This window comes from Ammospiza nelsoni, chromosome 3 (genome assembly GCF_027579445.1).
Source record: "Ammospiza nelsoni isolate bAmmNel1 chromosome 3, bAmmNel1.pri, whole genome shotgun sequence".
Classification (NCBI taxonomy): Eukaryota; Metazoa; Chordata; class Aves; order Passeriformes; family Passerellidae; genus Ammospiza; species Ammospiza nelsoni.
In genome coordinates, this window is record NC_080635.1 from 23,157,152 (window position 1) to 23,228,288 (window position 71,137).

At 42.6% G+C, this 71,137-nt stretch overlaps 2 protein-coding genes across 2 annotated transcripts; one reads left to right on the forward strand and one right to left on the reverse strand.

The window, feature by feature from the left end:
* Window positions 1-9,038: 9,038 nt before the first annotated feature.
* Window positions 9,039-33,803, reverse strand: DTL (denticleless E3 ubiquitin protein ligase homolog). The gene is made up of 15 exons (XM_059468288.1): window positions 33,740-33,803; window positions 33,313-33,438; window positions 32,390-32,488; window positions 32,000-32,061; window positions 31,787-31,907; window positions 31,257-31,322; window positions 30,239-30,354; window positions 29,508-29,581; window positions 28,476-28,579; window positions 27,078-27,182; window positions 24,639-24,751; window positions 21,096-21,185; window positions 19,185-19,323; window positions 14,118-14,989; window positions 9,039-12,611 (listed from the first exon to the last, which is right to left on the reverse strand). Exons 1-15 carry the CDS (start codon window positions 33,783-33,785, stop codon window positions 12,543-12,545), a joined length of 2,202 nt encoding a protein of 733 aa, XP_059324271.1. The 5' UTR covers window positions 33,786-33,803; the 3' UTR covers window positions 9,039-12,542.
* Window positions 33,804-34,026: 223 nt separating this feature from the next.
* INTS7 (integrator complex subunit 7) lies at window positions 34,027-58,371 on the forward strand. Its single transcript, XM_059469448.1, has 20 exons — window positions 34,027-34,117; window positions 34,255-34,384; window positions 35,846-35,992; window positions 38,428-38,565; window positions 39,034-39,080; window positions 39,574-39,773; window positions 40,810-40,932; window positions 43,458-43,575; window positions 44,577-44,711; window positions 45,249-45,346; window positions 45,980-46,219; window positions 46,913-47,050; window positions 47,762-47,968; window positions 51,426-51,620; window positions 52,351-52,454; window positions 52,839-52,907; window positions 53,977-54,109; window positions 55,306-55,404; window positions 56,192-56,377; window positions 57,221-58,371. The coding sequence occupies exons 1-20, from the start codon at window positions 34,027-34,029 to the stop codon at window positions 57,512-57,514; spliced, it is 2,892 nt and encodes a 963-aa protein (XP_059325431.1). The 3' UTR covers window positions 57,515-58,371.
* The last annotated feature ends 12,766 nt before the right edge of the window (window positions 58,372-71,137 follow it).

Consider the following 71,137-nt stretch of genomic DNA (forward strand, 5'->3'; position numbering starts at 1 on the left):
TTGGCGTGGCCTGGGACAGCAGTGCCAGCAGTGACCTCTGGCAGCAGTAAAGGCAGCCAAGATCAGCCCTGTGCCACCTCATCTGGGCCCATGGCAGAGTCACATTAGAGATCCTGTGGCTGCCAGGCGTGCCCTGGGCTGTGTCCCTGGTGGTGCCCAGAGGAGCAGCCTGTGCAGCACCCCCAGCCCGGCTGCAGCAAACACACCCAGCTCAGTCACTGCCTCCCCCAAGGGGCTTTTGCCAGCTTGCAGGAGAGATAAAAAGTGAATTTGGTGTCCAGGGCAGCCTGTAGGTCACCTGTAATAGGTCACCCTTAACAAACAGCGTTGACACTGAGCTGGAACAGCGGCAAGTGAATGAAACTTAGCTCTCTCCTATTTGAGCAATGGAATTTATTCCCAGCTGTGACCTCGTGCAAACTCTGTTACCATATATATCACATGGAAAGAATGACCAGAGCCTCTGCCAGCACTGTGGGCAAGAGGTCTCCAGCCAGGTCCTGGGCACTGAGGAGCCAAATGAAATGAGGAACCCAAGGTGGTGCTGGGACAGGGAGGAAGGAGGGATGGCCTCTGCTCTCCCACCTGAACCAAGGATGCTGAACCCAAATGGCACAGGGGCTGTGCAGGGTTTCCCTCACCTCTCCCCAGGTGTCTCTGGGGGCAGGAGGGCAGTGCCCCAAGCTTTGCCTCCAGAAAGGGGAGCAGAGCTGGCCCCAGGGCCTCTCTCTGCACTTGAAGGCAGCACAGCACAGTGCACAGCGGTTCTGATCTTCCTTTCAGCAGCTGCATCTCTGAGGCACAGGTTTGCAACAAGAGGTGCTGTGCTCACCTGCCAGTGTCTCAGGAGGCCTGAAGGGAGGGGAATTCCTCCATGAAAAAAAAATTCTTCCCTTTGAATCCCCTGTGCTGTCAGGGGATTATACAGAACCTGCCCATCCTGCACTCTCTTCCCTTCTGGGAATGTAGTTTACCAGAAACAGTGACTGGCCTCCCTGAGCATACAGGAAGCATCCTGCTAAAAAAAGAAAGCATATCATGTGAACAGAGATAAACTTCCCACAAGGTGTAATTTTTGCCCATTTGTTACTTTTAAATGCAAATGCACCATGGCAAAAAGATAGAGAGAAGCACAAGAGAGCAGGGGAAAACTCTTTGAGCTCTTGGGACCTGTCTGCTTTGCATTCAGCTGTCCTGAGCCTGGAGAGACATTTGTGCTAAAGGTTATTTGAAAGTAGCTCAAAGGGGAGGCTTATTCTTACTGGGGATTTTTGTTAATCAGCTGTGATGGCCCTCAAACCATTCACCTCTGAAATAAGTCTGTGTTTTTCCAGTGGTCACAGTGGAGAAGGAAAACCTGCTTTGGCCCAAGGGTGGGTTCTAAATAGCAGAGGCTAAAAGCCAAGCCCATGGTGCAGGCACAGCAGTGCAGCCCCAGGGACCCTGCTGGAGCCAGGCAGGGGAACAGGGGACAGGACTTGCAACAAGGGCTGTGGGGAGGGATTCCCTGACCCAAGCTTGCCTTTTTGGGTGGCTTGTGGCAGCACTGCAACATAAAGAGTGAGAAGGGATTTTTACTGATTAAGTACTTATTCATTTGGACCATATGACATTTTCTGGAGGCTTCAGCAAACCTGAACCAGTATAATAAAATGTCCACCATAAAGAAATCATCCTGCAAAGCAAACTCCTTTTATTGCTTTAGGATGTTGATTTAAATATTATTTCACAGCCCTACTGTAGTGATCCTTTCCTGGGTTTCCCCACCCTCATCCACACTGAGATGCCAGAAAGAAGGAGAGTGAAGCTATTTTTTTTTTTTTTTTTTGCTTCCCCAGCTGTAAGCCAGAAAGCCTGTAATTACATTAGCTCTCTGGATTTGGGGGGGGCAATGTGCTCTCTCCTCATCCCTCCAGTTACCCTGGAGCTGTAAGTGCATCTCCATGGATGTCCTTGCATGCAATGATTTTAAAGCACTTTGCAGTGGGAGATGCCAACAGCATCAGATGAAATAGAGAGGAATAGCTTTACACAGGAGGAGAAACAGAGAAAAATGTCAAACAACCTGCAGAGAACTTGCTGCTGGCAAGGAGAGGGTTCAGCTCTAGCCTTGTCCTGTGGGCATCCCCAGGGGTACAGAGGGCCCCCCTGCTGCCCTGGCATGAGGCAGCACACAGAACCTGTGCTGGATCTAATGACTCATGTGCAGCCTTGCTAAGCAGAACCCATTATTTGTGATGATGCAGTTGATGGCTTCCTGCTACACACTACAGGTACAGAAATGTAAGAGACTACCAACAAATTGCAGCTGTGGTAGAGCAAATTTCTGTTGTGTGTTATGGCTTGGTGAGCGAGGCTTTCCTTTTCTGTGGGTGTTTCAGTCTTGTTTCAAGGTGGGGCTGGGTGCTACTGCAAATTTCACTTCCTTGCCATCCTCTTGCATCTGATTGTGTCAAACCTGCCCAGAGAAAATAGAATTGCAGCTGAGATACAGCTGAGCAAGATTAAACTGCTCTTTTTGTTTGCTCTGTTTATCTTTTCCCTCACCAGTGCACTTCCCTGCATTCCTCTGGTGCACTTTAGAACAAATAAGCCTTTTGAAATGATTCTTCTAGCACACAGAGAAACCACCTCAGGCAGTCATCAAAACCCAGGCACAATTCTGGCAAGAAAGAACAAAGGTGAAGCTTTTTGCCCTGAAAAAGTGTGAAGCTGACTGTTGCAGTGTGATGCAGAGGAGATTTTGTTTAGAAACACACAAATATATGGTCATGTAAAATATCACAGAAGACGTTCATAATTCTACTGGCAGCACATTCTTGATAAGGATGGTTTGAAGCTTAAATTGGACAAGAACAATGTGTGACTACTTATCTACTGCTTTTCTCTCTATCCATTGGCTTCATAAAACATTGACTTCATTACTCTTCTTGGTATCAGTTCCCCTCTCCATAGTGTGGCCCTTCCACTTGCCCCATGTTCTGGCCCTTCAAAAGATTCAGAAGAAGTTCTGTAGGTCTCTCATATTTAAAGATGAATATTGATTGCATAAAAATACATTGCTACTTAAGAGTTCAGCTGGGAAAATATGCTTCTAAGGTATCATTATTTTGCCACGAATAGGATGCTGCAGAGACTTCCATATGAGTGTTTGATTTAGCACAGCATGTGTGGAAAATGAGCAATGTGCAAGCACATCAGCACAGGACACTGAGAAAGCAGACAATGTTTGCATGCATTGATCTGTCTGATGATTTGATAAATCAGTAGGTTCTGCCTTTAAAATAGCAGAGAAGAGGTTCAGAGGCTAAAATTTGAAGATGCTAGTCTTTCCCTAAGTGAGATTTCGGGTCTCATTAACTCAGGGTTCATAGTTTCCTGTGGTGGAAAATTTCCAGTTTGATGACGGCAATGGCCAGAGTGGATGCCGGGCCAGGAAGGCAGGTGACAGCAGTGGGGAGCCAGCTACCAGTCACACTGGGAGCTGCCACCAGTGGGGTACAAAGCTGCCACCACCTGGGGTACAAAGACCCCATGAGGAAATGATCCCCCTGTGTGCAGGAACCTGCGTGGAAGTAAGTGTAGGGAAAATAAACAGCTTTGGTCATGCCAGGTTTAGTTGGGACTGCTTCCCCTTTCAACAGCTATTCAAATGCCAATCTATTTTTAACATTCCAAATATTTTTACAGCACAGTTTTGGCATGCATTTTCATGCTGTAGTTTGGGAGGGCTAAGCTGAGGTTTTGCTTTTACTTTTTAGAATGAAACCAGAGGTATAATGCAGCACCCTCTTCAGCCAAAAGCCTGCCAATGAATGTGGTTTACCTTGTAGTGGGATAGAGAGTATAAATCAGAATCTAACACCTGAAATACAGTGAGCAACACCTTCCCTGAGTGTGAACGAGCAGAGCTGGGGTGTCAGTGGAGCCTGACTGATTTATATCTGTGGGAGTCTGGCCCTTTGCCTGCACAACTCCTATTGGCCATGGCTGGCAGGTTCCAAAACAGCCTCCTGTTCTGCTTCTGGATGGAGACTTTCCTCTGGCTGCCATGTGGGGCTCAGAGGATATGTCTTGTAGAATCAGATGTCTCTGATTCTACAAGAATTCCATCAAGGGATTGCTTTCTTCTGGTGCCTAACCCTGATCCTAGAAGGTGATCTTGGCATTAAAAATCACCTGCAGGTGACCTTGGCATCAAAAATCACCTGTCTCTGCAGGTATGTACAGGGCCAGACCCTCAGTGTGGTTCCCTACATTTAACCCCTGCTCTGTTTAGTGAGTCAAGCTTTAATGTTGAAATGTTCACTGTGCCAGAGGTCCTTGGAAAACAAATTCCTTCGAGCATTGCTGCAGAGCCTGCCTGGAAGCTCAGGCAATGGAGGCTCCTCAAGGATTCAGGCACTCCTGAAGGTGAGTGGGAAGGTGGGAACCAAAAGTTCTGATTTTGTCACATCCTGCCCACATTGCAGTGGCTGATGCTCCCCTGCTCTGCTCAGTGCTAGAGCTCCCATTTTGTTGTTTTATTTTGATTAGTTCACCAGGGTATAACGTGAAGCAGGCATGATTTGGGTTGTGAGCTGCCAGCGAGCTGTCAGTCAGCTGCCATGGATGTGCTGTGCCTTGGTCTCTGTCAGCTGATCCTGGAGGAGAAATTGAAATAGTTTATTGGGGGGTATCACTGCACCCTGACCCAAACCACAAGGCTCTGTTCTGGTGTTGACAAGAACAATGAACCACAGTGAATTGATGGTAAACCCTTTCACCTGGTCAGTATGAAATTGAATTAATCTTGCTGTGGGAGTGGGGGCTCACAGCACCGGAGTGTGGCTGAGCAATGCAAAAACGCAGATGTCAGAGAGGGAAGGGGCTTTTCTGCCGAGGATAAATCATCAGCAGGGTTATGGCCTGTTTGGTAAATAGGCTGAGAAGCTGAAGCAAAGCTAAAATACCACTATACAACCAGAGGTGTTCAGGAAACCACTGTGTGCTTCAGCTTTGTAAAATTGAATAGCTGCCCTGTTTCGACCCAGACGTGGTTAATCTTCAGCAGCAGATGAGACACTTTGTTTATAGCAGGCAAAGGCAGCCTGCAAGGGGCTTCAGTTAGATGCAGAACCCCTATTGTCAACAAGAATAATCCTTGATTACTAAGAGCTGAAGTCCTTGCCAGGAAGAACGTCTCCAAGTTTATACCCTTATGATCAGAAGGATAATCTATCAATAATCCATTTTTTTTTAAGGAAAAAGAACTGGAAAAGCTGTTTGTGAGCAGCTGAGACTGCATTTTGTTAGTTGCCAGTGCTGAAAGGATGTATCACAGTCTTGGGCACTTAATCATTGAGTGGAGTACACAAAAATAGCCAGGAAAGTTGCAGGCTGTGCTGAATGGGTTGAAAGGTTGTGGGAACATGTTCTGGCACACCCTTGTGCTGTGGTGAGATACACGATGAGGGGGCAGGGGAGAGAGCACTTCAGCAGGCCTGAGCAAAGGGGAATATACTCTTGTTTCCATATAAACCCTCTTCTCTCTTTCACTCAGCATCATTTTGCTTCCTGCAGCAGAAATAATTTCCATTAGTCATTCAGGGTAACACGTTTCTAATGCATACAACGTGGAAATGTCTCAGCAGCAAATCTATGGTCCAGTTCAAATGCTGGGAAAAATCTTTAGTATATTACACAATAAAATATTTGTAAACACAGATGACTTGAGTTTAAGAGGAACTTTGGTCATCTGGAAAATAAACCAACACAAAATTACGACACACAATAAATGCGCCAAGTGGGGAACCTGCCTGTGACTCTTCAAAAGCCACCACCATTGCAAGAAAAACCCAAGGCCGTTGTTGGAGCAGCAGGTACCCCAAGGGAAATAGGATAAAGAAACATTTGGTTGGCTACCTGTGGTATATATTAAGAAACAGCCCATAAAGCCCAGTCATTGTGCCACAGTTAATATCAAGTTAGCTGCCTTGCTGCCAGACCAGCCAAGGCATGAATACTAATGCCGCCCTCAGCTGCCACAGAAATTGTCTCTTTGCATAAGAGGAGCGAAGACCTTTTGTCCTTAATTTGCTCGTGCCAGGACTAAGCCAGGAGCTCCAGCTGCATCTGCAATCAGGCAGGCTCTGCTTAGCAGCCCTGAACTCTCAGCATTGTATTTAAAACTCACTCTCCTCCACCTCCCGGGGAGAAAATGAAAAGGAAGGCTGCACGCACGCCCTGTGCTCAGGGTGGCCCAAGGTGGTGTCCCTGCTGGGTGCACAGCAAGCCCATCAAAGCACGGCCAGAACAGCTTTTTGAGCACTTCAGCTGTGTGAGCACAGCAGGGACCCAGCAAGGCCCTGTGGGGCCGCAGCAGAGACAGGAGCTGGTGGGGGCTGCGGGCAGGGCTGTACTGGCAGGGCTGGAGGTGCAGGGATGGAGGCACAGACCCAGACCCTCTGGGGCCAGGAGGGAACATCCCTGATTCCATGGGGCTGCAGGGAAACAGAGCAGCACGGCTTTGTACAGACCCTCTGGAGCCAGGAGGGAACACCCCTGATTCCATGGGGCTGCAGGGAAACAGAGCAGCACGGCTTTGTGCAAATCCACAGGCAAGTGGAATTCCTTCTCACCAGGCACAGGGGTGAGCAGGGCCCTGCCCCAGTAAGCAGGAGCAGCAGAGGAGTCCCTTCAGCCCTGGATGGGCAGAAGCACACCAACAGCCAAACCACAGGCTGTGTGACTCAAAACCAGAGCCCTTCTGTGTCATGCTTTCTAACTGCTATGGCTGGAAGTGCTGAGATAAGGAAGTTTAGAAATTAATTTTCATGCAGAATTTTTTTCCTGCTGCCTTTATGTTTGAGAATATCCTTGCTTTTATGTTATACCACTCCCCCAGCAGTCTCACATGACTTTCTTGAAGATTCACCTCCAGAGTGGAGTTACTGTAGGGCTATTTGAATAGGTGTTATTTCAGAACAGCTGTTTCTGAACAATCCAGTGCAAAACCAGGCTTATTCTGAAAGAAGAAAACCTTATTCTGATTAATCACAGTACTGTGTCAAAACTGCCTTATTTTCAGGAGTTGATTAGGTTAAATCAGAACAGGTGGAAGAAGAGTGTCCACAAAGAGAAGGAACAGCCTGCAAATTCACATCCTCTCTTAATCAGAATGAAGTGGCAAGCATGGACAACTGTCCCATTGCACAGAGGGAAAAAAATAGTATATAGATGTGAGTCTGATACAAAGGTGCAGCATGGGCCTCCCAAGCCCTACTCTTTCTTCTAAGCATGTAACAACTGGATGAATATTAGTTTCTCCAGTCACTTGCCTGTCTTATGCAATGAACTTTGTTCTTTCACACTTAATGGTCATTGTTTTCCCCCTACTAACTTGTGCAAACATCAACTTTGTCTTCATCAGTCTTCCAGTCCTGCTTCTTCAAACAGCTGGATGTGTACAAACAGCCAATTCCTCGTGATGTAACACTTCCAATTTTCACATAATTGCCTTGCTGTCAGCTACCTGCAGCAAATCAGTCCATTCAAGCAAACAAGAATTCACTGCAGTTATGTCAGTCACAGGTTGTTTTCAAGAATCCAAGGGATCTCTTGATCTCAGTATACAAACTATCACTTCTCTGTCAGTGAATCCATGAAAAGCAGCAGAACAAAAATAATGCTGACACTGAATAATTCAGTAATACACTCTGACAATATCTGCTAAACTCCTGTCAACACAGCCTACCTTGCTGTTGCTGGAGCTGGCTTTACAGCCACACAGACTATCAGCAGTCTGGTTTTTGGATACTTAACACCTTTGGCAAGAACAGAAATAGGAGAATAAACTGGTATTTTTATCATAATGATGTTAACACTAGAGGGATAAAACCCCAACCAAAACAGGTTTGTCACAGTTATAGGCATGTGGATGTAAGAATGATCAGCTCTCCTAGGCCAGCCTTGTCTTTGCTGCTTGGGTTTGTGTCCATCTCCTCCTCTGCCACACTCAGAATACAACGTGAGAGCACTTATGAGGCAACCAGGGAGTTACATAATTTATGACCCAAACAAAAAAATCCAAGGATGGCACAGAAGTGGGTGGTTGAAGATGCTTTGCCAAAGGATTCAGTCATTCTTCAGACAAGAGAAGTAAACCATAAATCTGAGTGAAGACAAGACAGAAGTGTTAATGTAAGTGGAGCTACTACTGTGGCTCTTTAATGTGCAGGAATGAAGCACTTCCTTGGCTGTTTTGGGCTTTGTATGTAGAATCTCTTTAGCTTATGAAAGCGAGAACCAGAGGTGGTTGTCTTATGTTTGGGCTGTCTACAAATTGGATAGAAGATCTAATGCAGTATAAATATCTGCAACCCAGACTAAAAAGTGAGTAACCTGAGCTAACAGGCAAAAGACAAAGCTGACAAAATTCAATAAATCAGTCTTTTCACAATATCCCAACTCTAGAACAATTTATGTACAACTGTAATGGACCTGTAATCATGCAAAGCATTGAAATCAAGACTGAACCACTTCAAAAATAAGAACTGTTGTAGATCCAGCAGTTAAAAATACTATATTGAAAAGTTAAGATGGGGTATTCAGACTTCATTATACATAATGCTTTCTGATTTTTGAGTCTTTGTCTACCTGCACAAGACTAGAGTAATGTGTCTTCCTGCTGTACTTTTAGTCCCTGGAATTTTTCCATAATGCACCAATTAAGATGGAAAGTTAGTTATTCTGATTAGAAAAATATGTAATTCAGACCAAGGCTTAAAATTTAAAGGTTATCTTCGATTGCAATTTTGCTTTTTCTCTTCTGGGTTCATGCTGTCCTCATATCAACAGTGCATTATTGTATAAAACAACTGACATGAAATGTTTGAGTCATTTTAGAAGAAAATACATATGGACTCTTTCATGTTTGCTTTCCCTCACCCACACTTTGCATTGTATTTGGCACTTTGTGGAGTGCAGCAGAAGAGCAGTTTGGTATGGGTAAAGCTGCTCTTTGAAGGACAACACATGGACACTGTACAGTAGCACAATGTATTTTATTTCCTGTAGTCTGGGCCATACATAAATCAGAGAGGGAAAAATGCAAACCATTGGGTTCTGAGTTCTGTGAAGAGAAACAGAGTGATAATTTCCACTTGGAAAACTGTTTAGGTCAGCTTCAGGAGAGAAAGAATGAAATTTGATTGTAGGGGGCCTGAAGATGAATACCATTTCCCATTTACTGGAAAATAAATATTGGTGATGGAAAACGTTTAATATTTGACCTTGAGGAGCCTCTTCAGAAGAATTACACATAAACCCTAGAATACTCAGCTACCAAATGCTTTTGGCAAATCCCTGGCTGAAAAACATCTATTTCTAAACAAAACTTCTTAAGAAATGACATACCACATGCAGAGAGCAACTGGAACATTTTCCAATGCCACGATGGTGTGTTTTGCTACCACCTCAGTAGTCAGGTTACAAGGTGGACACTCCAAGGTAAGATGGACCATACTGGAGATTTCAGCCATGTTCAGTGGCTGCAGAAACAACCATGCCAGAGGAAGACTCAAGCACTCCCTGACCAACAAGAGTCTGAACTCTACTAGAAGCCAACTCTACACATCAAGAGGTAGTTTGACAGCACAGCCCCCTTGGTGGCAATGTTGTCCCCACACGTTCACATCTGTCCCCTCCCTGGTTTTGGTCCATAACTATCTGCTGAGGCAGGGAACTGAGACAATTAAATTTTAGGTTTTCTTGGCAGTTAGCTTCCCCAGGAGACTCTTAAGTGAGTGCTGCTCCCAGCAGAAATGCTTGCCCAGGCTTGCTGACCATGCATCTGTGCAGATCCTGGGAGTGCCGGCTCAGTTTTGCCCAGCAGGGCTGGTTAGCCCCAGTCGCTGTCAAGTTGCCCTAAATCCAAACTGGTTGGGTGCTCAGAGCTGAGCAGGAGAGGCACAACTTCCAACAGAGCAGCAGCAACAGCTGTTGGATATAGCACCATCAGAAACTGCTGTGGTCAGTCCCAAATCCCACTTGGCAGTCAGAGGGTAAACACTGAGGACAGAGACAGGACATCAGGAATGACTATCATCTGCCTGGAAAAACCCGGAGGATACATAAAGTCGGATCTACGTAGATATATAGGATTTGGGAATAATATCTTAAAAGGTTTAATTGGATTATAAAACATGGAGGTTAGAGTTTCTGTAAATCCTTTAGAAGGAAAGAAAACTCAGAGGTATAGCTTGCTGACATATGATTTGTATCAGCAATTTTTCCATGCTTTTGCAATTTTGATTTTATCACAATAAGGTCATTTTATCACAATAAGGTCAGGGCAGTTGGACATATCAGTTCATTCTCCTGGACTCTGAACCAGGTTGACACCACCTTCAGATGAAGAAATAAATGCCTGGTGGTCCATAAAACAAGTCATTCCACTAAACAAGTATCTTCTATAAAAGAAGAAAATCTCACATGCCCATGGAATATTATTCATCCAAGTGATAAGCCATTACTGTATATCCTCCCTAGGTAGACATTTGTAAGATACAGGACATAGTGGTTTTGCTGCAGAACATTTCTGGAAGAGTAAAATACTAGGAAAGAGTGGAGAAACACAAAATCCTATTGTTGATGTGTCTGATGACAATAGGGTTCATATCTCTTTACTCTGCAATGTTTTTTACAAACTGCATGGAGGAATCCTGCATGAAAATCTGGTTGAAGCAAGGCAGGTTGTACCCCACAAAGCTGCTATAATAATTGAAATTAAGACAGAATTAAATCCCAAACCTACCAATTTTAGTTTATGTTTCTACTACTTCCATCTACTTCAATATCCAGAAGTAGGTTAAAATTAAACTAGCAGATTTTTTTATATTCCGGTTTTGCCTAAGATACTAGATCTATTAGGGTAGTCACTTTTTTAAAATCCTTTTTTTTTAAAGAAGAACTATTAAAAATGCCTGAAGCATTCATAGGATGATGGCCTGTAATTCAGGAAACAGGAGAAAGCTGTCCTGGCCCCTATTTGTACACAAGCGCTCATGCTAAAAGATGCAACATGATAGTAACTACTTTTATTTTTTAAAAAAAGCACATTACACATTTCCTTTTGCTTCATAGCTGTAGCATACCTTTTGTAAAAGCCATTTTCTCTCAAGTAATTTATTTCCTTGCAAAATACAATCTACCACATAAAATACCAGCTTGTTTCCTTCTAACCCCTTTCAGCTATCATATTTTCCAATGTTACTGTAAAGTAGAGGGTAAAATTTAAGATAGAAAACATAAGTTAGTGGAATCATATCCCCTTCATATACTTCAATTCTTCTGCAGTGGAAAAACATAATAGGGATTCAAAGGGTTTGATTGGTTTTGAAGTTCATGGGAATGATTGCACTAGAAAACAGAGTAAATGTTACAAGATAAGATAGAGGTCTTCTGCTAAAAGATCCTAGGGAAAGCATGGCTTTAGGATTAGTGTCATTAGCCAGTGATCTCATTTCAATGACTTTGTTCTATCAGCACTGGGGACAACTTACAATGGCAAAGCCTTTAATATTAACATGTAAATGCTCTCAAGTGCTTTCTAAAATGTCAGTTGCCTCTCCCACAATTTACAAGGTATTATTTTGTAACTACTGTATTATAAAACTGTTATGAAGGTTAAGTTATAAGCAATTACTAATGCCTTTGCTACAGGCTGAACCCGTAAGAGCTGACTGGCAATGGGCTGTTAGGGGATGCCTGTTTAGGATAGATCAAACTGATTTTGTGAACACACCTTGCCAGTATTTTATTTCAGTAAAGAGATAAACTTTTGGTCTTAAGAGCTGTAGTGCTGATGGTTCAAGAGGCAGCTAAGTAGGTAAAAAAATACATTAGTTTCCAGGGTGGAAGAAGAAGGGGGATAACAAGGGGAGTACAGGCATTACATACTTGATTAAAACTTTGTCTCTTCTTACACCATAGTCACCATCAAATGGATGTGGGCTATTTAAAAGGTTTTTAGATTTAATTAACACATAGCTAACTTCCTTGCTGGAAGCAGGCAGTCATTGCAGTACTAGAGGAATAACTGTAGAAATGCCATTCAGCATGAAGAGGCTCAGGTGTACCTCCAGTAAATTTCTGTACATACATTCCAACAGTCACTTTTCAGGAGAGTGTAATGATTTACACACTACTCTAAAGGAGTGGCAGTTTGAACAGCAGATTAGTAACATGAACTGACAAGCTGTATGTGCCTGCCAACAATACACAGCAGAGCTGTGTCTGTCTTTGGACTAGAACGGTTGACACGTAAAAAATACTTTGTTTATAAAAAAATACATACCCTAAGTCAGAAAGAGACCATGAGTAAGTATTGTGTAGATTTTACACACTCAGCTCACTACAACTGATAACAACTTTAAAAATGGGAAGTCTATGAAGGTCTGACAACAAATTGTGTAATCCTGGTGCATTGTTGTTGGCATTGGTAAGTCTGGTCTTGATAGCCTGGTGTCAGCATCCCTCAGGTGCAAGTGCTGCACGCTGCTTCAGTCATTCTGTGGCTTTCTGTGGAAGTATGTGCAGATCTTCCTCATGGAAACTGAAGTGGCTGCAGCCTAGCAGGAAATAAAACCAAAATTAGCCTGAAACACTTTTAGGTGAACAGCTCATATGCTGCAGGAATCTCAAAAGTCTCCCCTCCATCATTGCTCCAGTTTGCTCGGCTTCCCAACAAAGAGAGTAAATGAAAGGTTCTTTACTACAATCTGTCTCCAAGGTAAGAGGCTTTCTATCTACAGGAAACACTGTCTAAATCCTGGGGTTGTCCCACTGCCATGAGAAATGCGCTCCAGCTGCAGTTTCAGCTTCCCCACAGCAGGTAAGAGAGCTGCAGATTTCCAAGATACAGCAAATTCAATGAATGCTGTTGGGTATTCCTGGCGTCTCCTCAGGCTATGGAACAACACAGGAGCATCCCAAAATCTGAATCAGGGCATACTGGGCAGGAAAGGCAATTGTTCTATAGTAATCTCCCTCCAGGGCAAATCTCTCTGTCTTGTGTTTAAACATGTACAGCATAAAGCACAAGTAGTCACAAGCAGTTTTAGGTTTCCTATAGTCAAGGTTTCTTGGTACAACCCAACATGAGGAGTCAGGCTGCTATGAATAACTTCAGGACTGGTGCTTTGCCCAGGTTGTATCTGATAAAAGTGGAATTTCATCCCTTGGAACGGATGAAATCAGGTAAGAAAAGAGATAAGCCTCAATGATGGCAACAACTTGAGCATCAGATATCCAAGAGTACAACTAAAGTTTGATGCCTGAAAATTTAGCTAACATTTACTGAAATGAGACTCAGACAAAGACACTGGAGGACTTGGGAGTCCAGTTTCAGGGACAAGTCAAGTCTGGTTTGTTTTAAAAAATGTAATTGTAATTTCCTAGTTAAGCCCTCATGCCAACATTTTTAGCTGCTTTATAAGCTTAACTTTAATTTCAGATTGTAGGGTGAGCTCTGTGCCAGCCTTCCTGTACACCAAAAGTAGGATGATGTAGGTCAAATCCTGCCCTCTCACACTTGCACACTTCTTGTTTTCTTCTAGTTTTCCATTGAAGGAACTGAAGGCATTATTTAATGCCCCACAGTTTTAACATGGGTAACAAATTCTTTTGCTACCTGAGCTGGAAGAGAATTTAGCTCATTTTCCAGTGTTTAAGTGGCTTTCCAGTAACATAATCAGGCAGATATGATGGTGATCACATAAACAGGAGATCTGCCAGGAAAGCTGTTGGCATTACTGTGCCTCTCAGAGTAGAGCTGTATTTAAGATGGCTACGTCCTTCTAACATCCAGCTGGGAGCTGCAAGGATCTCTGAGCTCCTGTGTGCTGTAAGTCCCTTGAAAATGAAGGACACATCATAAAAATTCTGTTCCTGCATGGAGAGGATTAGCAGATAACAGCATTAATGTATCTGGCTTATTAGGCCAGAAATCATCCCTTTTGTCCATAGTCACAGGGATCAGATAATTCTCTGTGTCTGAGCAGAAGGGAACAAACAAAGGGAGAGTGGCAGCTAGGAAGAACTTATTTCATGAGGATGCTGTTGGCTGCCCTACTTACAGTTTTTGGTGAAGTGGCCACTGCCCCAGACTCGAGTCTCTTGGCACCAGGGCTGCAGGATGACAGGGGGCTGCTGGACATGCTCTGGCTGCCAGCTCTGCCAGTCCGTAGCTTCTCTCCCAGTGCAGACAACCAATTTTTTCTTTCAGGAGAATCGTTCTCTTTATCTACTACCTCAGTGTCTTTCCCACGTGGAGATCTGAAAAGATGGGGGGAAGTTTCAATGCCTGATGGATTAATATGGCTTCCAGAAAGAGAAAGCTCTTTTGGGCTGAGGCTGGAGCCTTCATGGTCGTTACACAAGTCAGCCAGGCTGAGAGAGTCTTCATCAGAAGCCTTTTGGTCTGGAACCAAGTGACATAAATTCAGCTTGGATTTCTTAGCTGCATGGTCCAGCTCAGTCACACAGCTACAGCCCTGCAGACACTTCTGCCCTGCATCAGCCTCCTTGCTGCAGTCAAGCCTTCTCTTGGCACGCTTTTCAAACTGTGAGTGTGGCACTTGAGGAGGGCAAGCAGATTCCAGGAGGCCCTGGGTGACCTGGGTGACTTCTGCCAGGGCTTTTCTAGGAGAAGGAGCCTTTTTCTCCACTTCTGGAGGAGAAGAGCAGGGAGTCCTTGTAACCCAGTGTTTGATGGACATCCTGGAGGAAGGGATCAGTCTGGGGGACGCAGAGGGGCTGGCTGCAGGTGCCTTGGCTGGGGTGGAGGCTGTGGCACTCAGGGTGTTGGGAGCAGCAGTGGGAGTGCAGGAGGGCAGCGGGAGGTCTCCGCACTGCGTGGGAGCGCAGGCAGCAGGCCGGGGTGAGGAAATGCACACACTGCCCACTGTCAGGGCCTTGGCAGGAGTGCTCTGTGGGCTGGCTGCTGGCCCTGGGAGGGGAGAAAGAAGCAGTCTGATGAGAAACACAGAACAACAAATTAAGGACAGTCATTTTAAAAAACACCCTTTCCAACGAGGAGATGAATCAGTGCTGACCCTGTGAGTCAGATATACTTTTTGAACTAAGAAGTTGTATAAATCCCTCTGATTTTGGTTAAACCGGTACAAGTCCTTTATAAAATCCTGTATCACACTGATAAAGCATAATGCAGTGTATTTGTGTAATGTCTGACATCTATCCCTTTGGAAGTGAGAGTTCTTACATGAGCTACAGCCAAAAAGAACAGACAAAACAAATCTTGAATTTTCCAAGTGTATCTAGCCTTGCTGGAGCTTTGGATTTTGCTTTTCCAGACAACTGCCTGGCAAAAAGGCTGGTCCCCACCTGCCCTGCATCCTTAACAGCTCCATAAGTGAGCTGATGGACAAAGGTACTGCAAGCAGGTCCCATGGCTAATTACAGTACCAAGGGAGCCTTACACTGTGATGCCCTAGCATGTGAATAATGCTCCAGGTGTTACTGGCTGCAGATTTAAAGATTTTTTTTAGTGAAGAACATTCTTTCATTCTCTTTCTTTTTGCTGGCGGACTTTCTGCAGTGTTGTATTAGAATGGAGCCAGTAGCTATTTACCACACCCAAGGAAGCTTGAGAAATTCTTCACCTGCTGAACAAGGACTTAATTCCAAAGGAAATAAAATCTCTCAACAAATGATTCCCAAGCAGGTATTTCACAGTGGCTTCTGAGCTCACTAGCCAAGATATAAATGCCCCTGCTTGTAAAGGAGAAATTTTGAATATTCAGAAAACACCAGTCATAGGTAGGGACATAAGGACCTCACTAACAACAGTGGGAATCACACATAGCAAGGATCTCAGTCTACAGCAAAATTAGAGTATTATTTTAATTTTTTCAAATCTCCAGCCCCCTTCCACAGGGAACACATTAGTAGGTTTGTAAGATGCCTGCTTTCTTACGGCATTCACATTCTCTGAAAAAATTCCTTCGTCCAGGACTTTTCTCCTGAGAAGCTGAGAAGCCTCAGAGAAAACGAAAACAATTCTTATCTCATTTGCTTCTCCTCTGTTTTAGTCATGTGGAATGTGTTTGGAGATTGTTTACGCACAGGTGATTGTTTCATTGGATTCTGGTGTGAGTTGTTATGACTCTTTGGCCAACCAGGGCCAAGCTGTGTCACAACTCTGGAGAGAGTTATGAGTTTTCATTATTATCCTTTTAGCATTTAGGAAGTATCCTTCCTGTATTCTTTAGTACAGTTAGTGTAGTATTCTTTAATATAATATAGTAATATTCTTTAATATAATAAAGTAATAAATTAGCATTCTGAGAACATGGAGTCAGATTCTTCATTCCTGCCTTTGTTGGGACATTCCCAGCAAATCCAATACTTTCTCATTCTCCTAACTCACAGTGATGCAATTAAATGGGGTAGTGCCTTAAGTTCCTCTGTGCACTTCCACTGCTGGGCACAAGAGCACTAAAATTTTTGTGTATACCAGGGGTTTAATCCAAACTGCCCACTCTGAGCACCACACTGCACTATAAAGCACTTCATTAGAACAATGAGAAGTCTAGTGTGAACAACCTGCCAGGTTCTTTACAGTGCTGGGCAGTCTCACAAACAACATGTTGAGTGAGCACCTACAGGCCTGGTTATATACCATCCTAAAACTCTTCTGACCCTTTCACTGTATTATCTAACTAGTATCCAAAATACAAGTACTGCTGCATCAGAGCAAAACTGAATAGGACCCCATATTAAAGGATCCCACTACCAATAACTTCAACACAAAAAACAGAGTTAAAGGCTCCTTTCCTGATAAAATTTGCTACTTCATAATAACTTGCTTCTATCTGGGCTATGCAAATATAACTGCCAAGATTTCTTCTCCTAATCTTTGGTTTAATGAGCACTTACAAGACAATAATAACTCAGCTGGGAAATTAGTTGCACTCAAAAATCTAAACTCCTGGGGGGAAGAAAACAGCAAGCTCAGCAACTCTTGATCCATAATGATTACTACAAATTCATTGAGCAGAAATATTGCATGACTAGCTGGGTATGAGCACTTTGAATCCCGAACTGGTCTGAAAGTTATGCTGTGGACACGCTGGATGATGGAAAAAGTGTTATCCTGGGAGTAGGATGAGTGTCATGGCAAGAAGCAAACACAAATTTGAGATAAAGAATACGAAGATCAGGCTTTTTTTTCCTAAGACTGCATGCATTATTCAGGTTTCTACCAAGCTAGTTTAAAGCTGTTTCCATTTATGCTGCCACTGCACATGGTACAATAATGCAAATACCTGCAGTCAACCTGCATCACACCAAAGCAGGTTATTTTGGATGTTTCCTACCTTCTCTGCCACAAATCTTCTAGAGTGGTATTATCAATCTCCAGATTTAAGACTCACAAACTGTCCACGCACAGGCCTGCTCTAGAAATTTGGCTACACAAAACCACAGAGAAAGTAGTACAACTTACAGAAACCACAAAAGTAATTGCCAAAGAGGAAACTCTGGTTGCTACACTTGATGAAATAGGTCAACAATTAATACAGAACCTCAATCTCCTAATTTGCTCGTCACAAATGGGTGGGGAACTACCTAGATTCATCCCAGCAGGTCTGAAATAGTCCTCTGCTTGCCAGCTCTGAATTAGTCTCTGCAGATAACTCCTATATTCTACCAGCACGTGTTTTGTGTTCAGGAGCCAAGGTCAGCAGGAAGCCTGCTCTTGTGTTTGCAGTGTCTGTGTACTTCCTCTTCCCTCCTGTGTTATTTTCATGCAGCAAGAGCAAGGAGAAATAAGTAATTTTTTTCTGGTATTATTGCCAAACCTGACTTGTAAAGTCTTAGTGTCTAAGATCCTTTAGATCTCATGTTTTTGGTCTAAATCTATGCTTACTTCTGTTTTTTCACTAGGACACAAAGATATTTTTGAGCCCTCTCTGAGGAGGCTCAAAATACAAAAGAATTTTGCACACACAAAACAATTACCAGCTATGTAGTGGTCCTGGCACTCTCCCTCCCATTGTCCTGCAGACTTCCTGCCAGACTTGTTACTCACCGGCAAAAGGTTAGAGGTAATGTTATCCCATTAGTGGGATTTGGAGACTTTCAGCCTTTATTTGTGCTAGCCAAGATGAAATTCATTTGGAGGGTGGCTCAAAAAGATAGGTGGAATGCAGGAAGTCACAGCAGCAGCTGCTGGGAAGCCATTGTATTCTCAGTTTAGAGCTACTCTACAGAGAAGCTCATCTTACTTCACTTTGGGGGAAGGAGGGCACCTCCTCCTTTCACCTACTCTACTGCAACAAAATGCAGCTTACAGACAAATCAAAGTTAATATTATGATCAGGGTTCCTTTATTCTGCTCTAGTCACCTGCTTAGTGACCCCCTTCTCTACACAGCCCACATCTGCTTGCTGGCTCAGAGCATGCTGCACAACTTGTCTGAGTGCCCAGGCTTTATAGAAAGGTACTGCATTTGTTCACTCATGAATAGATGATTAATTCTGGGACATTACAATCATCACAGTTGTCTACATGTTTTTTTGAAGTACTTTCACCACACAGCATTTCATTTGGCTGTACATGGTGAGTAGCACTGACTGAAGCTGAAGAAAGAGAGACAACACTGATAACTGCACCTGAGAAATAACTCTGTGCACAGTTCAGCCATGGGCAGAAGCAAACAGGTCAGAGTTCCAAGGCTCTCTATGTCCTATCAGCCCTTTGCTGGGTAAACTACCAAACTAGAAAAGGCACACGATCTTACTGCTCTTGGTTAGTACTTGATAGGGAAATAAATAAAGGTGAGTTCTTGCTACAGTGACATCTCCTTCAGCTGTTCAATTATCAAACCCTGCTGAAACCCACTGAAGATGTGGCTGCCCAACAAGCTGTGTCAATGAATATCTGCTTTGCAGTCTGGCCATACAGACTTTGCCGTACTTGTAAGCTACTTCAGCCAGCTTGTCCTGTTGATGGCAGAAGTATTTACAGGTACAAGTGTTTGTCTGGCTATATGAGTAATTGCCCAATATGACAAAAACCTCAGAAGGCTAGTCAGACAAGCCAAAGGCTTTTGTTGGTACAGAGAACAGACAAAATTCAGCAGCTGTGTTGCAGAGCAAGGTTCCTCAGCTCAGGGGCCTTACCTGCTCCATGCTGTTCTTCTGGTTTCTTCTGAGTGACCCAGCCCACCAGGTTGGCTTTCCTGGATACTGATTTCTCTTCCTCAGGACAACGTTGTAGGCGCCAAATCCTCACAGTGTTGTCATCAGAGCATGTGGCAATCTAAGTATAAATGTGTGTGTTAGAGTGACCAGGGCACATCCTATGGATCACTGGCTGAGTGAACTGGAACAGCTTCATCCAACACACCCCACCACTATGAATGAAGGGGTACAAGACAGACCATTGAACAGTGAAAATAACCCAACTCTGTTTCATTACTGCACCAGACACCAGTATTTGTCTTAAAGCAGGCAAGGCTGCTGCATCCATGTATTTCTGCTCTAGAAATCTCAGCCACCATCAACCATTTGCTTCACATGGCTATGTAAGAGACACTGCTCTGCTCAGGGCATGGCACATTTGGGGATTTCCAACCCTTGGTGAGCAAAAGTAGCCATGATCCTTTGTGCACCTGCTCCTTAATCTGCCTCTTTTGCTGAGGACATTTTCTGCTTGGGGACAAACATTTGCAGCACACCAAGAAGGTGACACTGGATGGCTGCTGCATGAGCTGTGCTCTCTCTCCAGAGTCAGATGTCAGCAGTACCTGGCAGAGAACCCAACTCTACCAGGAACACAGCTCTAGAGCCCTGCTGCAGCATCACATGCTCCAAAAAGATCTCTGGAATCCTGACCAAAGGAGCAGCACCCATCTAACCCACACTTCATGGCTAGCTTCAGGCAGAATAGCTGGCGACTCAGCAGGGAATCAACCAGCAGAAAGAAAAAGGAAATGCTGTGGTGAAAGTTCACAGCAATCAGATTGGGGCAAGTGTCTCTACTCTGACTTTTGTCACAGCAGTGTTGTCCCTACCAAAAGCAACCTTGCTCCTCGTATCACACCAAGCAGCTTCCTGACCTGTGTTAGCTCCATATTTTCCCCTTTTCCTCATGCATTGGCATCTGAACAATGGCTGCCTATTTCTTCCCTGCGTCAGTAACAATTTGAAAGGCTGAATTGGTTTGCATTTCCAACACATCATGATCAGGATGCTGGGCTACCTCTAGATCACAGATTTCATGTGAAATGTCAGTTCTCATGTTGTGCATCTTGCACAATGAGAACAATTCCTGATGTTTCCCTCCAAGACTTCCACCCTCCTACACTGTAATGCTTTTGTGAAAGCCCTGGTGCTGCAATGGAAGCCAGGGGAAGAAGCTGACTTCTTTAACATTGTGGGGTGGAAGGAACTCTGGCTATCCTTAGGACACTGCTCAGGATTTTTCAGGGTTATTTCTAGTTTTGAGCTAGGCCAAACATTTGAGCCAACTTCCTACTCCAGTTGTTTTCCTTTCAGTGACACCTGGTGCATAGCTACTGACCCAATTTCACTGGAGGTTCTTTTTGTCATAAAACCAGCTCAGATTTTGAAAAGAGGTCACAATGAAAAGAGTCCATATGTTTTTAAAGGGCATTCAGAACTTCTTGACACTCTGTACAAGATTAGCAGATGTATCAATGGTCAGAGGGAAAGGAAGATGTGAATATGGAACAACAAAACAAGCCTTTGGCTTATGAAAGCCCTGATTAAATGATTTCATTGTCTTGTCTCTTATAGGTAGTATCAAGCTCTCATCAGGAGAGGTCTTTACTGATTTGCAATTTCTTAGGATTTCTCAATTAGCCAAAATTATTTGGAAATAATAAAAAGGTTCTGATACATTGTACTAATGTGACATGGGTGGATTACTGTCTTCTAAAGGAACATTTTAGAACTGATTGACTAAAAATTTCCTCCCAAAACAACAAATGCTCCTGTCTTTTTGAAAAGCATATGTTGTCACATCACACCTATTGTTTCCCAGTAAAAACCATTTTGCAGAAGACAAACCTTAGTGAAGTCTGAAGGACACCAAGCAATGGAGGTAACTTCCTGAGAGTGACCAAGGAGTACCCGTGGAGGAAGGCTGGGCTCAGAAACCTTCAAAATTCCACAGAAAAACAGGCAAACAGTCAGAAGGCACACAGCCTAATGTACATCTCCAAGAAAAACCCCATATCCCACCTGTGAAGCATATGGGTACTTCCCATCTTTCCTGTATAAAATGCTCTCAGCCTGTCATCATGAGGCAACAACTGAGGAAGTCCTAAGAAGCAGTTCATGGAAACACTTGTTCAATTCCTGCTACACACAGGAATTCTGCCTCCAGAGCTGACAGCCCAAAACATGACACAAGCATTTTAAATAGCTCTACCTGTTCCAGGTAAGATGTTGGGAATTCATATTTTTAATCAGGTTAGGCAAATATATTCTGCTGCTATTTTACCAATGTCCCAATTACAGGTCAATGGTTTGTTAAAAAAACAAAACCACTGCCAACAAAATCTCATAGATGAACCTCCACTGGCTTCAGAACTGGCATTTCTGCAACTGCCAAGTGCCTGTTCCTTTTCCAATCAATCAGCTGGACCAGAGACCCTCTTAAGATTCATAGGAAAGTTCTCTCAATAACTCATTGAATCCATTCAACTGATCTCCACTTCTCTCACACTCTTCATAAAAATCTTTCTCCTGTATTGCTACTTATCTTTGACTCCAGCTCCCGTAAGTGACAGACAGAGCTGCAGCCAGCACTAAGTGGCCCAAAGAAGAAAACACACACATGAACACACACACAGTTTTGCTTGCTTTCAGCAGGCAATCCTTTCTGGAGCTGTGAGTCACCATCATTGATGTGACATTATGAGGGAGATTTATCAAGAGGATTTGCATAAATGACTAAGGGAATGAACAGATCCTTTGCTGTCTGGGAAAAGGAGTAGACCTTACATATAGGTTTCAAAGGAAGATGCCAGACTTTGGGGAAGGCTTCTGCTTTACCAACATTTTTCTCTTGTAGATCATCTACAACAGCCTGCAAAACTGCAGCTTCAGAACTTAAGTAGTTTTGATACAAACAGGTTCATCTTAACAGGACACTTTTTTCTCCCTGGCATGACAGAGGCAATCACTTGACTAAATATGCACTAAATGCCTTGTTCAGAGCATTCCCTTCACTGTCAAAACATGCAATGGAAATTAAATCCCTGTTTAGGGAATAAACAGGAGATCTTGGTGCAGAGAACACCTTCACTTACAGTTAATAGCAGTCTTGCTATTATACATTCATAGCAGCCAAAACAGTGGTCCAGTAGCCACTGATTGCTGGAACGAAAGGAATTACTCTTTCTAGGACACGGTGGTTTTACACTATAGCAGTGTAAATTAAAGGAACTATACTATTCCTGTGAAGTGAAGAAGAGTGCAGAGCTATGGCTGTGTCCATGTGTTTGGCAGAAGACTGTCAGGCAGTCTGCATGGTAAGTCAGGATTAGCCCCAGCACAGGCTGCTTTTTGTGCCAGAATTGACAGGATATTGTTGGGGAAGTGAGGCCTATTGTGGAAAAGTTAAAAAGAGAAACCTAGGAAATGAGACCTTTTTTAGTTACTCTCCTCACTGGAAACAGCTGTTAGATCCATTTTCAAGATGCAGCCTAAAATGGTGTCTATGGCTTTGTGCACCATATGACACAGAAGCACCTCCAGTCCAGGGCTGGGACACACCAAAGCACAACTTGATATGGTTTCCTGGGAGTGATCCACATCAAAGGATTGAAAGAACAATGGAAGCACAAATCTACAAATGATACTGTTTTATTACCAGGAAGGTACCTCAGATAGGTACCATCTTTGTGGAGAAAAACCTCTGCTCTTCAGCTTGTATAATCTTATGGTCGTTCAAGAGTGAGAGTTCATCAATTGATGAACTTCTAATTTAAATAAAACCAATTCCAACACAAAAAAAGTGTTTATTGCCTGGAAACAACTTGTAGATGAAAATAGACTGAAACAGGATCCTTGTCAGCAATAACTTCTATCCACAGTGTTTCTCACTCAAACACAAACTTAGCACTGCTGCAAAAGTTTCTCAGAGAAATCTTTTAAGTAGAAAAGGTCTTCCACTGCATTTCATTCCTCTCTAGATACAGAAAGAGCTCTTCATTCAGGTCCTTATAATATTACCTGTTAACTACTCATGCATCATCTAACCATGGTTTTCTTCACAGCATAGTAAGTCCTCATGCCATGAAAAGATACATATGTTTCAGAGACAAATCTGTCAACATTTAAATTAAGAAGCCTCTGAATATGACAGATCTTGAAAGAGACAAATGCACTGGAAGTCCCACTTTCTAATATGACTATGGTATTAAAATAAAAAGTAATCATCTGATGATTTATTTTATAAATATGCAATACAATCTGTCACTCATATGTGATAGCAACAGAAGCCTTCCCTACATGAATGCATTTTAAATGTGCTCAAATGCTTAAATTTTGAGATATAATGACATCCTTGAATACTCTCAACTGAGTCCCAGCCTGTGTTCCAAGAGAGTATCAAAACACACAAATGCAGAATGTGCAAGTCAAGTTCACACAGGCATTTTTGCCGAATTTGCACAGAACACGAGGAAGGTTAGAATGACACCACTTGGCACAGCAATCCTGCTACCACACTCCTGCCCCCACTGAGTGAGCCACCCAGCTGCTTCCAAGTGCTCTCCAAAATAAAGAGGCTACGTGCTCAAACCACAGCCTCAGCAGACTGGCCCTCTCCTCTGAGAGGTTTGTATTTTGCTATCAAAATCGTTGTGAAATGGATGCACAAGTCAACATTCCCTAAGAATTATCCCAAAACTGTAATAGGCAGTCACCTATGGTTTCTGTCTGTTCTGCTTCAGTAAGTCCACTCTGTTCCCATATGAGGAACATGAAGAGCAGAACTTGAGGCATGCCTTATTCTGAGGTGCCTGCAGCTATCTTGGTGACATTTGCATTTCCTAAACGTCCCTGCAAGATGTTAAGTGATGAAGGCCCTCGGCTGTCAGACAGTGCTTTGGAATTTTGCTGAAGGCTCTGGTGAGCCTTTGCTGTAACACAGAGGCTTTAACTACTGTAAATTAAGCATGAGAAAAAGCCATGTCTGAAGCAGGAGCTGGAAAAGGGAGAGGTGGAGGGAAAGTGTGCCCTTTAAAACAATTAAACTTTTAGGTTTCTGCTAATGTGCTCTGTTGTTAACTATGAACTGAGAACTGTCTGTCTACTTGTCATAGCTGCCTGAATCAACAGGACTGAAAAAGGATTTTAATGCCCATTAAAACCAGATTAAGAACAGCAATTTGCAATAAGCAGCAGTGATGAGAGATGTACTGATGGTAGGAGGTTAGCTCTGTTTTACATTAAACAATTACACAAAGCCTTGACAGCAACATACACACTCCAGGCACAACATGCCAGGAGCTAACCCCACGCTGCTTTGGGAAGGATTGGGAAGCAAGGAGTGTTCTATGTGAACATGAAAAGCAAAAGCAGCTGCCCCCATTGCCTCACCTTCCAGATGTAGGCATTACAGTCACTCGAGCCACTGACCAGGAACTGGTCATCTGGGCTAGTGCTGGATTTGATGTAAAAGGTGGAATTCTGGTGTCCACTGAAAACTGCCACTGTGAAGAGAAAATAAAATACAAAACTCAGTAAAAGCCCCACTCAATCCATAGCCCTGGAGTCAGTTGTGCAAGGAGGGCTGACCATACAGGCTTTTCCTGCCTAGCCACTTATCCTTTGGAGAAAGTGGTTGCACTGCTCCCTTGCTCTGGGGCTCTGGCAGCAGGAAGTTTTTATTATTCAACTGGAGCCCTTCAGGCTTCCCAAACAAACCAATGGCAGTTTCATTAAAGCTCTACCTTGACCTGTATGACAAGCAGGCTCAGCCCTCACCTGGGCTGCCCCACTCCTCTGGTTCAGGTTCCTTGTCTCCTCCTCCCTCAACCACCCTCACCAGGCCCGCTCCATCAACAAGGGCAGTCCTGCAGCAGGAGCCTTCTTCCACACAGGTGGCCCAAAGGCACTGGCTGCTCTTTCCTCCTGCTGCCAGCTTTATTTCATCAATGAAACCTGTATTTCATCACTCACGTTCTCCAGTATTTAAAGCCTCAATAGTATCTGCTAAAGCCCTGAAACCATCACCCCAAATGGCTGACATGGCTGTACCACAAGGGCCTCTGCTGGCATGAGAGCCAGGTGGCAACAAAGGCACTGGCTGCTCCTTCCACTGCCAGCAGCTTTATTTCATCAATAAAACCTGTATTTCATCAGTCATGCTTTCCAGTATTTAAAGCCTCGGTAGTGTTTGCTAAAGGCCTGAAACCATCCCCCCAAATGGCTGACATGGATGTACCACAACCAAGTGTGATCTGGAGTGCTTGGCTGCACCACGTCCTGTCCCCTCATGGGGCACAAAGCACAGGGCTCCCAGGGCAGCCCAGGCTGGGCTCTCCTCCAGCCCTGTTTCAGCAGTGGCTCTCACAGAGGAAACAACCCACAGACCAAGAGGACACGCGGCCGCCTTCGGTGGCCTTTGAAGAGCTGCAAGACCCTTTGATTTTTTTTGCCCACAGCTCTCCTGGTGCAGGTCCACGGTGCAGGGGCCATCAGACAGAGAATCCCTCCTAAAGCAGGCAACAAGTGCTTTACAGGAGGAATTCCTGACAAACTAGAGCCGCCTCAGTGCTGGATGGGAGCAGCTGCAGCCGTGGCGAGGGCGGCCCGAGGGCGGCCCGAGGGCGGGCGGGGGGCGCTGCCCTCTGCTGAGGGCGGCCAAGGGTGGGCAGGCAGGCACTGCCCTCTGCTGAGGGCGGCCCGAGGAGCAGCACAGGAGCTCCATCCCGCTGGAGCACAGGGCTGCACAGGAGCTCCATCCAGCTGGAGCATGGGGCAGCACAGGAGCTCCATCCAGCTGGAGCACAGGCCTGCACATGGCTGCACAGGAGCTCCATCCAGCTGGAGCACAGGGCTGCACATGGCTGCACAGGAGCTCCATCCAGCTGGAGCACAGGGCTGCACATGGCTGCACAGGAGCTCCATCCAGCTGGAGCACAGGGCGGCACAGGAGCTCCATCCAGCTGGAGCACGGGGCTGCACATGGCTGCACACACAAGGCAAGAGCTCCATGAGGAGCCCGAGGGCTGCACTGGCCACAGCCTGCTCCTGTGAGGGACAGGACAGACAGCACATCCCCACAGAGCAGCCAGGGTTAACCTCACAACCAAGATGTTAATATTTACTACACACAGCAATTCTCCACTTTGGAAGTGTTCCCACCCACCAGACTGCCTTCCTGAGCAGACAGAAGGACACATTGTTCATCTCATTTCAGTTAACTGAGAGACTGAGAAAAGGAAATGGGAAATAAATTATGTGTCTGGCTGGAATGCATCTAACAAGTTTTGCCACTGGCCTATGGCAAAGCAGCTTCATGCACCAAAGGCTCAGGGCCATCTTGTGCATGTAAAGGTCAAAGCTGCAGAGCTGAAGGAAACCAAAAGGATGAGGAATCTCAATATGCTGAGGATCCTTTCTTCCAGAAACTGTGGTATAAGTTAAATTGAAAGGACACCTTAAAATATCTGAAGATACCAGGTGATTACTTTGAGTGGATTCATATCTAAAAGTCTGACAAACCAGTGACTGCCAGTAAGCAGATGATTCAAACTTGCTTCAGGCTGGATAGTAGCCATTCCTCACTGGATAACTAGAGCTAACAGGCAAACTACCATCAGTCTCTGTCTGGGTGAACCTCTATCTGCCATTAATTTCATGTGGATGGCTTAACATAAAATGTGGATCTGTCTTGCATAGCTTTGGAGATGAGAGCATGGAATAGGTTTCCTTCAAGCTTTGAACCTGGTCCCTGTCTCTCTGTCAGAGGGACACACTTGCCTCTGTAACATCTATACTTTTTGCAGCTATTTCCACAGATATCATGCTTACCTGGAGTGGTCCTTAAACTTGTCATATTGAACATGTAGATACTGTCATCAGTGCAGTTAGCAAACAGATTAGCACCAGTGGAATCCAAAACCAGGCTAGAATATCCTACAGAGAAAGAGAGAAGTTCTTCAGAAAAAAAAAAAAATTTGGAAAATAAATAGTCTCAAAGAAATGCCCAGAGAAGGAAATTTGGAAAGGATCTGTAACATGTATGAGACTGTCATGGTAAAGTTTCTATGTTTGACACAGCACTTGCTGAACAAGAAATGTTTCTACAATAACATCTACATTTTCTCATGAGGATTCAGGGAAAGGATTTAGAAAGGTATTGCACCTTCAGAACAGGCAAGTGATTTATGTGATAGCTTCACACAGATAACAGGAACAACCAGTTGTAGAAGCAGAGATGAAAAATAAAGATGCTCATGCTTTGGTAGAGCAATTCTCTGATTTGCTAGTGATTCAGGTTCAAGAAAAATCTTTCCCTTCAGGCAAATTATTTCACAACTACCTCATTGGGAGTGACACTGACCATTACCACATTGATTAGACAAATCATCAGGAATTACTGTGTTGCATCAGAGCATTGTAAGGTATTAAAGGTACAAAGAAGACAGAGTATTACAGCGACCTGAAAAGGTCTCCAGGATGAGAGAAGGACGAGAATCTTGTTTGATGATCAGAAGGCTGGATTTATTGATGTATGATAATACATTATAGCTATACTAAAAAGAACAAGGAGAGAAGTTGCAGAGGCTGCTAAGCTAAGAATAGAATAGAAAATAATCTAAAAACAAGAGAGTTCTCTGTCACTGTGTTCCAGAGAGCTTGCCCTGTGATTGGCCCTTAATTGTACACATGGAACATGAACCAATCACAGGTGCATCCTATTGCATGCCACAGCAGCTGATAATCATTGTTTACATTCTCTTTCTGGGGCCTCAGCTTCCCAGAAGATGAACAAATCTGAAAGAAAGGATTTCTATGAAAAAATGTCTGCGACAACAGAGAAACATGGACAAGTGTACTATCATTTTTGATAAGTTTCAAGAGGTGATAATAAAAAAACCCAGTCCAGTCTGTTGTCTTTGCAAGATACAATGCAAAGAAAGTTCAATCTGAATTTTATTCATGTGTCAAAATGACTAGCTAAATTCCTCATCAAGAGCTCTACTGTTCCTCAACTCTGTTTATGAAAATGCACTGCTGAAGCTTCTGCAAGTTTTTTATCATTGGTGCAGTGATAGAAAAGTCAGGCATGTTCACTCTTCAGCTTGAAAATTGATATTAGCAATCAAGATACTCTGCAGAGTTTGCCAATTGGCTATAAAGATAAGAAATGTCACAGACAGTATTTAATTGACTCTGCACTGTAACAAATCCACGTGCAGCACTCACCAAGCCTGCGAGTGCTGGTCCCAGGGTAGCAGAAGGAGCGCAGGGGCAGCGGGTCCTGGCGGAAGGCAGTGTAGTTCCTGCGCAGGTCCCACACCTTGATCACACTGCAAGAGAAAAGCCTTCAGTGCCTTCAGCTTCCTCACTTCCCTTCCCATGCTGATACAGCCCTTTAAGAGCACAGAAATCAGGGTGCTCATGACTGAGGAGTGTCAGTGCTAAGGAGACAACAGCTGAGCAGGAGCAGAGCAGAGCTGTGCTGAAAGCCAAACATTGCTCTGCTGGCTGTGGGTGAGGAGGCAGCACTGCCTTCTGTAACTAACACAAGACAGAACAAGAGCCTAGAAGCCAACTTCCTCCTGTTAGTAAAAGGAAACACATGGATGCATTTATACTCCTGATGACTAGTTTTGGTTTGTAGTTTTAAAAATTAAGTCTTCCAATTTTTTTACTTGCTCTTTGGTAGCAAGTCTCTGTCATGAACCATAGGCAGGACAGTCAATCTTATCTGCCTCAGAAAGGCTCTGACCCCATGGAACCTGCTAAAGAATCAAGTCTAAGAGGATCATTTCCATGCTGATCAATAAGACAGTTTGCTCAAGCTCCAAGATGCTGCAAGGGATCTGGCGCCTAAGAGAATGCATCTTTTGTAACTCAAAGCAACATTTTCTCAAGCAGGCCTACACATGTCCAGGCCCTGACCACCCACCCACATCCATACAGGCTGTCTAACAATAGCCTGTCTATGTGTGGTCTCATAGGTCCATGAGAATAGAGAGAGGGAAGAATTGCTCTCATTCTGCCCCACAGCTAAGACTAAAATGAACATTTACCACATATCACAGTTTGTCCAGTACTGCAATCTCTAGCAAGGGAGTAAAGCCAATGCAAGCTGGCAGCATAGCTGTTGATTCCACCTAGCAGTAGCTCTAGGCGTTGTTGGCCACTGAGTGATCTTAGAGAGAAAATCTCCCAATGTTTCTATGCCACTGAGCACACAGAATAGACAAGAAAGCAGGCATCCTCCCTCCTTACCCATCAACAGCTCCTGCAGAGATAAGAGTATGCTCATCCTGAAGCAGCACCACAGTTACACTCTGCTGGAAATCCTTAAAAAGAGAAGAAAAAAGAAGTTTATTTTCTTTTAAGGTCAGCAAGATCTTAGTTCAAGGCCATGTGAATGCAGGGAAAACCTCCTCCTAGGCAGGCAACAGAACACAGAAACAGCAGATGTCATTTAGGACACAACAATGCTTTGAACACTCCCTCCAGTGAAATTGCCACTGAGAGATAAGTGTTTGGGCAGCAGTTTGAGATTACATCTTTCAGCTCACAGATAAGAGAGCTGCCTTCATCCCAAGGCCTAATAGATTAAAAATGATCAGGTCTTACGCCAGTAAGGCAGTAATTTGTCTGGTCAAATTAAGGGGGCAAAAAAAGGACAGAAAAAATGTACAACTCTCCCTATCTCTCTCCTCAAAAAGGGAATGCTTTCCTCCCTGGGGAGGGGAAAAAAAACCAACATATATTTTCACATAGCATTTGCCCAAAGTTGGCTTTTATGGCATGTGGGTTGTTAGGCAACTAAACAATGTCTAAAATTAGCCACTGCAAATGACCATGACAAAAAACCCTATCTCTGCAAAGATAAATGGAAGCATTTACCATGTACAAACCACATATTTCTCACTATATTTGCTTAGGAAGAATTCTGTGAATAGCACTGTCCCCAGAAAAGACATTTTGTTTGTTGCCCAGACACCCACCACCAAGGGAGCAAGTCCTTTTAAGTTCTGCCTCTTCTTCTTTGGTTTGGAAGGAGTCTGCTTGTCAGCCACGTTGTGTGCTCCACTGATTTGATTTACCTGCCTGTAAAAGCCATCTGATAGAAATCAAAGACATCTCCATTAGTAGTTTACATGCAGTTTTGCTATCACTTTAATAAAACAGGCATCAGCTTGGGATTAGACCTAAAAGGTGGCTTAGGTTAAGCTTGAAAATCATTACTGTATTCTGAAAACAAAAACTAATTCCATACAAAACCAGTGAGAAGAACACACTGCAAAAAACCAGAGGTCAGTGTAGCTTAGACAATGAAACTAAAGCTGATCTAGGCAGGCTGCCTTTGGAAATTGCTACCCCTTGGTCTTTTTTTCACATGAATCCTGATCTGGAGTGTTCAACCCACCTCATCCCAAGCAGAACTGCCTCACTGGAACATGCCCGGTGCTTTTCCACTCTATTTTATAATTTCATGTTCAGCCTTTTGTCTGTTACCTTGTGAAATGTACTGCCTTACTAGAGTAAGGCAACTTTTTAACTTTTTTTTCCTACACCTTCCACTTCAATCATGTGGAGTCAGTGAACTTTTCCTTCACTGGCCTGTTTGAAAACCCAGGAAACCTGGGAGAGATGGAAGAGCAAGACAGGCAAAAAAACTGCTGTGGCAGAGCAGGGAACTGGGAAATGGCATAAGGGGAAGGGGCTGGAAAAGGAAAAACTCCAGGAAACAAACAGGAGCAAAATGAGCTCACATCATATTCATAGTAAGTGTTCCCACAATATATTCAGTTGCTACCAGCACTCACAAGCTCTTTTTTTCTACACTTTCTGCCTTCCTTCCTTCCTATGCTGGCAGGAGCCTTTCCAGCTTTTCCTCACCCCTCTGGATGGCTCTGACCTAAGCAATCTCTCCTGTCTCACCTGCTTTTACACTGCCCATCTGAGCAGTCCTTTTACACGAGACACCAAGCTTTTCTGATACATAACTGAAAGTCTATTTACCTTTCTTGTTGCACCTGGTATCCCAAACCATGATGTTTCCATCTCTCCCTCCAGTACAGAAAACAGCTGAGAGAAAAAAAGTGTTATTAGCTTCCAAAAGCATTTCTTTAATTAAGTGAATGCAGTAGAATGCCATCAGTGTACCTCTGTCTCTCCTGTCCCAACACTTGGGATGCCAATCCTGGAAATACAGAACTCAGGCCATTGTTTTGCCATGCTTTTGACTTGTTCCCTTACTCTTACTATCCTTTTCTCACTCCCACTAGAGAAACCAGCCGATGGAAAGCATATTCACACCCTTGGGTATGGAAGCAGATCTTATCTTTGCCCAAGATCAGAAATGTGCACATTTTAGCATCAGGACACCATCAGGTTCCAGCTAGACAGTTTTGCTTTCCTGGCTGGGTCACTGCTCAGGCCTGTGCTATTGGTACCTGTCAGCTTCCAAAGCCCTTTTTTAACCCTTAAAGTACTTTGCCAGAGGTAAAGAAGAAGGGAAAAAACAGACAACAGGCAGTATCAACATTTACCTTTCTCAAACCTAGAAAAAGCAACTGACTTGAGGCTACACTGGTGACCTTTGCATATGCCAAGAAGCTCGCCAGCTCTCACATCCCACACCTTGGCTGTCTGATCTCCTGAAGCAGTGACCTTCAGAGGGAAAAATAAAAAGCTTCTGTCATTTTCTGTACACAGTTGCCAAAGCATGAAAAAAAAAAGTCAGATGGCAAAAGATTGCTTACAATCCTGTGCTCCCCTGGCACCCAGGCAAGGTCAAATACAGCATTTAAGTGAGCCTGCCATTCTAAAAAGAAAGCAAAAGCCAAGATTAGTTCAGTGCATTGTAGCATGGTATTTTGCAGAAGACTAAATGACATCAGACACTGAAATCAGAAATCTTGTCAATAGTTTGCCTTAGGCATGAAAGACAACACAGAACAATTCACCTACTACTGCTGATTTAAGTGCACATTCATGCTGCTGCTTTGTAAAGGAGACTCAGCAAACTATGTGGAAGAAATAAAGCACTGGCTACAATTTATATTTTAAGGACTTGCAAAAAGCTCTCTTTGATTCCCACAAATCCCACACTTGTCACATCAAATGAAGATCACCTTCTGTACAACATCTACCTTTAAAGATGAGCTTGCTGGTGGTCTGTGCTTCAGTATCATACAGTCTAACAAACCCTTCTTCATTTGCAACTGCCAGGATGTGCTCCAAATTTGGGGCTGAAAAGAAATTGAAATATATTATGTAGCTAATAAAAAATCATGCCCATGCTCTTTGTGAAAACCATAGATGCTTTAAATAGGGAATGCAGCAAACATAAAACTGTGAAATAAACAGCATTTACATAGCAACCTAAGTGTTAAAATAGAGAAACACTGGCAAGCAATTTTTCTAGATGCTCCATTCAGGAATGACTATACATGGGCAATCAAATGGCTCCAGAAGCAACTTTTGGGATAACACCTTTTTCATCAGCTATAACAGTTTTCCAGTTACATTTGTCTGTATCTAGAGTACCTATCATCTACAGCCTCCATCATTTTCTGTGATCTGACTTGGAAAAGCAGAAAGCCACCTTAGAGAAATGTAAAGTCTCAAGCCAAAACTAGAGCACAACAAATGAAGATGTTTTGCCCTAAAGATCCAGGAGCTTCATTGCTTACTCCCTTCCCCCATCATGGGGAAATGCCGTGTGTACAGCACAGCCTGGTGACACCCATCCACATCTAATTTCTACCTAATGCTCTCCACCCTATTATAGCTTTTATATATTTTGAACAAAGCCCAGTTTTTCACCTATGTAGCCTCACACTGTCACCAAGACGACACACACCTTGAAACACACACAGATGAAACAAAGAGACACTAAAATAAAAGCTTTACAGTTGCTTCTTGGAGGGAAAACTTTCCATCAGTATCTAGGTGCACCACGATCCAAAGTTTATCACGTGTAGGAGCAAGCACACTGTAGCAGTAAGCTCACTTTAAAACAACAGAGCCCATACCCCGGCCCCACAAAAGGGCTTTCAGGAGGTGACTTTACCTGTAGAAAAGGTGCAGCCGAAAGGAGGGACCGGCATTCCCGTCTGCCCGTAGGACAGGTGATCATCTTCTCGGCTGCACTGGTAGCTCTCCAAGAGATGCTGCAGGGGAAGCGCTGAGCACGGACCTACAACGGAACAGATGGACCGTAAGCGCCTCAGACACCACAGGCTCGGGCGCCATGAGCCGCGAGGCGGCCGCCGCGGCTGTACGGGCGGCCGGGGATGGATGGAGACGGGAGGGCCCGCGGGAAGGCGCGGTGGCAGCGGCGGAAAGGCGCGGTAGCGGCGGAAAGGCGCGGTGGCGGCGGGAAGGCGCTGTGGCAGGAGCAAGGCACGGCGCTGGCAGAGGCAAGGCACGGTACTCAGGGGCAAGGCGCGGTACTCAGGGGCAAGGCGCGGTACTCAGGGGCAAGGCGCGGTACTCACGGGCGGGCGCGGCGGCGGCGCGGCGGAGCAGCGCGCGGCACAGCATGGCAACGGAGACACGGCCGGGGCGCACCGCGCCAGCTCCCGCCAAACCTCCAGCCCGCCAAGCGCGCCGCGCGCCCTCATTGGCCAGCGGAGAGGGCTCAGCGCCGCGCCCGCCTCCTCTGATTGGGCGGTGCTAAGGAGTGGGCGGGGCCTCCAGGCCGCGCCCGCCGGTGGTTCCCGCGGCCGCGCCGGGCGGGCGGGGTCAGGCGCGCGGCTGCGCATGCGCGCGGCCAGCGGCAGCAATGGCGGCCAGTGGCAAGTCCTTCCTGGCGGACGCGGGCTATGGCGAGCAGGAGCTGGACGCCAACTCCGCCCTCATGGAACTGGACAAAGGTGAGCCCGCGCGGGCCTGGGCAGCGGGGCCGGGGTGGGGGCTTCGCTCGGTACCGCTTTACCTAGGGAGGACGGGGGGCGGAGGAAGAACCCGGGGCCGGTGGAGGTGCCTGCGGTAATTCTGCTGTCTCCGTTAGGCCTCAGGTCCGGCAAGCTCGGGGAGCAGTGCGAAGCCGTCGTTCGTTTTCCGAGGCTCTTCCAGAAATACCCGTTCCCCATTCTCATCAACTCGGCGTTCCTAAAGCTGGCCGATGTTTTCAGAGTGGGGTGAGTGCCTGAGTGCTGCCCGTCTGCTCCTGTCTGTTCCAGTCTGATCCGTGGGAACGCGCCGTGCCTTGGAGTGTCCTGCAGTGGAGGCTGGCGGGTCTTGCTCGCCTGCCAACACCCCTGCGGTACCCCGTCTGTTGTGGCTGGGCTTCATTGGAACTTGTTTTCCACTTCTTCAGTGGGCGTGAGTGGCTGTGAGTGGTAACGACACAGTTCCGTTCCTGGTTTGGGGATTCTCTCCCTGACTGGTTTAAGTCCACTGGTGTAAGTTTTGCTCTATAAGCACATCCAAATCATAACTCATAAATGGATGGATGATCACATGTGCAAATCTAATCTCTAGTGTGAAAAGTGCATATTATGTGGCTCTCTGCAGATATTTACTATATGTATTTTGATGTATTGATTAGTAGTGCTGTATTAACATTTTAATAATATGATGAATGTAGGCTTGTAGTTAAAAAGGTAACTTTTGTAGTTAAAATAAGAACTATGTAAGTGGGGTTTTTTTTAAGAAAGGAATGAGGCATTCACACCAGATAGCAGCCACAGGACATCTAAATCTTTCAGAGAAAAATAATTTATTGCCCCATTATCAGAAGAAACAAACTTCTTCTCGCCTCAAAGGTGCTGTCAGGATTCAGAGGAAGAAGTTGACACTGACCAGACAAAATCCTGTGTTTGAATGGAATTTATGCATCATGTATGAAGTGTATGAAGGCTATTGCTTTTAAGGGTTAATTCTCTGTAAACGTGGTGCCCTTTTTCGGGCTCGTGCCGCCCAGAAGAAGGTACCCGAACATCCGTAACTCTTTGTCTCTATTGTCTCATATTGTCCTAATTCAGTTTGTCCAACTTATTATTACTCTAATTGTATTACTATTTTTATAACCATTTTATTACTATTAAACTTTTAAAATTTTAAAAACAAGTGACTGGCATTTTTCACATCTAATAAAACTTAAAGCTTTTCTAAGTGCCTGCTGTCTAAGTGATGTATCTATAATGGAATCAAAGCCGCTTCTTAAAAGCTTACAAAGGTGTATGCTATTGTTGTGGAATCTTCACTCTTGTCTTCAGGAAGGAAAATAAATTTGCTCAGCACTTGACAGTGGTAATTAAGACTTCTCTGTCTTAGTCTTGAATGTGTTTTTCCAGCAGATTTGGATCCCTATGTGTGCACAAAACAGGCATTTGCTTACACCCCTCCTCACTGGTGTCAGCAGGTTCATTTCCCTGGAATTGGGCTCTGGTTTGACACTATCTGAACTGGAAAATAAAGCAATAGTATGTTAACAGTCTCTATTTTACTGTATCAGTCTACTCAAATGTTTCTAAAGCATAGCTATCTCCTTGTTTTAATTTGCTCCCAAACGCTGTAGTTAAGTAATTTTGTATTTAAAGTGCTTGAATTTTTGTTACAAAATAGCCTGACAAAGAAATGTTTGTATTTTCTAACAGGAACAACTTCCTGAGGCTGTGTGTGCTGAAAGTTACTCAGCAGAGTGAGAAGCACTTGGAGAAGATCCTGAATGTGGATGAATTTGTCAAGAGAGTTTTCTCAGTGATCCATAGCAATGATCCGGTTGCTCGGGCCATTACACTCCGGTGAGTGTGGCAGGAGGGATCCTCATTTCCTTCAGATCTGGGAATGGTTCTGATTTACTGCCAACCTGTAGGTAACTATCAATGTGCTTGTCTGGAATAACAAGACCAAGTGCAAGGTGCTGCATCTGGGCCAGGGCAACGCCTGGTGTCACTCCAGGCTGGGGATGAGCAGGTTGAGAGCAGCTCTGCAGTGAGAGACTTGGGGTGCTGGTGGATGAAAAGCTGGACATGGCCCAGCAATGTTCACTGGCAGCCCAGAGAGCCAAATGTGCTTTGGGCTACATCAAAAGGAGCCTGGGCAGCAGGCCAAGGAAGGGGATTCTGCCCCTCTGCTCCCCTCTGGTGAGACCCTCCTGCAGTGCTGTGCCCAGCTCTGGGGTCCCCAGCACAGGAAGGACAGGGACCTGTTGGAGAGACTCCAGAGGAGGCAGCTGAGATTCGAGGGATGGAGCACCTCTCCTGTGAGGGAATGCTGAGAGAATTGGGATTGTTCAGCCTGGAGAAGAGAAGGCTTTGGGGTGCTCTGATTGTGGCCTTCCAGTACCTGAAGGGAGACTACAAGAATGATGGAGAGAGACTTTTTACAAGAGTTTGTAGTGACAGGACATGGGGGAATGGATTCAAACTAAAAGAGAGTAGGTTTAGATAAGATATTGGGAAAAAATTCTGTATTGTGTGTGTGGTGAAACACTGGAACAGGTTGCCCAGAGAAGTTACGGATGCCTCATCCATGAAAGTGTTCAAGGCCAGGTTGGATGGGGCTTTGAGCAACCTGGTGAAGCAGAAGGTGTCCCTGTCTATGGCCAGAGGTTTGGAACTGGATGATCTTTAGGGTCCCTTCCAACTCAGGCCATTCTGTGATTCTGTGAGTGAAATACAAGAGGCTTTTTATCATTCCTCACAGAGTTAAAAGCAGAGACATCTGTCTTTGAAAAGCATGAATGATAAGGATTAGTGATAGCAAGAACAAGGTTATTAACCACTTATGATGGGGAGAATTTTGTGGGTGGTCCCAGGCAACACAGAATTTGCAGTGTTGAAATTTTGTGTACACCAGAGAAGAAAACTGAATCTGTAGTGTGCATAACCCAGACAGTAGCTATATGCAATATATCACATCTTGCCTAGAATATTTTTAGGCCAAGTGAAAGTGCTCCCTTTTGTGTCAAAATAGTTTTTGTTAACTTGAAACCAAAAGTAGTTGATATCTGATCAATAACTTCCAAGGAAATGCTGTTATATTACTGATTGCTTTGAACTTCTTGGAATCAAGTGGGAAAACAAAATTAATCTGTCGTCCATGCCACCGTCCTGCTGGTTTGGTGTCTGTGTCTCTCATGCTATCCAACATGATCCTCTTAACTGCATCTTCCAGCCCCTGTGCAGGTGAATTCAAATGTGAAGAGAGCACTTCTCTTTCTCTTTTTATATTCTTTTTGTACCTCCATCTGGATCTGTTATTGATTTCACTACTGGGAGATGGGAGGCATTACCAGGGCTTTGGTTTATTAGGTCATGTGTCCACTTCTTTTTTCTTTGAATATTTCATTTGAGATTATGCTTTCATGCCCTGGTGTCTCAGAAATCTGTAAATAAAATATGTCTGCATGTTTTTTTGTAGTCTCTGTTCAGTGCTCCAATATAAGATTGCAGTTGTTGACTGGCATTGAGGTTATCTTCACAGGCTGCTACAAAGTCCCAGGAGTCCTCTCAGTTTGCATAAGTACTTTAATTACTAAATTCACAGGATACATCAAATAAAATATTAAAATAGCTGTTGGTTGAACAGTTTCAATTTAAAATCTTCTGTTGATTTTTTTTGTCATACTTGAATAGTGTCAATAAGGAAGAACGTGTTGAAAGAAAGAGCAGCTTAAACAAAACTTTGTCTGTGGAATTTTATTTCTAGATAACTGTGTAAATATTTGCACAGAGCTGTAGCTAAAATTAGCATAAGTATAAATCCTACATTTATTCTTCTTTTAACTGGATTATGCTAAATATGCCTGAAAGGCATCTTTGAAATATTTCTGGCAAAGTATAGGCTACTTTTTTAGCAGTTACACAAAATGTGATGCTACTTTTTTCACTAATAACCTTAACTAAGATCAGTGAAAGATGTTGGAAATAAATCATGCCATAGTGAACTTTGAATTTTTAAAGAATTTTGGTAAGTTTCTCACTGTATCAATTTCAAGCTAAAAGGTATCAAAATGTAATTTTTATCGAACCACCAGCACAACCTACACTACAAAATCTGTTACATTTAACTGCATGCTTAATTTCAGCATTTGCTTGTTTCTGTAATAGCCGTGAAAGAGCACGTATTTATATAAACATAGCCTTTTAACCAGTCTTTTTTACATTTTTATTTGGTTTCATCATTTCTTCATGCTCACTGTTTGTCCTGATTTTGCTGTGATTTATTTCTGCAGGATGTTGGGCAGCATGGCATCTATCATTCCAGAAAGGAAGAATGCCCATCACAGTATTCGCCAGAGTTTGGATTCCCATGACAATGTGGAGGTTGAAGCTGCTATATTTGCTGCTGCCAACTTCTCTGCACAATCTAAGTAAGAATTATTTTTTTCACTTTTTCACATTACAGAGAATGGAAACTCCATTAACACTGACATTCACAAACCTTTCTATTTTGTGTTGTGCTGTCCTTTATAGCAAACAATTATATGCAATAACGATGTAAGGAAATCTGAATACAAGCTGAGCTGATTTTTTTTTTTCTGAAATGGAAAGCTCATAACTATGAGAACTGGAATAGCAGCTTTAATCATGAATTATTTGACAGAAATTATATTAGTAGAATGTAGTGCTGCTTGTCAGTTTTTGAAAGCTTTCATTTTTTCATTTGGTTGTGCCTGTGTGCAGTGGTTCTGAAAATACTTAGGTTTTGGCAGGCACTCTTCTGTGTAACTTTTAATTCTTAAAACACAGTGTTTGGTAGTTCAGTTGATTTTTTTTTCTATTTTTAATGACTTAATTTTTTATCTTTCATTTCACCTGATACTTTCTTTTCTCCACAGGGATTTTGCTGTCGGAATATGTAACAAAATCAGCGAGATGATTCAAGGTACATGTGTATGTTGAGTGATAAAGAGGAAAAGCTTTAATTTCTCTGAAAATTCTTTATTATTCATATTTACATATTAGATATCAGAATGCTGTTGCCCTTAGATGACTGCAGTTTTTAAATTAGCTGACCAATAATCTGTCTGGTTATCTTAAATCCTCCTAAAATTTAAGTTTTTGAAGCACCTGTTTGGTACAGAATAAAAGCCCATCTATAGTGTGATGAGCATAGACTCTCATAGGTTGCTTCAGATGAGTTAATTTGTGTGTTACCTGCAGGGAAGCAAGAAGCAGCTTTCTCAAACAGCCATGAAAGTGCTTGATAGTGCTGTCATTTCACACCTAGCTAGAACATGAGTTATTTGAAGCCACTGCAGGTGTTTGCACAATCTCCTTTCAGCAGTGGTAGCAATCCAGACATACTCTGTGCCTCAGAGCTGCCAAAAAAGCCAACCCAAGGACTAACTCTGGCTGTGTTTCTTTCCTTACTGCAGGTTTGGCCACACCTGTGGACCTAAAGCTGAAGTTGATCCCTATTCTGCAACACATGCACCACGATGCCAGCCTGGCCTCCAGCTCCAGGCAGCTGCTGCAGCAGCTGGTGACATCCTACCCCTCCACCAAGATGGTCATTGTCACCCTGCACACCTTCACTCTGCTTGCTGCTTCTTCTTTGGTTGACATTCCCAAGCAGGTAACTCTTCCTAAGGCATGCCTTCTGTTGAAGTACAAAGTACATTTCAAAAGCCCTCAGGTTGTGCCTGCTGATCAAAGCAAACAGTGATGCCTGGGCTGGGTTGGTTGCTCCTGTGTGCTGTCAAGGAAGAATGCCCTAAAAACTGCTGCTACTTTCATGTTTTTTACCTTTTCTGGTTCCATTTCCAGGTGACTGTATCAAACACGCTACTCCTTTTTTACATGTCTTTTACTAAATCAGGGATTCAAATCACAAGAATAGACCAGCATACAGGAAAAGAAATATCCTGATTTTTTTCAGAAAAGAGTTCAACTGGCCTGTGGAAGCCAGGCTTTACTTTGCACTTCTGTATATTGTCTTGGGTTGTGGGTGTGCCTTTTGCCTTCCTTTCATGGAAGCACATGAATATTTCATGCATTTAAATTGTATTTCTTGGAGAATTTTGAGGAATTTCAAACAGTTCCTTAAATTCAGGACTATAAACCAAGTAATGGGAAAGCAGTGATGGAAAAATGCAATGCTTTTTATATTCTGATAATGAGCTTTGTGGATGTGATTTATAGAGCAGGTCTGAACACAGAGTCACTTGAGACTCATCCAGCTAATCATTATAAAGGAGTCATGAAAATCTGTTTGCTTTCTTTCATCCCTGTACAGCCATGCAAGGCTGGTGTCTGTTAGATAATGGCATTGATCTGTCTGAAACTCTCTGCTGTGGCTCACTTCTGTATTTCAGATGATGCTTCTGATGGTGCTGAACCTAAGTCTGCTGAAACAACATGAGAACACTTAATGTGCTGCTTTTATTTTTTTTTTTTTTTAATGGCAGTAAACATGGAGATTTAGGCTGTATTTCTGCAGCACAACAGCCAATACTGCATAAAACTGATGGAGACTAAAAACCATGGCTGGCATGTTCATACTTTCTCAAGTTAGTTTTGGCTCTGTGTGCTCAACATTTCTTCCTGAGTGCTTTAGAAAATACTTCCTTCTAGTAGCATCACTTTTAAACAATGAATTTATTTTCTTGCAGATTCAACTTTTGTTGCAGTACTTGAAAAATGACCCCAGGAAGGCTGTGAAGAGGCTTGCAATCCAGGATCTGAGGTTGTTGGCCAACAAGACACCACATACATGGAGCAGAGAAAATATTCAGGTCTATTAAATATTCATGTTTTTTAAGCCAAAGTTTATTATGAAGCTTCCCAAGGAGTTGTAGAATTCTCCCCGGAGGAACGATTTGGGAGGTTAAGGAAGGAGTAACATGCATCTCCATACCCTTAAGTTAGGTTACTCTGCCAAGCAGCCTAGCCAGGCATCAATGAGCAGCTCACAGAATGTCTTCAGCTGGATAAATTGACACTACCAAGGGAAGGCATGTGCCATGTAGGAAGCCTCTGTACCATGAGGAAGTAGCTTTTCCATCTGACAAACCCACTTCAGGTAACAGATGTGAGAGCTGAATGTTTTTACCACAGTGAGTACACACCAATGCTCTGGTGCAAAACAGCCTCTGGGATTTGTCAAAACATGTCATCCAGCAAGGGGTACTTAAAAGGACAAATGGGATTTTTGTTTCATTTCTTAGAATTAATGGGGTTTTTGCAATAGTAGCCTTGTGACTCCTGTTGTAGCAGTGAGAAGGTGTTTATAGTGCACCTGTGCTATTTGGGGAAATTTGTGTTATGTTGTAGATGTTACTGCTGCCTTCTTTCAATCACAGTTGCATATGAATTTTTTCTCCTTCCCCTTTTTCTGGTAGAAAAGAAATGGAAAATAACTTCAGTTTAGATTAATGGGAAAGTAAATATTTCAAGAAATTAATGGCAGAGGGTCACAGCTCTACTTTTTCCTGGGTCATTTTTTCTGTGTTTTTGTTACTCTTGGAAGCTACTTGAATCCTGTCTTGTTGGAGCATAAGGCATCTGGGAGAAAAAACGATGCAGGTTTTTGTTAACGATCATGTGAGAAATAAAGCAGGTTCTGCTCTGTCCCCAGTTCCTAGAGATGATGGTTTGGAGTGTGCAGAGCTTTTTGCTTTAGTGAACTGCTTTTTTCTTCATAATGGATTAACTCCAGAAATTTATTTCCTTTTAGGAATTTTAAGGAATTGTGGATTTTTTTTTGTGAAGAAAGTACTACTCTATCCCATATTTCAGTAGTAGTTATGTCAGTACAAGTGAGAGGCATTGATAACGTGGCTTTCATTGTCATGTAGTGTGTTGAAGCAGAGTGGGTGTCCTGATGGTTGAAATGCATAGGGAAAAGTTCCACTGATGTCAGAACTAAACCAGTGGCTAGGTGAAAACAAAGCTAATTGTCTGAAGCTTGCAGAAATAGAGTTTTTCTGACTTCTGAAATAACAAGTTGACAATTTTGTTGGGAAGTTGTTCTCCCAACAATTGGAGATAATATAAACAAAGTACCATGCTTATACAACAAGGACTGGAACAGCCTCTCCTTTTCTCATGGCAAGGCCTGCCTCTTGTACCTTTTTACCAACAAACATTGGTTAGTTTCTTCAGCATTTTAAGTCTGTCCTGAGTAGGTCAGGTGGGAAGTTTGGTGTTTGCACTGTGGAGGCTTCACTGATTTCTGGACATCAGCCTCAGAAGCTGTTGCTGCCTGGAGCAGTCCATCCTGCTGACTCTGTGTCCTGGCAGTGTTCAGTCACTGTTTCAGATATGCCCTGAGAGCTGATCTGAGAGCACTGGAGTAAAGCATCAGTGTCTTGGGAAACATCAAGACTCATTTTCTACCCCAGTCATTAGATCCTCTCTGTCTGTTGATGCCATTCTAGTCAGTGGATTAGAAAAATACTAATTGGTACAAATCACAGATATGTTTAGAATTTAACCCTTACACAATACATATACCTGATAAGAACACTGTGGGGTTTTTTTTTTAATGTTCTATGGAACTAATTGTGTTCTTTTTCTTTATTACATTACTGGCTCTTTGGTATTCAGTTTTGACACACTCTAAAGCAGAATATAGTTATATTTTCTATTTATGTCTCATACTACTGTCCCTTCTGTTGACTAAGAAAGCATCCAAAACCAGTGAATAACTAAATTGTGAGCAATGTTAGCATAAGGAATTGAGAACAATGTGCATTTGCAGAGTTATTCAAACCAAATTGTGATAAGACCTGTGATAAAAATCTGGCAAAAGGCACAAAAGTAGGATATGAGTTCTACTACAAATGAGTTAAAACATAAAATACACTTTAATTTATTTATCAAGAATCTTAAACTCCTGTTGGACACCGATGCTGCTAAAGGAAATTACACTTGAAACCTTGCTCTTCAGAGATGTGCATTTATATAAAACCTTGCACATTGTTACAATGCAAGATAATCAGCATGCCTGAAACTGTCTTAAAATCTTTTATAGTATTGGATCAATGAGACCAGATAATATTTTTGCCACTGATTTTTAATTAATGAATGGCTTATAATTGATGTTTTCTAGCATATGGGACCCATTGTCACTTTTCTACAAGCCACATCCTCAGTCCTCTAAACCAGATGCTTGGGGACTTGGCTTTTGATTTTAGTACAGTATTTTCTGTGGAAAAATCTTGATGCTTAAACCTTCCCAGAGAAATGCTACTAAATTTTTCATACAGGTAGCTCATGCTACTTCTTACCTCTGTATTTTTTTCCTGCTGATTTTTAGGCACTCTGTGAATCTGCTCTAAACACTCCTTATGACAGCTTGAAAATGGGCATGTTATCTGTTCTTTCCACGTTATCAGGGACCATTGCCATTAAACAGTACTTCAGCAGTGCTCCAGGTAAGAAAACTGGATGAGATGGTTACCTTTGGCATTCTAATGGATTTGTTTTCTGCTGCTGATCAGTTTCATCTCAGCACTTTGTGGCATTTTCTAAAACTATTTTTGAACTTCAGAAGCTGATCAGTTTCATCTCAGCACTTTGTGGCATTTTCTAAAACTATTTTTGAACTTCAGAAGCCTGAGAGTCAGACTGTGTTCATCATGTATGTAAGCTGAAAATGGGACACTGTATAGTCATGAATGATGATGGTTTTGTTGTGTTTTGTGGGTGCCGTGGTATATTAAAAGGGTTTTTGCCTTTGGGTCTTCAAGTTTTCTTCATTTTATGAAGGAGCATATTGCCTCTCAGATGGCTGACCTGCATTCTGCTTAAGGTGCTTTGAAACCATGGATTTGCCTAATTTTTGAGTAGCAGGGAGGCTTCATGGTGTGAGAGTGGACTGTCATATTATTCTTCCACCCTTGTGGGCTTGACAGTAGTACCAGGTGTCACCAAAATATTGTGACAATATTCTGGAGAAATTTTAGAAAAAGTAGACATTTAAAAGTGATTCAAGGTATCTTGTTCTCAAAATTATGATCTCACTCTTCTTGAAAGCCAGACTGCCCAAATGAGTGCTATGAGCTCAAATACATGGGCTGCAGCAGTGGAAAAAAAATAGTACATCCTCTTCAGTCATTCTGGCATGGCTTAATAATTAATAGGCTCACCAGCTTTTTTTAATCAGACATAATATTTCTTAAGGCAGTATTTCTCTGAGTCCTGAAACAGAACATTTGGAGCTAAAGGTTGATTTCTTACGTGTCTAACTTGTGTAGTGCTCAAGAATGAGAGAGTCTCTGGATTTTTCTGAAGAGAGAGCAATATTTTCATCCTATTGTTTAAACATAAGAAAAAACCCTAAATCAATATAATGGTTTTGCAGAAATGTACTTAAAGTTCTGTGGTATATTTATGGACTGCAGTTTCATGTTCTATTTGCCTTGCTTTTATTTAGGAGCAGCAGCTACAACTGCCAGGTCATTTGATTTGGTAAAACTAGCACAGGAGTGCTGTTACCATAATAACCGTGGCATTGCAGCCCATGGAGTGAGAATTCTGACCAATATTTCAGCCTCTTGCCAGGAGAAAGGTAAGGGAAAGCAGGGGCAGTGCAGTGGCTCTGTTTGCAGCCAGGCTTATGCTCTTAGCACAGATTAACTCGTCCTGTCTGTGAACCTGGCTGTAAGTCTGTCTGATCCCTCAGGCTGGTTAGGGAGAATGGGGACTGTCATCTAGTATGGCCTTATGAATGGTTGGGAAGGTTCCATCTTTGTCTCATTTAGAGAAAATTACTGCCCACAATAGAACTGGTGCTAAATGAATGCTTGTTTTACCTTTGCTATAAGATTAGTGAATTGTTGGTCAACCTTTGAAAGCCCTTTGCACAGAGCCTGTTGCAAAATAATAACAGGGCATTTAGAAGTCTTAGTCCCAGGATTTATGCATGCTTTGCAAGTGTCAGTGGGGCTGCTGAATAGTTACCCAAGACATGGAATGGCAGAATTGTTTCTCATCAGAGTAAGGCAAAGCTGAAGTGTTAGGAAGATTCTTAATTGTCATGACTGCAACAGCAGTGCAAGCATTACACCAGCTATGGTCAGAAAACTAACTCTTTTTCCTTTTGTAGATCTTCTGCCTTTGGAGCAAGACGCAGTTTTTGGCTTAGAAGCTCTACTTGTTCTCTGTAGTCAAGATGACAGCCCAGGAGCTCAGGCAACCTTAAAGGTGACATTACTGTTGTCTTCCCCTTCACAGCTGTAAGTTATAATAACAGCTTGTGTGACAGAGAGGCTGGTGTGCACCAGATCCTTTCTGGTGGAAGCACAACAGACTGGAGGGAAAAGATGATTTTTCTGGCTTGCCCATAATCAGAGTTCAGAGCAGTAGAGAAACTGAGCATAGCCATAGTACAACTCCTCTCAGCTCTGGGATAAGAGGATTGTTGCAGGTGGCAGGGAGCATTCCTCTCAGACGAACAGCTGTAATAAAACATGAACATTGGATTGAGGTGTCTCTGGAGGACAAAGAGAATCTTGGAGACAACTTGCTTTTTGGAGATGGAGATGCATTTTTATAAATGATTATTATTTTCCCACTTCAGAAACCATCAGTAATTTTTCTAGTTATTTACCTTACAGGCTAGTGGCGTGAGAGACTATTAATGTTTCTTGAATTTGTGATGTGTTTTAGTGCTGCTAGCTCGGGGACAAAGACTTGGAAAAATCTTTTGTAGAGTACATAGTTGTGAAAATACCAGATGAGTGTTTGTGCAGTCCTGCTTGCAGCCAAGTAGCTGTGCCAGGCTTTGTTGCTTTGAGGCCATTGTGGTGATGTTCCTGTGGGCTGTGTGAGTTGCAGATCACGCTGACCTGCATGGTGAAGCTGGTGAAGTGCCGCCCCCACCTGAGCCAGTCCGTGGTGGAATCCCTGCTGGCACAGCTGCACAGTGCCCAGGACAATGCCAGGATCCTCATGTGCCACTGCCTGGCAGCCATTGCCATGCAGCTGCCTGTCCTGGCAGATGGCATGCTGGGAGACCTCATGGACCTCTATAAATTAATTGGACAATCTGCCACAGATAAAAAGCAGGAACTCTTGGTAAGACCTCCCTTGATGGATAAAGTCTGTATTAACAATTGGGGATGGACTGTATTTTAAAAGGCAGCTAAGGTGTTTGTTATGTGTCCAGGTTGATGTGCCAGTCTGTAGCCACTGGTTTCGATTTTCTTTCAACTTCTGACTCTTTATGTCAGTGTTGAGTGTAGAAATATCTCCTAGATGGAGCTGTGCTATGCAGTGTATTCCATTAGATTTTCCAGCAGATGGCACTGCTTAGGCAAACCTGGCTATTGAAATTATTGGGGTGTCTCTAAAGTAGTGTTTAAAGGCCAAATGGCAGCTAGCTCCATTTATATAGGGTGCTCTGAGGCAAATGACTTAATATACTGTAAGAGAGAAAAATGCTTTCATCACATATATTTGGAAAATAATTTGAATTTTAAAAAAGAAATTACAAGATTTCTGTTAATTTACTTGGAGCATTTGAAATATTTCAGCTAAAAGGCAGAGTTGAGATTCTTTAAATGAAAGTTGCTTTTATCGACAAGAAATACTTGGATTGCTGTAACTATTCAAAAGATAAATGACTGAGAAGTTTTGCAGTTAAAAAAAATATATATGTCATCTTCTATGTAGTTTTGAGCCCAAAATAAAACAGAAATGGCTTTTTTTTCTTCTTTTCTTTAGTTACTGAATTATAACTTTCTTTCTCACTCCTCCACTCTCTACTAGGTTTCTCTTGCCACAGTGATATTTGTTTCCAGTCAGAAAGCTTTGTCCACAGAAATCAAAACTGTTATCAAACAGCAGCTTGAGAATGCCTCCAATGGATGGACAGCCTACAGGATAGCCAGGCAAGCTTCCAGGATGGTAAGTGAAAATACCTGCAGAAAAATGGTTTCTGTGATTGAAGGAATTGCCAGAGAATTCTTTAAATTGGATAAGGGAATAAAGAAAGTTGTAGGACTTGGGAGAAAGAAGTGAATGGGGGAAAAAGAAATAAAAACCACTTTGCCTCTTAATTCTCTGGAATGCAGATTCAGATATATATCATTTGGGACATTCATCCCATCAAATTTTTTTTTACTTACCCTTTTGAAGTATTTGAGAAGGAAGTAAGTGATGTCCTGGCGCTTTCTTGAGCACGTGCTTAATCTGTATTGTCTGACTGCTCTTCAGAATGTGCAGGTCATCCTGATGTATGGGTTCTCTTTCTTCAGTGTGAAGAAAGGAAGAGAAATATACTGTTTCCCTTGTCCCTTAAGTAAATTCACAGTTGGAGTTAGAATTACACAGAAATACTAGTATGAGATGCTGAGGTAAATTTCCATGGTTTTTTCTCATCTTATTGAATTATCTTGTGTAAATAAATACTGTACTTTTTTACAGGCTGGTATTTTTATAAAGTAAGCACTCATGCTTTTATTTATTATTAGCATTGCCACAATCAAATAATTGGAAAAAGTTTCAGAATTTCTGTTTGAAAGCTGGAGATGTTCCTGTTTTCTTCCTTGTGTAAGATCTGTAGAAATCCCCAGCCTTCTTTCACGTCCCCTTTCAGAATCATTCTTGTCATTACAGGGCAACCACGACATGGCCAGAGAGCTGTACCAGAGCCTGCTGACCCAGGTGGCCTCAGAGCACTTCTACTTCTGGCTAAACAGCCTGAAGGAGTTCTCCCAGGCCGAGCAGTGCCTGGCAGGGCTGCAGGAGGAGAGCTCCAGCTCCGCGCTCTCCTGCATCGCCGAGGCCCTCAAGTCCTACCACAAAGGGATCGCCTCGCTCACGGTCAGCACACACCTCTGCTGATGCTTCTGCTGCTGCAGTGTGCCTCCTTGGGTTCTGTTGTGGCTCTCTGAAAAGTTCTTCATTATCTCTGGCATCTGCCAGACTCTGGTTCTCCTCTGCAGGTATCACACACTGCATCTTGAGAGAACACATCTGTAACTCGGCCAAGTGCGATTAGCTAGATTTCTCTTTGCTTTTTCTTCTCCCTCCGCCCCTCATTTCCTGCCTTGATCAGATCAAATGAAATGTGAAAGATCTTGTTTAATTTAAGTTACAATACTTATAGTTTTCCACTCCTTGCTTTGGGTGAATAAAAGGTATTGTAATAGTCAAGCCTGAGAATTGGCCTGAATTGGCTGCTGTCTTCTTGAAATATAGAGAAGGATTCAATTGTCTTCCTCCCTCCTGCTGAGTTCATGTTGCCTTCTATTTGACAATGTGATCTCATGGAATCCTAAAAGCAATCTAGTAAGAAGAGGAAAGACAATTCAGTTTCATCAAATCCAACTGGTACCTGCTTTTATGCAAATACTTTCTGCTTCTCTGAAGTGGTAAAAATACCAAGAAGCTGTGTGATGTCTGTGAACGTAAACAAAAAAAAGCATTAATGATTAGGGACCTTCAGTTCCTGCTGTAAAGTTGCTTCTTAAGCAAAAATGTTCCAGCTTCACACAATGCTTTCTTTCATATTTTAGTTTCTATGAAGCAATCTTTACATACAGTTTCTGTATGCCTTTTCAGTGAAGCTGCATCGTTGCTTTAGTTTCTGGACAGTTAGGGTCATGAAAATTCAGACATTAGCATTTAATAAAGTTCAGATATTAGTATTTATTAATAAAATGTCCCTGAATAAGCTGCAATGACATAGTTTTCCACTTTTGTCCTCTGAAAGACCCATCAATCCTGAAGTGTTTGTCTTTAAGTGTTGGCTGAGTGAATCAGGCTTTTAATTCAACACTTCAAGATTTCTCTTACATCAAGAAGACATTGCAAGGAGGACCTCATCTAATTAGATGTTATTATTTAATACAGACAGGAAAATAACATACTTAAATAGGTCATACTGTGATCCAGTAATCTAATTACCCCTTCCATGGAGTTTGGGGCTTTTTTTCTATTGAAGGATTCCTGTCTTCATCTCTTCTGCTGACTTCAGTTCCCGTTGCACATAGTGCTTTTCTGGGCCCAGTGCCCTCCTTATGGGTGGTTGTGGTCCAGAGGAGTGAGTACAGGATTTGTAGGTTAGAGGGGAGGAAATTGGGTTTTACTGCTGGTTGTTGCTGACTTGTTGCATCACTCTGGACAATTTCCCAGCCATGCTTGAGTGTATCAGCTGTAAAAGGAGCCACTGACTGCTTGTCTACAGAACTCAGCTCCTCCAAGGGGAGCAAAGTGCCACAAAATGCATGTGACAGCCTTGCTGCTGTAGGCTTTTGGTCTCTTTCCTCTGACTGGAGCTCTCCTGTTGCTGCTGTTTGAGTGCAGAGCATGACTCAGCCCTGCTGGTACCACAGAGCAGTGGTGCATGTGATGAGCCTGGTGTAGCTGCTTTATTCTGTAGCTGGGAAACACTGTGTCAGTAAATCTCTTGCAGATGTTCAGCCAGCCCAGTTTACCAACTATGAAATGTTCAGACAGTGCCTTGTCGGAAAATTTCTCAATTCCTCCTTGATAAACATAAAACTCTGTCTTGCACTGCAGAGTGTTCTTTCATTGGAATTAATGCACTTGAGGGAAAAAGTCCCTCTGCTTTATGGATAAGAGCTTCTCCCTGTGGGAGAGCAGGGACTTGTCAGGGAGCACATTGAGCACAGTCCCCATCTGTCTTGCTGTGTGCTTGGTTGTACACTTAGCAAAGGTTTTGAATGGGTCCTGCTCTTTCTGGCACAGATCCTATGTCTCGTTGGATGCATTGGGCTTAGTTTTCCACTGCTGGTAATCTAAAGAAGATACAAAACTTGAACAAAGCACTTATACAGCCATTGGTTAAAAAGCACCAGTTCCAAATATGTCAAGTGGTGGTGTTTGAAGGACTTGGCTGAGCCAAAGAAATACTTCTGTCACTTTCAGAAAGAATTGTAACTCACTCACTGCCCATGGCAGATAAGGTGAATTGCAGTATTAATGAGACAGGCTTGTATTTCCATTTACAAGATTCAAGTCCAATTTGTGCTACTAAAAAGTCTGTATTTTCTGATATGAGTACTTTACTCTTTAAAAGCATGTAGTCTCTGTAGAGCAATTACAGTGCAGTATAGCCCTTTTCCAGAGAGGCTTTTCTGAAACCATCCTTGCAAAATAAAGTGAACAATTCCCATTCAAAAGGGGTTTTTTTTTGTGCCCTTGGAGAAGGAAAAGCAAAGTGATAGATAAGAGAGGCTTAATGGTTTAAATATGAAATAGTCGTACTTTTTCAGTTGAAATCTAGTTCAGTAGTTTAAAGTGGTTGCAGTGGCTGATACTTCCTCACTTTAGTCAGTAGTGGGCCAGTTCTCAGATGATGTGATGCTTTGTGTGAAGCCACTTAGCTGGTTTTCTGCCAGCAAAGAAATGGGTCTTAGTAAGGTTTTGGGGTAGATTATAACTTTTTGCTTTGAGAAGTGACCTGGTAAGGAATAAGAAGCAGTGGCAAAGACAGGCATGAGTCCAAGAGGAAGTACTGGTGCTTTGTTTTTGGAGAGGGCTTGTTCTTCTCAAAATCCAACAGTTTAAGAAAAATAAGTAGTGGGTTTTTGGCTTAACTAGTATCAAACCTCGAGTACTGCAGTTTACCCCCTCCTGGGTGTCCTAAGCTGTCATAGATGCTTCTACAAGTCAGATAAGCTTTTAGGGAGCAAAGCTTCATAGAACTGTATTTTCTGAACAATAGCAGCTTATCTACCCTCCTGGAATTCTGTTATTTACTGTTCTTAGTTACCACTAGACTGTGTCTCTTGCCTTCATCAAATGCAAGGTTCAGTGCCTTCATCATGTTTCACAGTTCCAAAAAGTCATCCTTTCCTTGTGCTGGGGGTAACTTGAGCCAATTCCTTCTCTTGTGGCTGATACAGAGAATCACTTTTTCAGTCCTTGTGTTTCTTGTCTGCCATCCAATTCAGTGTACTTCTTCTTGTGATAAAGACTATCTGGCCTGATGTCATTTGAAGCCTAATGGCTTGGCCTTGGAAAAAGGAAATATGTGCCCTAACAGTATTTATTTTAACTGCTTAAGTCATATTTGTTACAAGGGTGACATGCTTGGAATATGACTTAGCAATTATGTAACTTCTATGTCATTTATATTTAGTGTGATTGAAATTGAGCAAACTTGTTAAATGTAATTTTTAAAAAACCAGCTTTTAGAATTGAACTTGAGGGTTCAGTTTTTTCTGATGAGACTGTTCAGTGACACTGCAGTGTAATTTTATCATTTTTGCTTTTGACCCAGTTTGCCAACATTCCTATTACTGTGTTTCAGGCTGCTAGTACACCACTTAATCCTCTGAGCTTTCAGTGTGGATTTGTGAAACTCAGGATTGACCTTCTGCAAGCTTTTTCTCAACTTATTTGTACCTGCAACAGCCTAAAAACGAGTCCACCCCCAGCTATTGCCACAACCATTGCTATGACATCAGGAAATGATCTCCAGAGGTGTGGCCGCATCTCCAATCAGGCATGTGGTCCTATTCCACTCTTGTGCAGTTGTGTTTGTGACTCCGGTATGAATTCTGCTTCTCAGCAAACATTTTTGAGAAAAGAAATGAAAAGTAGTTGTGAAGTGGCTCTGAAAACACCTGCCTGTAGCAGGCTGTGTTTTGAAGGTGAATGTGCACATGTGTTTTCTCCCCCAGTCACACACACAGCTTCCAGGGATATGCATGTAGCAAGTGACTTGGTACACTCAAACTTGCAGCAAGGCTTTTCACACCTTGCTTTGAAACACCTCAGACACTCTGAGTACACTAAGGAAGAGTATTATGTATACCTGAGGATAATTCTGCAACTCCTTTTGCTGGGAGTTGGCAACTGCCTTGGTACTGTACAAAACTTGCCTTGTACCTCCTTGGAGCACCAAGGAGGTTTGCTTCTAAAGCCAGCCAGTGGGTGGTCACTGAAAGACAGAGCAGTTTGATTTACCAGTGGGGGATGGAGGTTTTTTCTTTTACTTTCTTTTTAACCCAAGGAGATTTTGTTGGTGCAGAAAAAATACCTGTTTAATGCATGGATAACAGTCTGCCACTTTGGTAATCATTATCAGAGTGAAGAAGCAGGAACTTCATAAACTTTTCTCCAATATGCCACCTTATTCCTTCAGTGTTGTATGTTACCGGGTAGTTTTCTGGATTTGTGGGGTTTTGTTTTGCTTTGTTTTGTGTTTTTGCCGAGTAACATTGTCTCTGCAGATGAAACACTCAATGGAGGAATTCCGAAACTTGGCTACACGATATGGAGATCTCTATCAGTCATCTTTTGATGCAGATTCAGCAACTCTAAGGAATGTAGAACTGTATCCTTTAAAAATACTAGGGTTTGTCCACTTTCCTTCTCATGTGCACAGCATAAAGCATAAGAATCCTCTTTTCTTTGAAGACTGCCACAAAGTAATTTTGAAAGTTAATAACGTAAAAATTGTCTGCCAATTGTTTAAAACCTGTTTGAAAATAAACATCGCCATATTATTGTTTGGAATTACTTGATAAACAAGTTATGACACAAAAATTGGAGCAGCTTATAACTTGGTATTTTCACAGTTCCTGCTCTCTGTTCACTAAATGAGTAATGACTGTAGGATTACTTCACAGAAGCAAGGAAAAGTGCCACCAAATACACTGCATTTCTTGCTTTAGGTGCCAACTTTGAAAGTCTTTTAATTCCTTAATATTAATATCAGACAACAGCAGAGCTGCCTGTTGATTTCACATGCAATAGAAGCTCTGATTCTGGACCCAGAATCTGCAAGGTAGGTTTGATAGTTAACTGCATACTCCTTTTCTGCTTGTTAATAAATCCTTGGAGCTTTAAACCTAGGAATTCAAGGAATGTTCAGAAAGTTTCTCAGTAGATATTCCTAATTGTATTCTGAGCAGGCTTGAGGATCTTTTGCTGCTGTGCTGTACCTGGCATATGTACCTGGAACTCCCTTGGGTTCTGCATTTCATACTGATTTTGTTCTTGAGAGCACTATACTGGAGTTATCTTAAATATAGACTTGAATTTCTAATCTCTCCTTTAGCCACTTGTGTCAGTTTGTGTTGTTGTGTGTTAGATCCCGTGCCTGTTGCTTGCACTTGTAAGTGTACCTTAGCTTCCTTCAAAGTTGTGAAAACACATGCAATAAGATAGTTCAAATTTTTAATGTAAAGCCATCATCTCTGGCTCTTTTTCTAACAATGAACTTAAATCCACTAGAAAAAAATGTTGAAGTACTGATGAATTGAATCACTGTTTTAAAACTTCCAGGCTGAGATTAAATGGATAAAATCTCTAAATCTCTCAGTGATTTTATAGCTGGTAATAAAAGTGAACATCCCAAGTGACTGTAGTACTCATTAAGAATTAAGCATTGCTTAGAAGGTGTATTAGTCAATGAGATGAAATTCTATTCAAACAGGAGATTATAAACCTGGAGATTTATTTTTAATTCTGACTAGCTTTCTTGCTTTGTGTTGTGAGATTTTCATGGCTGTTACAAACACTGCAGGGTTAAAAAAGCCAGGGGAAGTAAGTATGCTGAGTCTGTTAGACCTGTCACTGCTTCAGCTGAGAGGGTGGGGACAAGAAGTGGTGAATAAATGGTAGGTAACAAAGATTTAAATGTAAAGGGCAAGTGTTTTAGTGGAAAAAAAATAAAGTAAAAGTAAACAGTCTGAAAGACATTTCTTAATGGATTTCATGTTGTAATGTCTTGTCACATCTGTTTGGTAGTGTGCCTTCCAGGTTATGATGAGTAAAGTAAGTTAGACATAATGAAAAGATGAAAAGTTTCTTTTTTTTTTTTTCTTTTTTTTTTCTTTTTTTTTTTTTTTCAGTTTCCAGGAATATAGCTCAAATGGAACAGCTCATGTTGAAAGTGAATATGAAAGAAGAATGATGTCTGTATTTAATCATGTGCTAGAGGAAGTGGAATCCCTCAACAGGAAGTATGCTCCTGTGTCTTACTTGGCAAGTAACAGTTTTAAATGTATATTGTCTAGAGAAAAGGGGCCAAAACCCCAGAGCTCCATGTATCTGTGGTTGGCAAGAAACTGGGAAGCATTCTCAGTTGATTAACATTACTGACTCAAATGGTCTCTACAGAGACACACTTGTTTAACAATACTTCAAAAATCATTTTGCTAAAACATTTGTAGCCTTGCTGGTCTGCTGAAAAGTAATATTTTTAACGTTTCCATCCTAAGAGCACAGCAGGTGCTGATAAGGTCACTGCAAGAGCTGTCAGACCCCTCAGCACACTCACATGCAAACCCTGCAGCCCATTCTCCTTGTTCATATTCTTGCTATGAAGGAATTGTCCCCCTGCCCAGAGCAGCCTGGCTTTGCTCCCTGAGCTGCTGGTGGTGAGCCCTGTGCTTTGGGAGTGTTGTGTTTCTCTTATCAGTGCAGGGCATCAGGGAGCACAGAGTGAGTGTGCTGGTGCAAACAGTGAGCTGATAACACTCTCCTTACAGGGCTGGTGCCTTTGGCTCTTGCTGCTCTTGAGCATCCTGAAGCTGAAGTGCATGTTAGTGAGAGAAAGGTGGTTTGGCATGGTTGGCATCTGTTTGCCTGGTTTCTAAATCCAACAGTCCTCACCAATTCCAAATAGAACAGAGGAGTAAATCATGTAAACCACAGCAAAGGTAAAGCCTGTACACTTAGCTGTGGCTGGCTGCACACCAGGGCAGCTTGGTGACTCCAGTGGCACTGCTTGTGTTCATCTGAGCCAGAGGCATGAAGCAGCAGGGAAAGGAAGAGCAGACAAGAGCCTTAAAACTTAATTATTGCATGAAGTTGTGATAGATGCCAGGCTTTTTGCTTGGAGGGGAGTTGTTTTTTGAGAGTTTGTGTGTAGGAGTGTTTCAAGCAGATTCCTGCTCTGTGAACTCTAACACTAGGACTGGAAAGATCTGTATTTTTCTTTTGTTTGACCTCCTTGTTTTTTTCCATAGCAAATTGCCTCCTTCAATAAGGGGCAGAACATAAACAGAGAGGCTGAATATAGTCATTGTAATCTTAGTGGCTATAATTCTATGACTGTATTAATATATTTTTGGACTTAAAATGGAAATTCCTGCTGTTTCAGTAGCTCAGGTACATGTATTTCTCCTGTGTCATGAATGATATTTTTTCTCAGTTATTTTGGCTCTTGTTTCTTGCAGCACACAGCTTGTTTGTGCAATGCTGTCATTGCCTTGTTGAAGGTGCCCCTTTCATTTCAAAGGTACTTTTTCCAAAAGCTGCAGTCTACAAGTATTAAGGTAAGTATTGCTCAAATATGGCTTCAAATTTTAGAAAGTCTTTACTTCATGAGAAAAGCCCTACTGAAGGCACAAAGTTTAAGGATTTTTAGTGAAGATACATAACTGCAAATGGCATTTGGGTTAATGTGTTAGGAGTAACTTGAATAGCATGTGTGCATGGTTGTTCAGAACCACTAGACTGTCACTTAGGCAAGTAGGATTCAGTTCTTTGATTGCAAAGTCTTAAAAGTAAAATGTACCTGGATTTTTCGTTGATTCTGAGTCTGCAAAGCTAAATAATTCTAGTCTGGAATGGCAGCTTTTATAGATTTGTATTTGGTTTTTTTCCTTTCCCTTTAAAAAGCAATGTTCACTATCTTAGAAGAAAATTGCCCTATATATCAGCTCACTAACTAAGAATGACTAAATATGACTAAGGTCATGGGTTTTCTTTTTTTTGTTTTACTCAAGTGCTCCTTTTTTCTGGGAAAAGTGAAAGCCTTAAGTTTTTAATATTTACTCTTACTGCATTTTGCTTCTTTGTTCAGCTTAATATACCTATGGAAGATTTTTTCCACATATTTTGAAGAAATAAATGAAACTGATAATATCTGGTATTGCTGATGATGTTTATTAAATAATATAGTCATGAGTCTCTGATAATGTCTGTGTTTCCATTTGCTGATTTTCCTACCCAACCTCTCTTGGAAATGTTTCTATAAGAAGGTGTCCGGTTTCATCCTTGAATTTTGTTTGCTTTTCTGGAGGTTTATAATTACATTTTGCTCTGTTTATTGTGTTCCAGCTTGCTCTGTCCCCATCTCCAAGGAACCCAGCAGAGCCTATAGCAGTACAGAACAACCAGCAGCTGGCCCTCAAGGTGGAGGGAGTGGTTCAGCACGGATCCAAACCAGGCCTTTTCCGTAAAATCCAGTCTGTCTGTCTCAATGTCTCTTCAGTGCTGCAGAGCAAATCTGGACAGGACTATAAGGTGTGGATAGAACAGAGCCAGGAGGAGCGTTAAGCTGGGTAGCAGAATTCCCAGGATGAGAGGAATGGGGGTGTTTCTGTAATCCTTTCACTCCTGCCAGTTGACTTCCAAGCTCTGGCCAGAGCCAAGCATAACTTCTGGAGGGGATCTGGGATTTTTAAGTCTGCAAGATGTCAATACCTTTTTGTAACAGCTCTTCTTCCAAACAAAGAGGCTTTGTGATGTTCAGAACAAGTCATTAGGAATCTGCCTGAGATGAGGAAAATAGCCTAGTTATATATCATATAAAACACCACAGGGCAAAACAAGCAAACCAGGAGTATATTACTCTCTGCCACAGAGTCACTAGAATAGTCAATTTATGGTTCTTTTATTTTGTTTGTGGAAATCATGAGGACAGGCTGTCCAGAACAAATAGCATCTGAGGAGACACATATTAAACTTAAGTCAACAGTTTTATCAAAGGCTGCATGCCTGAGGTTTAGGTTCTGCTAGCATGTGATATTTAGTGAAAGGCCTGTTTTGGTGGGTTGTGGGGTCAGCTTTTTGTTTGTTTTGTTCTTTGGGGTTTTTTGAGGGAGAATAGGAGAAAGTCAATGACTTGTAAAAGAACAGGGCTAGGAAGTGTGTGACGTTTGACTCACATTACTTTGTGGAAAAGTAGAACCTCAGGTGGAAGATGACTTGTTAGCTTGTCAAGCTGTCCCAAGTATGCACATGTATTGGTTTAGGAGAATTGCAAACAGATTTTTCCCTTTTTTTCTCCTCTCCCCTTCAAGTGGAGACCTGAAAACTTATTTTTGGCAGGTTTATGGTGTTCTAACCTTCCATCTGTGTTCTCAGATTCCTCTTGACAACATGACCAATGAAATGGAGCAGAGGGTGGAACCGCACAACGACTACTTCAGCACCCAGTTCCTGCTCAACTTTGTCATCCTTGGCACCCACAACATCACCGTGGAGTCCTCTGTGATAGACTCAAACGGCATTGTCTGGAAAACTGGGCCTAAAACAACGATTTTTGTCAAGTCTCTGGAGGATCCCTACTCGCAGCAGGTTCGCCTGCAGCAGCAGCAGCAGCAGGGCCCGGCCCCAGCGCAGCAGCAGCAGCAGAGAACGGCGTACTCGCGCTTCTGAGTGCACAGCCTGCTCTGCTGGGGCTGCAGCAGTCACCCCAGCCTGCTCTGCTGGGGCTGCAGCTCTTCTGGACACTTCTTTTTAAAGGTTTTTTTGAAGATTTTTTATTGCAGCCTTCTCCTAGAAAGTCTCAGATGCCAGTTTGTTGCTTCTTACATTATCTGGAGTAAATTCGAACTTGATTCAGCAGAGGCAGCTGTTCAAATCTGGAGTTGTGCTCTTACTATAAGAATGTCTACCTGATCTCTAACTTCTGTTTACAAACCTGTTCCAGCAGGCTCCACAAAGTGCAGTAGCAGGGGACACTAAACTTGTTGACTGGTACTTTCCATTATGTTTTTTGAAGCACATAGGTTCTAATGTCAGGCTTACAGGACATTGGGAATCACTTCACTTTGGCTGGTTATACAGAAATGAGTGTAATACCAAGTGTGTGTCTTTCAATGTGAAGCAATTGGCAGGAATGTCCAGAGATTCTTTTTCTGACATTTTAATAGCAAGTTCCAGTATTTGGGTGGTGTATGTATGTTATTAAAATTCTTCAGCACTACTTAATGCATGCAACTGGAAGAAAAAAATTGCAGTTCACTTGTGATACCCAGTCACTGCAGAGGGAGGAGACTGCTTGAGGGGTTGCTGTCTGCAAGAGGCAGAGTTTTACAGGTGGGAATAATCACTGTCTCTCAGATGATATGGAAGGTATTACCATGTTGTTTTTAAATCTTCATGCATCTGTATTTCTGAAACCTTTTCTTTTGTAGGGTTTTTTTATTTGCTCTTTTTAGAGGGAAATTAAAATGAATGACTGCTTGCAAGTAAACAGCTCTGTTTTTTAAAAGGAATCCTTTATACCAAAACTTTGTAGTCTTATGTGTTCTTTGACCAACTTGCAAAGCTTAATTGTTAATTTTACAAGAACTTGAAATAGAATTTTGCCAATTCTAGAAATTGATCCAGAATAATTTTGGAAATACACTGCTTCATACATCATTTTCACAGTTCCTTTGTGATATAAAAGGCTGAACTGTATCCAGACTCACAGGCAGTAGATCACATAACATGACCTTCACCTGGTCTGCATAAATAGTCTCTGCTTATCACTCTGTAGCAAAGCAGGACCCACTTGAGTGAGGAGGAGGAGGGTTGGCACTTCTTACATACTTCAGCTTGTTAATCCCTCTCTTGGAGCAGAAATTTTTGTTGTTTTCTCAGCAAAATCCCATGATCCTGTTATTTCTTCAATCTGATTTCATTCTAGAGCTGAATGGAGTTTACAGGTTTTGCTTGCTTCAAGTGCAGAGAATATGATAACGAATTGCTGTAAACTGAGGCTTCTTTGCATAGCAGGATGAAGAATTTTTTGCTGTGTTTTCCCATAGTACCTCTTGGCTGGAGACTATCCAAAAAAACCCAAACAAACTGGAAGTTTGTTACCCAGCGATGGTAACTGGGAGGCAAGGTTGAAACAGAAGACAGAAAATTGGTGAAAAGTTGAGCAGCATCTTCCATGAATGATTTTCCATTTGAGCAGGAGACACAAAGTGCCACTGCCTTCCAAACTGACTGAGCAAAGTGGTGGTTTCTGTCCCACTTTTGTGGTTCCGTGCCCATAGTTTGGGGTGGGTGTGTATATATTCAACTGTGTGTGCACACAGGCATATCTGTACCTGTAGCTACAGCTTGTTGAATGGTCCAGAAGGAGGTACCTGGCCTGCTGCTGTGTGTGCTTTCTGTCAGATTGAAGAGCTGAACTCCTTGTGGTCAGTTGGGTTTTTTTCATTAAAGCCATAGATCAGTTCTTTACCACAAAAACCTCTGTATTTAATGGGGAAAAAAAAAAAAAAGAAAAAAAAAAAAAGAGAGACTTGGAGGTCAAAGAGGTTTTTTTATCCTGCATAATGAATGTGTTTTTCTTGCTCTTATTGACCAATATGTTGGTGGAAACCTTGGATGGTGCCTTTCCAAAACAACTCAGAAATTACAAGACATTTCCATGCTGGGGAACAAACTTTTCTCATAAGTCATGTGGTGTTCAGAGTGGGAAAGCCCTGCTCTGGCCTGAGGCTCAGCTGTCTGTGAGATTAACCCTACTACAGCTGAAAAAAATGTTCCTCCTTTAAACACATCTGCTCAGCTGATCTTAGAGGTCTCTAGAACTCCAAGAACTTGCATCAGTTTTAAAGCCCAGCAAATAATACTTGAAGCCTGAGAATCTGGATGTTAGGTATGGGAGATTGCAGGGGGAGGAAAATTACAATTGCTATTTATTGGAAATTCCCTTATATAGGAGGGTGGCTTGCTGTACAAATACCTGTATTTCTAACAAGCTCTGAAGAGTTTCTCATGCTGATTCATTTGCAGGTTAGTTATATGTGTGTGCTGATCAGGAAAGGCCCTGGACCTATTAGTAAATTCTCCTTCTATGTAAGCACAGTGCTTTATGTTTTGTTGGATTTGTAGTGAGGTAATTTTCTGTGTGGGGAGATTTTTTGTTTTCTAACACAGTGTATTTTTTTATTCCTAATAAGCTGGGATATACACCTGTCAAACAGAAACCAGTGGTTTTATGGCACACAATGTCTCAAAATACCTAAAGAGAAGTGAGGAAGAGTGTTAAAGTTACAGCAATATACAGAAAGCTGCTGTTGTGCTGTTGGAGCACATTCACATCAGCAGTGAATGTGATCCTTCACTATCAGTGGAAGCAGGGAGGTTATTCTTGTTTGAGTCCTGAATTCAGTTTCTGGTGCCTGTACTTGAAGATGCGCAACAAAGAATTAGGAAGGCACTTCTAATATATGGACCCAACTTAAATCTCCTCAGTGTTTCTCAGTAAACAAAGCAGTAACCTGATTACTATGCATAGCTGCACACCGATAATGGAAGACAATTCAGATCTGTTTCACTTACTGGCAGAAGAAAGCAAATACTCAGTGGCTAGACATTGGTCCTGAGACAGCTGCTAAGAATTCCAACAACAGAAGGGCTTGTGCAGACAGCCACGTGGTGATCTGTTCCTAATCACTGAGATATGCCTGCATCTAGCTTGGATGAATGGTTGGGCTGAGCAGGAGGAGGTGATGGAATGAAGATGCCTGGAGGTGCTGGCAATGTGTGCAGTGCAGCATGAAGACAATAGTTTAGTTCTTGGTGCTTAGGCTCTGTAATTTGACCTGACTTCCCACGGATGGTGGAGCCAGTTACCCTCGGAAGTACTTGCCTCTCATTCCTGTGAACATGTGCTCAGGCATGTGTCCAGAAAGTGTCATTTCTGGATTCCTGGCTGATCCCTCGCTCCAGGCAATGTGGAACTGAATGCAGGGCAGGGGAGGAATGTCCTCTGTCAGATTCTACCTTCCCCTGGAATTTGGAGTGTAATCTCCTGCTAAGGTCATGCAAGTGTATTTCAGAAGTGATTCCCCAAGTTGCACTCATTGTGGGTATTCATGGAATCCTCTATTCATGGAATCTCAGACTTCCTTTCCTGTTTTTGTTTCCTTGGATATGCCCTCATTTTACCCAAGCACTGATATGCCTTAATATAGCTGAAGTTTTTCATAGGGGATATATTTTGACTTAAATCCTATGAAACTGTACAGGAATTGAACAGGTCTGGAAGCAAGGTCAATGGTTCTTTAAAGATATGCATAAACTTTTAAGAATTATTTTATGTAGTGATACAACAACTTTAGTTGAAAACCTCACCAACCTACTGAAAGAATTTATAGGATTTGAAGGAATTTTATTGCAATCCTAAAAATATCTTTTGAGTGGTATTCAGTGTGTGTGTGTATGCATATAGAGAGAGATCTCATACAACACAGTATGGAGGCATCTTGCCTTCAGATAAGCTTAATTTCTTTTCTGGTTTGTTGTCTTTCTGTTTGCCTCAAGTGCTTGCTGTGTCCTTGATCAGCATATTTACACACATGTGTCCTTTTAGTTCCTGACAGCATCTTCTCTGAACAATCTGTTCCTTTTGTGGCAGTGCAGGTGTACTCAGGTGTCTGCAAACCAAGACAGCAGGGGGGAAAACATAGGGTAGAGGGGGGAACCTGGGAGCCCTACCAGCACTCAAAGCAGTTCTGGTTTGAGTAAAGCCCAAGAACTGCAAGTTCTCTCTGCTTGACTCCTGCAGTTCTGTGTCCAGCACTATGGGAGCTGCTCTTGCTTCACACACATAGGTGCCTCCAGGGACACAACCTGAGATGCTAAGCAAGAGCAGACTTACCCAGAACCTTGCTATTTTCACCTCCAGAGCAGAGAGAGTGACTGAGACAAAAACACTTCTTGGAATCAAAGGAAAACCCAGAGTTGCATGCTTCTCTTGCCAGGCATGTTATGCAGTGTTGCAGTTATCCTCTCCTCCCCTGTGAATCTTTAAGCCATGTGCTGTTTTGTGTCACCAGGAAACAAGCCTGTCTACCTTACTGACCCCTGATAGTTCCTGAGTTGTTTGTACTCCAAGGAACATCTCTGTGCTCAGACTCACTCCTGAAGTCACAGATTGCTGCATTTCAGTGAGCACTCATCCCAGGTTGGGCTTCAGAAAGTTGCTCTACTCTGCTGATTGTTAGCTGAGAAATAGGAAGCATTTCTTTGGTGTTCTTATTTGCTTTTAGGATATGGTCTTTATCTCTTGCTTGTGCACCTCCAGGTGATGCTGTCAAAATTAAGGACAGCTTGGTTGTATGTTAATGAAGTTTGCACTTACTCTCAGCCTCCTGACCCAAGGATCTTAGATAAGCTAAGAGCAGCATTCAGTGAATTTTGAGAGGAAAGTCTTTCTGAGGTCAGAAAGAGCCTGGAACAATGCCTTGAACACTTTCTAGTCACTGGACACCTAAATGTAGTAAAAAGCTGATTTTTCTTTTTACCAGTGACCCATTAGAACAGTCAAGGGGATACTGAAACTGTTTTATTTTATAGATGATAAAAAACTTAGGCCATAGCCATTTCACAGTCTTAAAAATCATCCTTTTCCCCTATAGATAAGGAGTCTTATATTCACATTCCCTCAGATATGATTGTGGAGTTCTCCAGAAGTCTTTTAAAACTTTGATTACCAAAAACAATTGTTTGTAAGGTTTTTTTAGGGATATCAATGGTAACTACACAGCTCCAAGGAGGACAGGATAAAATAAGAGACTAGTGTGGGTTGGCTGATTTAAAATACCTTTGCTCAGCATTTTAAGTATGTGGCTTGCTGGCAATCCATTTTATAGAGCCTGTCCTTGCTTCCCAGAAGCTCTAAATTTAGGAATGCAGTTAATGTGAAATTAAGAGCTGTCCATGCTTAACACACAGCTAACTATGGAGAAAACCCAAGGAGGAGCAGTTGAGCTGGAAGAGACTGGGATAAATATAAACTGAGTGTGATGTGGATGGATGGACTCTGCCAAACATGGTGGGTGAATCTCCAGGGTACAGTTTCATGCTTCACTTGACACCTTCTAGGTGTGTGGCAGTGCTGAAAAGGGACTCTCTCTTGTGCTTATTCCTGACTCCAGCTTTGCTCTTTGGATCACGAGTTTTTCCACTTAAAACAGTTCCAGTTGGCTTGAGTGGTTTTTTCTGCTGGTTTGTAGAGTGACTTGGTCAATGCAGTGAGTACCAGACAGGTGCTGGGGAAGAGAGTGGTGTATCCTGGAGGTACTGGTGAACTGCTGGCCTGTGCACCTGCAGTGTATTTCTGTGTTTAGCAGGAGTCTGGAGGAAACTGTGAGTTCATGTGCACCTGAACTGTGGCTTTTGTGCGTGGGCACTGGAGAGGGCAGAGAGCACTGCAGAGTTCCCAGCCAGCTGCCCGGCCTTGCTGCTGCTCTGAGTCACTGCCCAGAGGTGACACAAGGACAGGAAGGAAGGAAGGAATGCCCTTTGGAGCAGTGTGAGTGTCAGTCCCTGCTCTGCAGCAGCTGAGGATGCTTGAGTGTGTCCTGATGTGCCAGCAGTGCATGAGGGCAGCAGCTCTCAGTGAGGAACCATGACGGTTTCTGCCTCTCCGTGTTTCACAAAGTCCCACGGTGAGCAGAGGTCTGATTGCTGTTTATACCCATGATATTCCTACAGGAACACTTACAAATCCTGGCTAAAGCTAGGCTTTTATCCCTTAGCCTGAAATCCACTATTTCCATGGGTACGTGTTTGCAGAAATTGGTCTGTGCAAATGACAGTGTCCAAACCAGATCAATTGTATTTGGAGGGAGGATCAGCTCACTGCTTACATACATCAGCTTCACTGATGAGTAGCAATAATTAGCTGTTTGTGGAGGGCTCCACTGTTTTGTGGAGGGCTATTTTTTTATTTTCAGAAATTGGTCTGTGCAAATGACAGTGTGCAAACCAGATCACTGAGTGAAGTGGATGCAGACCTCTCAGAGCTGGTCACCCCCTGCAGACACAGGGGAAATTTCAGCAGTTGTAATAATTGACAAATGTCTGACCTCTTCAGCAGGTCTCTCCCTCATTCCACAAGGGAGGAGCAAAAGCAATTGTAATTAATTAGGCTCATTACTGCTACTCATCAGTGAAGCTGATGTATGTAAGCAGCGAGCTGATCCTCCCTCCAAAGTACAAACTCCAATAGCTAATTTCCTTTATCTGTCTGTCACCTGTAGTGAACTGATGTGCATTTTCACCCTTGCAGAGGAAAAGGTTTTCCTGACAGCAGTCTGTGCCATGTGAGAGAGATGCAGGAGGTTTCCTTTATTCTCCTTGTTGTAAGGGCTTAAGTTTTAGAGTGGACCAAGTCTTTGAGTTGGGTAGGAATTTCTGAGAGTATTAATCCTGACTGCATCTGGGTAGTACTAGCCACATCACAGATCCACTGGAGAGATTGGTATTTCTGTTAGTATGTGTAAATTAGGTCAAGAACAAAAATAAACACTGATTTTCATTTTTGGGGGAGTGGGGCAATAAAGATCACCCAGAAGAACAGCTTGAAGGCTGTTAATTTAGTTGAATTTCAGCCTGACCCTAAAAGAAAGCACCCAATTGTGTTGGTTTTCCTATTTTAAACAAAACAAAACCATATAATGGCAATAACAAGAGTCCTCAAACCCCCAGTTTTGTTTTGCTATTCAGAGTTTTAGGAATTGACTATAGTCATGGAAAATACTGTTCTGTTTTGTGGAGGGATATTTTTTCTTTTTGTATAGGAAAAAGGAGAACACAACCCTCATGACTCTTAACTGTGTTGCAATGCCTCCAGTAGTTCAATTTGGCAAGATAACAAAACCAGTGCAGGACTTAAAAGGTAATTAATGAGAAAAAAATATTTTTAAATGCCATGCTGATTAATTTTTTTTTTTTTTTTTTTTTTTTTTTTTTTTTTTTTTTTTTTGTAATTGAACCTTTTTTCAACAAAACCCAGGGTTGCAGATCAGGTACTCATGTTCAGGTCTGCCCTTCAGTGATGTGAGTGTACTAAATGGCAGATGGGAATGTTGATGATTCACTGAGTATATTTATGTGTCAACACTGCCTCACCAGAAAACAGCTTACCCAGAGGGATATGGAACTTAAAATTTGTTTTCAGTGCAGCCTGCTCTGTAGTACAAATACAGGGAGCTCTTGCTGTGAGAGGACAGATGGGAGAGCCCTCTGTGATGCCTGTCTGAGCGCCTGAGAGGGTGATCTTTGCCTTTCTGCTGCTCTCTGTGCATTCTGCCCTTGCAGCCACGGCTAATAACAGCACCCACAGGCTGTGCTGGTTTTGGACATCCACTGCCAAGTCAGCCTCTGTTCACTGTGATGTGGTTTGTCTGACCTGGGAGTTCTCACCTGTGTGTGGCCACTTCCCTCCTCCTGGCAGAGATGAAAATATTCTCTGCTATGGAAAACTGCTGGGAGCTTGACATCCTCTTCCTGCTGTAAATCTTTGACCACTTCCAGCAGCTCCAAGGCAGCCCAGGGAGAGGTTGGCATTGACCACCTCAAATACTCTGCTATGTAATCTGAATAAATTTGAAAAATGCCACTTTTAATCTCTTGAGCTTTTCCTTTCAGCTGCTTCTCTGCAATCATGATAGCCATAAATCATGTTTAGCCTAATCTCATTCCTCATTTTTATTTTTAGTATATGACTCCAGGAAGTGTGGCTTAAAAAAATAATTTTAAAAAGTGCCAAATGCTCAGTAAAATCTGTCCTTCCAAAAAAACATAAAAATCTGTCTTTTCAACAGTATTGTTTAGCAATTCAATTAGTTTTGGTTGACCTTCAAATGCCCAGTCTTGCTGGGCTGTGCCTGACATTTTGCCATTCAAGGAGTAAAGGATTATCAGCACAGGAATTTAACGATGGCTTTGCAAGCCAAGTGGCTGCCACTTCATCCTGTGGGAGGGACTGGGGCAGCACTTGTGTGACTTGCAGTCAGCAAAAGTTGATGGCAAATTACCAATTTAAAATTTTATCACTGTAATTATCACCTATTTTATTTCCTCATCTCCTCCCTTTAGAAGAGATAAAAAACCCAGCATTCTTGTTGTGCTCACAGAAATGATTACAAGTAATAATGTTATTTACTTAGTACAGTAGATCATGTAAATAGTGAGATCGCATGTGAACAAAAACAGAACTCATTTTGTCCTTTATCTTTCCTTCAGGAAGACTTTGACCTGTAAGTTGTAAAGAAGCTGTGGAGCAGCCTAGGTCAGTCCCAGCAGCTCAGCTGTTGGAGCAGTGATTCATTTGTACCCATTCTCAGTTCCAGCTGTGGTGCTGATAATGAAAAGCTGACAGCTGAAGGGCAGAGGTGGAAAGGACTTTGTCCAGCAAGACAGCAGCAATCTGCAGCTGGGCTGGGCTGCTTGAGATGTAATTTGTTCACCAGTGATTTGATTACACAACAGTCTGCATGGAATCACAAGCCATTCACAGGATTTGAATTCCTAAACAGAATGTAGACAAAAGTTTCCTTTAATGTAAGACAAATCCCTGTAATGCTGTAGTAGGGGTGACACAGGGCACAGGATCTCTGCCACAGCTCTGTGTTGGGCTGCTGTTAAAATCAGGTGCATAATTCATGCTCAGCAGAGGCAGTTGAGACCATGACTCATTTGTGTCTCTCTAAAATATTAAACTTCCAGGCCACTTCAATTACAAGCCTGGCAAGACATACAACCCGATACAGTAAAATATTTATCTGTGTTACCCAGGTAATGGCAAAAGAATCCAGTCATTACAAAGAATGCTACTTGTGATTAATTATTTAATTAGTTTCTTTAATCATTTTGGGCTGCCTAGGAGTAGAAAGAGCTGCAGTTGCATGGACATTTCACTTACTAAAGTATTTTGGAGATGCACAAAAGCTTTGCATCTTCAGGAATATAAACCTTTAAGGTATTTGTGCATGTGTAAGCAAGTGTTAGTCTGAAGGAGGGTGAAAGTTAAAAGAAACTGGACAAACTTAACCTTCTGTAATAGCAAAGAATAAAGATGAATTCTAAAAGAGAATTTGAAAAAGATCTCAAGGTATTTTGAGTTTTGAGGAGGGGGAAATACTAACAGTGCATTTAATAAATGCACTCAAATGTTAAGCACATGTTTAGTAATGAAGATCTCCTGATGAGAGACTAATTTAAATGTTCTTGATGATTAGGTGTAATGTAACAGAATTAGTGCTTCCAAACGGCTAAAATGAGAACCTGGTCCATGAGCTTTCTTTTTAATCTAGATGGTAGCAAGAGCTAGATTTCACATCCATTGTATCACAAGTTCAAAATTCAATTTTTAGTGTTTATCTAGGCAGCCCTGTAGAGCTCTGTGTGCAGACAACAGATGTACTTAGCAGTGGACTTTGCCTGGAACTGCATCCATGCAAATGTCTCTAAATGTGAAACTGTAGAGTGCACTGAAAAATCTGAGTGTTCCAGCTCATGTTTCCCTGCATAATGAAGTCACTGACTAGCATGATCAGATTATAAAAAGTCATCTTTGGTGTTTATATAATTCCTAGGTTCAGCTGAACTATTTTTAATCAGGAATTCAATTGTTTATCTTGTATGTTCTTTTATATCCTTTCATCCTGCATTTGCATACATTGTGATGACCTTTTGTGGAAACCCTGCAGGATTTTTATAACAGTTCAGCTGAAATTCAATGTGAACTCCATCAGCTGTTCCAGGCCGGGTAGGATCTCAGCAACACAGCTCACAGGGTGAAGAGCTTCTGTGAACAAGGGTACAGAGAGTTTTTCTGTGATACTCATTGCTCTTCTACTGGAACAGAATGTTCATCCATTTCTTTTGGAAGGATATTTCATTTTTCATCTGTTTTTAAAGATGCTGACCAGAGACTGTAGGGTTTTGGCAGCTGCTGATCTCTGAGCTGCAGCATTGCAAAACTAAAATTGCAAGATTTATCTTTCTGTTTTGAACATAAAGTCAAGTAGTGTTTTCTAAGGCCTCTGGCAAGTACTGTTGTGGAATGACTGCTCCTGGGTGTGTTGGTTACAGCAGCGGTTTGCAAATCTTCCTGATGTTCTGCAATGATTGAGGCTTCTGCAGAGTGTATTTGAGCAAGCTTGATCAACTTTTCCCCCTGCAATCTATTGCCTTGATTTTGCAAATTCACCAGTGGATTCTACTCAGTTGTGTCTTCACTCAGCTGCTAGCTTGCACTTTTTCATCCATATCCTCAAGACATAATCCACAGTTTCTAACAGGTCATCCTGCACAGCAGTGCTTGCACCCAGTCCTTCCAAACACACCCTTGGATTCTTTCTTTAACTCCCTGAAGTTACCTTTGCAAAAGCTGTGATGGTTTGAGTTTCTGTCAGAGGAAGAGGAGCAGAATGAGCTGGGCAGTGCTGTTCATATGTCCAGTACAGATCACCCTGGCTGCTTTACACTCAGAGGCAGCCTCAGCCTGACCATGTGTCAGGGCTGTTCCCTTCCCTCCTCACCTCTCACATGGAAAACTTAGTGGCCAGGAGCAAGTGTGAAGGTGTCTGGCAGCATAATGAGTGGCAGAGATTCCTCACCTGCAGTGAGCCTTTCTGCTGTAGATTTGGACACGTGTAATTAATGTTTGCTCACAGCCCCAGCTGCTGCCATCTAGGAGAGGGAGCCCAGGGAATGTTTTTGTGCACTCCTCTAACGACTGATGTTGGTCTAGGTTTGGGGTTGGTTGGCTGGGGGTGTTGTTTGTTTGTTTTTTATGTGCACCACATCCTTAGGGGAGAGATGATCAATATTTGAGGAATGTAACAACTCCTATATTACCTCCAGTTGGAGACAGAAGTTACCACAATGAGAGTGTGTGTTGTAGGGAGTGGAATGTGCAATATAATTTACATAGTCCAAATTACTGGCCTCCACCCCAACCTGAGACAGCAATAGCTGCTGTGGAACAAGAAGGTGTCAAGCCTCTGTTTCCATTCCTCCCTGCCTTCAGGAACAGAAAGAGCTTATCACTGGGCATGGTAGATACTCCTGGAATATCGGAGACATTGCCCTGGCCAGGGCTGCTCCCTGCCAAGTTGGCAGCTGGTAATCTCAGGCACCAAGATAGTCTGGAATTCAAGTACCACCCCATGGTATGTCCTGTTTCTTCACCAGTCAGGCCTGAGAACCCTTACTAACAAGCTCTCACAAATGCAACATAATTTGTTCTTCAACTGTTGTTTATTTTTGTGTTCATCTCTGGTAGCTTTGCCTTGAAAGAAAGAATCTAACTCAGTCATCACTAAGTATTAACAGTGAAAAAGACGATGCAAGGCTGGGTTTGGAAGCAAATTCCTTGGAATACACAAGTACAGAGAAGACACCATGAAAGAGTAGGTTAAATACTCAAGCCTACACTCTGCTGTATTGAGCTCTTTCTCCAGCATATCACTGCTTTGATCCACACTTACAGTTTGCCAATCAAGACACATTTTATGACAAGATAACGTTTTGCTTACTTTTGCACATTCTTGCTCTGGCTGGGACTTTCTGCTTCTCTGTAAATGTTTGGCCTAAAAGGTTTGAATTAATGTCTTCACTTTAGACAGATGCTGCCATTTAGAAGTGTTATCTGAAAGACATGCAATTAATTCTTGACCTCAATTAACTCAGTACACCATTCTCAGAGCTGTGTGTGATAAGCAGTTATGGTCCTATGATACTGAATTTGCTGTGATGTATCATTCAGCACTACCACAAGGCACATCTTGTTTGATAATTTTTCACAGCCTCAACACATCAGCCTGTTCTTCATTCTCCTTCCTCCTGCCTTCCAAAACTTGTAGTGGCTTCCACTGATGTCTCAGTCTTGACAATTTGAAGTGGAAGCAAGTGGAAAGATCTGAGTTCTGCCAATAATGAGACTTCATTTATCAATCTCACAGCTGAATTTAATGCCATTTTTCAAGCCCCAAAGCTGGGGATGGATCCCCACCTGAACAACGTGGTGAGTGTCTTGCTCAGGGCCTCCAGTTGCCCTTGGAAACCTTGGGGCTGGAGAGCAGGGAGGTGACAGCTGGGACTTAAGAGAAACTGGCATTTCAGACAGTGTGAGATGAGGCACAAAACATTCAGCCTCAGCCTGGGCCACACTGGATTGACAAGGGGGTGCAGGGCTCCAGAGGAGCTCAGTGGAACTGGGACTACTGATACTTCCATATGGAGAAAAAGGGGTAAGAGTCGAGCAGATAGTTGAAAGGGTTTTTATCTTCCACTTGCATCACTTCTGTTTGACAAAGGGAGTTTCTGTTATGCTTTTACTTTCCTCAATATTTTTTTTTAAATACATAGCCTTACAAAAATAGTATTACAGTTATAGCTATCATTAGGAAACTGTAGGATTTTGAAACCTTACTTTAGTTTCTTTGTTCCTTTTTGTTGACTTAGGCTGAACAAATCAAACTATGTAATCCCTAGTGGATTCATCCATGCCATTAGGATTGCTTTTCTTAGCCACAGTTAAAAATGGTGTAATGGGTTTTACAACATTTTATTAAGTTGAAATGCATCAATAACACTAATGATAAACATTTGTGGTATTTCAGGAAGAACGATTTCCAGCTCTTACTGCACATGCCAACCTATGGAGCTTTTGGGCAGCACATGACTGTGTGGCATGAAAATAGGAAGTAATTGTCCCTTACAAACACGTTAGTGCTGTGGCACAGATTAAGGGAACTGGTCTTGGATGTCTGTGGTAAAAAATACATAACAGCATTTCTATCATCTAGATAAGAGCTCCTCTTTGACTGTTGACTGTTGCCCAAGTCTGTGCTGCTGGCTGGTGTAAATCAGGATAAAGTGGTTTGGATTGGCTGTAGGGAGGACAGGAATGGGCTTTATTGTTGATGCCAGTCATAGGACAGGGTGTGGTGCCTCCTCCCTTCCTCTCCTGCTGAGCACATTGGGCCTGGCCAAGGCTTAGGGTGAAAAACTTAATATGAAACTACAGCCAAGGTGTATAAGGGTTTTCTGGAATCCAGCCTTCTCCTGCATCCATGGAAAAAAGGAGGCTTCAGTTAGGACCTAACTGTGGCCTTGCAGTACCTGAAGGGAGCCTGTGAGAAAGATGGAGAGGGACTCTTCACAAGGGCATGCAGTGACAGGACAAGAGGGAATGGATTCAAACTAAAGACAGCAGGTTTAGATTGGATATTAGGAGGAAATTCTTTCCTGTGA

What these genes read in the sequence shown, in the direction of transcription:
- INTS7 (XM_059469448.1), top strand. Translation starts at nt 34,027, where the DNA reads ATGGCGGCCAGTGGCAAGTCCTTCCTGGCGGACGCGGGCTATGGCGAG. An exon ending in ATAAAAAGCAGGAACTCTTG is followed by an intron (nt 46,220 to 46,912) that starts GTAAGACCTCCC and finishes ACTCTCTACTAG; the next exon opens with GTTTCTCTTGCCACAGTGAT. An exon ending in GTGGCCGCATCTCCAATCAG is followed by an intron (nt 51,621 to 52,350) that starts GCATGTGGTCCT and finishes TTGTCTCTGCAG; the next exon opens with ATGAAACACTCAATGGAGGA.
- DTL (XM_059468288.1), bottom strand. Translation starts at nt 33,785, where the DNA reads ATGCTGTGCCGCGCGCTGCTCCGCCGCGCCGCCGCCGCGCCCGCCC. An exon ending in CGGCTGCACCTTTTCTACAG is followed by an intron (nt 32,489 to 33,312) that starts GTAAAGTCACCT and finishes ATTTCTTTTCAG; the next exon opens with CCCCAAATTTGGAGCACATC. An exon ending in GTAATGCCTACATCTGGAAG is followed by an intron (nt 21,186 to 24,638) that starts GTGAGGCAATGG and finishes GGAATTTTGAAG; the next exon opens with GTTTCTGAGCCCAGCCTTCC.